The sequence below is a fragment of the Delphinapterus leucas genome, chromosome 17, assembly GCF_059928025.1.
Source record: "Delphinapterus leucas isolate spDelLeu-1000000601 "Yukka" chromosome 17, BTC_Dleu_Yukka2, whole genome shotgun sequence".
NCBI classification, from domain to species: domain Eukaryota; kingdom Metazoa; phylum Chordata; class Mammalia; order Artiodactyla; family Monodontidae; genus Delphinapterus; species Delphinapterus leucas.
This window is the reverse complement of record NC_143145.1, coordinates 42,188,864-42,251,563: the sequence shown is the minus strand read 5'-3', so window position 1 is coordinate 42,251,563 and position 62,700 is coordinate 42,188,864. Positions and strand designations below refer to the sequence as shown.

The window sequence follows — 62,700 nt, the reverse complement described above, 5'->3', positions numbered from 1 at the left end:
GTTGACGCCCATCACTGGGCCGACTAGTAGATTACGTGTAACCGAGACACCGTGATTAGAAGTGTTCTTTGGACAATGCCGTTGACTATGAAATGAACAGGGTGCAATCCTAGTAAAGGAGAAATTAAAAACAATCCTAAGACTGCTTTGTGTGGAAACGGACAGAGTGAATTCTGCCGTATTACAGGTACCTGGTCACTGGTCAACTGGGACTAAAAAGAACATGTGCTTACCTTTCAGATGGAGGGAACTTCCCATCTTGCTCTGGCTGTAAGTTATTGGATCCCTCTGAGCATGCGTTTCCTCTAGAAAAGATAAGACGCTCGTTTCAAGGGTTGTTTCAAAGATTAAATTTTATACTGTGTATAGAGACCCTCTCTTGCATGTGTACCTGTCATAGAGCAGATGCCAAGTGCTATCTTCACTCTCTTATCCACCCCCCTTACTCATTTATACCCATAGAGATTAAGAAGTAGTTTTAAGGATCCTGAATAAAACAGGAAGCTGAATTATGAAATTGCTGTTTCCCAGAGTTTTGTTCTTGTAGTTGTCCTTCTGGGTACCTATTTTAGGTATCATCTTTCAATATGTTTTCTTTGTTTCATATTTGTATATGTTCATTTTTAGCTCCCTCTTCTTTTACTCATCCCAGTTTTAAAATTCACTTACTTTGAAATGTATGAAATCCCTTTATACTTGTAATAATTTTAGAAACTTTGGCATTTTCTAAAGTATACTTTCTCCATTGAAGATGCAAAGTTAAAACACCATGGTAAATAAAGTATTGGCCTCTACAGTGCTCTCATTTTCAGGAAAAAGAAAAAAAAAAAGATTCTTAGAAGGACAGATTTTTTTAAAAATAAATCAGGCCCAGCCCAGTTATTTCTTGTTTCTGCACCTTTTCTGTGCCATACCTTCTCTGTGAAGCCTTCCCAGACCTCTTTCTCTGTGCTTTTCAGTCATGCTCACCTCCCAGGACAATAATTACCAAATAAAATGTCTTTTATCTCCAACTAGGCCTTGGACCTTGTTTTGTTCATTTTTTTTTTATAGCCAGTACCCACCAGTTCAGAGGCATGCATACATAATAGGACCTTGGTAAATACTGAATTGAATTATGGATAAGATATCCCATTATAGAACTTTAATTCTGTAAGGTTAGAGTGATAGATGAAAATTATTCCCAATTAATATTAGGATTTTTAAAATTAATAAACTGTTTTTTAGAAAAGTTTTAGATTTACAGAAAAATTGAGCAGGTAGAACAGAGCTTCTATGTAGTCCTCTACCCTTCCCCACCACAGCACAGTTCCCCCATTATTGACATATTAGTGGGGTGCATTTGTTACCATATGAACCAATGTCTATGCATTATATTATTATAATGCAAAGCTAATAATAATTATTAAAGTCCATATATCATTCAGATTTCCTTAGTTTTACCCTAATGTCTTTTTACTGTGGCAGGATACAGATACCACATTTAGAAGTCATGTCTCCTTAAGGTTCCTCTTGGCTGTGACAGTTTCTCACTCAGACTCTCCTTGTTTTTGATGATACTGACAGTTTTGAGGAGTACTGGTCAAATATTAATATTTTGTAGGATACCTTTCTAGGGGAATTTATCCGAAGTTTTTCTCATGGTTAGACTTTCTCATGGTTAGATGGTTATGGGTTTGGAGGAAGAAGATCACAGAGGTAAAGTGTCATTTTCATCACATCATATCAAAGGTCCATGCGATCGTCATGGTTTATGGCTGCTGACGTTGACCTTGATCACCTGGTAGTGTTTGTCAGGTTTCTCCATTGTAAAATTGCCCCCCATCCCCTACCCTTTCCATACTATACCTACTCTTTGGAAGGAAGTCACTGGGTGCAGCCCACTCCTAATGAGTGGAATGTTATGTTCACCCTCCTTTAGGGTGAACATAATTTATTTGGAATTCTTCTGTGTGTGAGATTTGTCTCTTCTCCCCCGTTTATTAAGTCATTCAATGATTTATTTATATTTTCATCTTGTTGCTCAAGTTGTTCTACCTTTGGTCAGGGTAATACCTGTTTATTGTTATAGGGCTGATTTGAAGTTAAAAATGAATGTGGCTAAATGATAATCAGCATTTCTCACGTAATAGGAGAGGAATAAAACTTTTTCCCCCATTTGATTAGACTTGCTTATTATCCCTATTAGCCAAAACACAACTATAGGAGAAAAATCCTTCCAAATTTTAATACTGGATTGCCCATCAGACTGTTCCTTTTATTGCCTCATCAAGGACATTTTTCAGTAAACTGGCTTCATGATTTACATGGCAAGTGGTGGTACAATGACTCCCAGTGTAGTTTGGTGCCGCTGCCTTGATTTGTGCTAGGGCACCAACAGTTTTATATACCATTGCACTTTCGTCATCAGAGCAAACATTAACACAGTGAAAAACACAAATGTCTTAATTTTATTGTGAAAATAGTTGTGACCTTTTGATCCCCCTGAAAGGGTCTTTGAGACCCCCAGACATCCATGGAACACACTTTGAGAACTGCAGACCTAGTTTCCAAACCAGAGTGCTGGGAGTCATCTTAGGCATTCCTTTCTTCTTTTTTCTGAGCTCCATAATTACAGTTAGCACTTCCTGAGTGAGATGTTGTGAAGCTCTACTCTGAGCTTTTACATTGTATTGACTCCTGTAATCCTCCACCACTGTGAACCAGGGACTGTTACTGTCACTCCCACTTTACAGATGAGGAAGCCAAGGCACAAGCGTAATTTGCCCGAGTCCCATAGTAGAGTCTGGCTCCAGCCCCCCACCCCCCCTCGCTGTGCTGCCCCCAGTTACCATCACATCATTCCCAAATTCTCTTTTTTTCCTCTGCCTTAGTTCAGGACTCCATTCTCTCAACTAGTGCAGTAATCTCCTAACTGGTTTTCCTGACGTGTGTTGCCCCTTCAGTTCTGCCTTACAGTGTATCTCCCAAGCTCTCTTTCTAAAGCACAGATCTGCCCACGCAGCCACCGGCCTGTTATGGATCACTTTGGGTTAAAGGCCAAAGACCCTAACTTAACACACAGAGCCTCTCGATCCCAGGAAGTCCACCTGGGTGCTGTTCTGCACATCCCTGCCTTCTCACTTCTGGCCTTTGCACCTGTACCTCTCCTCCCCACCTCCACTGTCTTCCCTAGCTAACTCCCAGGTATCTGTTAATATGCAAATATGCCTTCTGTAGAAGCTGTCCTGCCCTGCACGAGGGAGGGCTCTTCTCTACACCCTTTCCAACGCGCCCCTCTCGTTCTTGCCGCTACCACTGCCCTTCCAAAGCTGCTGGGAGCTCCTGGGGGCGGGGGCCGCCTCCGTCGCTGGGACCCTCACGCCGGGCCTGGGGCCTGGCTGACCACAGCGCCCTTTGTGGGATGAATGGCGGGGGCAGTAGAGGTGTGCTCACAGGGGGCGGCCCTCCTAACTAGACTCCAGTAACCGCTCCCTTGATAGCTTTGCAGCTGGCACCTTGGCGGGCCAGCAGGGCCGCGGCTGAGCTCTGCCCTCTAGAGGCGGAACTGTTCCCGGCCTCGGAGGCTGCAGAAGCACCACGGAGACTAGGCCGAGAGCGCTGGCTCTGCGGCAGCTGCCCTTGACCGCCATCTCAGAGGGAGGCCCTTGAGAAGGAAGGCATCGTAGGGTGTGAGAGCTAGAGGGCACCCTAACGACGATTGGTCCAGCCCCCCCACAGGGTTCATGACAGTCCACCGTGCGAAGAAAGAACAGGGATAAACGGCAGCGTTGGAAATCCAGAAGCTCCGGGTGGAGGTTGAAACAGGCAGGGGGGATGCTGGTTGGCTCAGCCTGCTCTGGGCCAGGCGCTGTTGTCGTTAACTGCAGGGCGTGGACAGTCCACAAGAGCTTACATTCTGTTGGTGTGGGGGACGGAGAACAGATGTGTAACAAATAACTATCAATGAGCACTATGGAAAAGGTAAAATATTCTAACAGGAGAGAGGGGACTACTTAAGCTGTAGGAGGTAGGGAGGGATATGGGATGGACTCGAAGAGGAGGCGCTATTTTACCTGGTGCATTCATTAATTTAGCAAACACTAGGACATAATATGTAATAAGGTAAACAAAAATTCCTGTCCCTTCGGAGCTTAATTCTAGTATGGGGGGGCGGGGCATAGAAAACAAACATGTCAGATAGTGATAAGAACTCAGAGGAAAAATACAGGCAGCGTAAGGGAAGTGATGCGAAGTACTATATTAGATAGATGTTCAGGGACCTCTCTGGTGTGACAGCTGAGCAGAGAGGCTGTGCAGTGAGAGAACAAGCCGTGCGGATGCGGAGGAAGAACATTCCAAGCACGGGAAGCTTGGCATAGTTAATGGACAACAAGGAGGTCAGGATGGCTGGAATGGAGTGTGCAAGGGACAGAGTGGGAGAAGAGGCAGCAGGAGGAAGCGTTTTAAAATGATCAGCGTGACTGCTGTATGGAGAATAAATTCTAACGGGATGGTAGAAGCACGGAGACCACTTAGTAGACCAGTCGGTCCAGGTGGAAGACTGTGGTAGCTTGGAACAGGGCGTGGTTGCAGGGTTGCATTCAGGACATATGTTGGAGGTAGAGCTGAAAGGATGTAGTGATGGATTAGATGTGTGGGATGGAGACAACCCAAAGGTGAGCACCTAGATGAACGTTTGTCACTTATTGGAATGGGGAACATGAAGGGAACAGTGGCTTTAGGGCAGGATGAAGTCAAGAGTTGGTTTTTGACAAGTTAAATGTAAAAATGTAGGAGGAAATTTTTATTATAAAAATTTTAAATGTTCAGCAAAATTGAAAGGATTTTATCATGGGCACCCATATACTCACTACCTAAATTTCATCAACATTTTGCTATGCTTGATCTCTCCATCTATTCATCCCTCTTCCAGCCATCATTCCATTTTATTTTTTGATGCATTTCCAAAAAAAAAAAAAGAAGTTGGGGTTATCAATACACTTACCCATTAACAGACTTCAATATTTGTTTTGTTTTTTTTTAATTGAAGTAGAGTTGATTTCTAATATTAGTTTCAGGTATACAACATAGTGATTCAATATTTGTATAGCTTATTTAAAGTTATTATGAAGTCTTGGTTATATTCCCTGTACTGTACAATATATCCCTGTATTTATTTATTTCATACATAGTAATTTCCTCTCCTCTTCCCTCTCCCCACAGGTAACTACTAATTTGTTCTCTGTATCTGTGAGTCCATTTCTATCTTGTTATATTCATTTGTTTTATTTTTTAGATTCCACATATAAGTGATAAAATGCAGTATTTGTCTTTCTCTGACTTATTTCACTAAGCATAATACCCTCTAGGTCTATCCACATTGTTGCAAATGGCACAATTTCATTCATTTTTATGGCTGAGTAGTATTCCATTGTGTATATATATACACATCTTCTTCATCCATTCATCTGTTGATGGGCACTTAGGTTGCTTCCATATCTTGGCTATTGTAAATAACGCTGCTATGAACGTTGGGTTGCATGTACCTTTTTGAATTAGTGTTTTCATTTTCTTTGGGTGTGTACCCAGCAGTGGAATTGCCAGATCATATAGTAGTTCTATTTTCAGTTTTTTAAGGAAACTCCACGCTGTTTTCCATAGTGGCTGCACCAGTTTACATTCCCACCAACAGTGTAGGAGGGTTCCCTTTTCTCCACATCCTCACCAACATTTGTTATTTGTAGACTTTTTTTTTTTGGGTTTCCCATTCATGTTTTTTTTTTTTTTTTTTTAAACATCTTTATTGGGGTATAATTGCTTTACAATTGTGTGTTAGTTTCTGCTTTATAACAAAGTGAATCAGTTATACATATACATATGTTCCCATATGTCTTCCCTCTTGCGTCTCCCTCCCTCCCACTCTCCCTATCCCACCCCTCCAGGCTGTCACAAAGCACCGAGCTAATATCCCTGTGCCTTGCGGCTGCTTCCCCCTAGCTATCTACCTTACTACGTTTGTTAGTGTGTATATGTCCATGACTCTCTCTCACCCTGTCAAAGCTCACCCTTCCCCCTCCTATTTGTAGACTTTTTGATGACAGCTATTCTGACAGGTGTGAGGTGATATCTCATTGTGATTTTGATTTGCATTTCTCTGATGATTAGCGATGTTGAACATCTTTTCATGTGCCTGTTGGCCATCTGTCTATCTTCTTTGGAAAAGTGTCTTTTCAGCCTTCTGCCCATTTTTAAAATTTTTTTTTTTTGATATTGAGTTGTAAGAGCTATTTATATGTTTTGGATATTAACTGCTTATCGGTCACGTCATTTGCAAATATTTTCTCCCATTCAGTAGGTTGTCTTTTCATTTTATTGATGGTTTCCTTTGCTGTGCAAAAGTTTTTAAGCTTAATTAGGTCTCTTTTGTATATTTTTGCTTTATTTATTTATTTATTTTTTGCCTTAAGAGAGAGGTCAAAAAAAGAATGCTGCAGTTTACTGTTAAAGAGTGTTCTGCCTATGTTCTGTTCTAGGAGTTTTATGGTTTCAGGTCTTACATTTAGGTCTTTAGTCCATTTTGAGTTTATTTTTGTATACAGTGTGAGAAAATGTTCTAATTTCGTTCTTTTACATGTGGCCGTTCAGTTTTCCCAGCACCATTTATTGAAGAGACTGTCTTTTCTCTATTGTTCAGTATTTGTTTAGTTTTTTTTTCCTTTGAGGTAAAATTTCAATGAAAAGTACAAATATTAAGTATACATTCTTTTTTTTTAACATCTTTATTGGAGTATAATTGCTTTACAATGGTGTGTTAGTTTCTGCTTTACAACAAAATGAATCAGTTATATATATACATATGTTCCCATATCTCTTCCCTCTTGCGTCTCCCTCCCTCTCACTAAGTATACATTCTTAACAGATACACTTGTGTAACCCAAACTCCTGACAAATTATAGAACATTACTGTCACTTCCAGAAAGTTTCCTTTCCCTGTTAATTCCCATTTCCATCTTCCTAGAGGCAGCCACTATTCTGATTTTTTCCACCATAGATTGGTTTTACTAGTTCTGTACTGGGGAATATTTATATATATACATATATATAAATATATATGGATAAATGGAATCTCACATATACACTCTTTTGTGTCTGGCTTCTTTCTTTTTTGTGGACAAGCATATTCATTTCTTTTGGGTAATACCTAAGAGGGGAATTGCTGGGTCATTAGGGTAGGTATATGCTTTAGTTTTATAAGATAACTGTCAGACCTTTTCCAAAGGCCCAGCAACAAAAGAATGCATAAATACATTGTGGTGTATTCATATTATGGAATGCTGTGCTGTGGTTAAAATCAAGCAGAGCCACATGTATCAACATGGATAAATTTCAAAAACATAATTTTTTTTGGGGGGGGCATATTTTAGATCAAAACATTCAGTATGATACCTTTATATAAAATTTGAAAGCTTGTGAAAGAAATATTATATATAGTTATGGATACTTATGCAGTAATAGCATAAAAGCAAGCTTTGCAAAAATAATCAGTTTCAGGATAGGGGTATCTCAGGTGGGGGTTGGAGAGATGAATGGGATCAGAGGGGTTCATGATTGGCTTCAACTATATCTGTAAAGTTGTATTTCCTGAAAAACATCTGAAGCAAAAAAAAAAAAAACAAACATCTGAAGCAAATATGGTAAAAGGTTAAGATTTTATAAAGTTGGGTGCTAGATACATGTTCCTTATATTAATCTCTGTAGTTTTTGGTTCACCTTATCTAAGGTGCTGCCCCTGCCCTCTGCTTCTGCAGGTGGTGGAGACTGGGCTGAGCCCGGTTGTGGGAGCAGAGCTGCTCACTCCCACTCTGTCTCACTCACGCGGCTGCCACGGTTCAGGGGAAGCTCCCCCGAGACCCCAGGTAGGACGGCCGGGCAGACAGCACCCTGACCTGCTCCCGGTTACCACAGCCTTGCACATGACTTCCAGACCTGCCTTCCCCACCTCGCTCCTAAATTTAGGTCTGTGACCTGGACCTAGCTCTCCCTCCAATCCCAGTTCCAAACCCTACTTAAAATTGAGTTTATTTTAAAATATCTGTTCTGTTCCATTGTTTTGGGGTTTTTTCTTCAGGAACTCTGACTTTACATTTGTGTTATTTCCTTTGCCTGTCTTCCCTATCACTCCCTCTCTAATGACTTTTATTCATTCCCATTTTATCTTCTTCACTTTTATTTCTATTCTTTTTATCTTCCATGGTGTCCCTTAGAGTGGTGTCTCCTCTCTCTTGTGTTTCTTGTAATTTGGTTTTTGTATCTGAAATGTTTTGTATTTATTTTTCTTACACTTATTTAGTCAATCTACCCATTTCTGTTCCCTGTCCTCCTCTTGTCTGTCACCTTCCGTTCCTTGACCTGACTGTCCCTTCCTTGAGTTATTTCTGCTTTGTTAGCTCCCTGCATAGCTGCCACTGCCTCGTTACATTTTCGAAAATTCATAATAGGATGTTGGGTTAAAATTTTCTTCTGCTTTGTGGCCACATTTCCCTGATGAGTTCTCTTAGTCTGCAGGGAGGTTTTGTTACCCCTTTTCAGATTTTCTTCTGACGGTACCTTTGTACGGATGTTTTTCTTACAATACCTTGGATTGGATGTTGAGTTATAAGGTTTTTTTTTGTTTTTTCTGCTGTACGCGGGCCTCTCGCTGTTGTGGCCTCTCCCGTTGCGGAGCACAGGCTCTGGACGCGCAGGCTCAGCGGCCTTGGCTCACGGGCCCAGCCGCTCCGCGGCATGTGGGATCTTCCCGGACCGGGGCACGAACCCGTGTCCCCTGCATCGTCAGGCGGACTCTCGACCACTGCGCCACCAGGGAAGCCCGAGTTATAAGTTTTTATCATTTTGGAATGAGTTAGATTTTTCCAAAACAACTATTGGCAAGAGAATCCCATTAGGAGCAAGGGAGCTTTCCTCATTTCTCAGCTCAAGGCTTCCTTCTGTCGGTATGGGGATGTGTACTTTACTTTATGGCACCTACCTGTAACGGGACCTCCTCTCAGTTTAGGATTCTAACCTGACTCAGCTGAGCTCCTACAACTAGCCTGGAGCTCCCCTGGTTGCTCCCCCAGCCACTGGTTTCCAGGCATTCTGCCCCTTCCTGTCAGCCTGCTCTCCTCTTTTTCCTAAGCTGCACCCGTGGGTCCTCCAGGCACTTACGGATTAATTTCTTCCTCTCCCAGTATTCCTGCCCTCTTCCTTCTTAATCCTGCTCACATCTATTCCCACCCAGGCTGAGCACTCTCCTGAGTTGAATTTTTGCTGAGAATCGCTGTACCTCCACCCTCTGGACTCTTGTGCCATTTCTGGTCTTCCCTGAGGCACCTGCTAAACCGCACGTATGGTTTCCTGTGCTGGTTCGGGGAGGGAGGGTGATGCTACACACCATATGAAGTTTGTGAAATTTCTCACTTCCTTGTTTTACTGAAGATGTAAGCATGTAGGCGTTTCATACCTTTGTTCTCATTGCTCTGAGTGATTTTCAGGAAAATTGGAAAGATTCTGAACAAAGTTGTCACCACGTACCCATCAGGCTGACCTAGAGTCCTTAGCCAGGCATTCGAAGCCTTCCACAGGCTGACCTTGGTTTTTCTCCCTGCTCTTAGATGTGACCACGGCTCCAGCCAGACTAATCTCCCACCATCCCAGGGAACTCACCATGCACGTTCCTTCCTCTGTGTTCTAGCTGTTTTCCACAATTGCAGTGTTCCCTTCAGGGACTTCTTTATGGTAGTCATTGTTTTTGGTGACCCAGCATGTATTTCTCCCTTTCTCTACCACCCATCAACAGGGTTAGATGCATAAACCCAGCTTATTAATCATGGTGCCCCTTCCCTGGGCAACAGTTTCAGGGAAAGCTGAATGGTCCAAGTAGGGCCAGAGTCCCTCCCTGACTTCCTTCCACTAAAGCTAGCTGGGAAGCCTGCCTCTTGCCTCTGGTGTCACTGTGTCAAGGAATATTCATCTGGAAGAACACACCATCTGCAAAATTAAAGGATATGGTGATACAGAGAGAGAGAGAGAGAGTTTCCTTGTTTAAGTCCTGGATCCACCCTGAGGTTCCCGGTGACATAAGCCAGTCGATCACAGTTTAGATTAAGTGCAGCTGAAAGACTCCTAACAAATACACCTTACTGTGTTCTCCCATCACCTTGGTGTTTTTACCTAGTGTAACACACATCACACCATATAGTGATTGTAATTGCCTGTTTATTTGTTTGTATCCCCCACTGAAAGCCCTTTACCACAAGGTCCACACTGTTCACCATTGGGTGCCTGGTACCTTGCATTGTGCCTGGCCAGCACTGGGCTGTCATTTAGTATTCAGTTGAAACTTCATTTCTGCCTTTCCTAATTCTTCCCATCACTCAAGGTCTTAGATTCCAGGTTCTTTGTGAAGCATTCCACATCAAGTTGAAGAATCTACATAAAATGTCCAGGGTAAAGCAGGCTCTCATCAGAGCTGCAACCTCCTCGTCCCTAGTTGCTTGAGTCAGAAGTGATGTCTCCCTTGTGGGAGCTCCTATATCTCATTTAATCAAATGGTATCTACTCATACTGTCTTAAAAGAGAAATGCAAATGACTTATAACTAACGTAAGTTTTCAAATGTGATTGTAAATGCCAGAAGCAAGGACCTAGTACAGTGCCTCATATAAAAGAATCCACAGTTGTTGAATATACAGCTGAATATACAGCACAATGATCAATACTTTAGAGGTTAAATGGAAACCGGTAGTCTGTTATTGGCTGTGGGAGTCCTTATGTTAAGTGAGTCACGGGTAGATTCAAAGGAACCTGAAAAGGATCGAGCTGAATCACACTTTTGCAGAGTGCATGAATGCTGTTTGAAAACCTAATTAAGCCATAACAACTGACCACAGCTGAAAAATAGTCGTGGTTATTTTCTACGCCCAAACGTCTCATTACTTGGTAAAGGCTGTTAACTTGTCCAAGCTGAATAGTTGGAAGGAGAAATGAGGCATGAGGAGGGCAAGTTAGAGTTTATTGTGCCTTCCGTTTCGATAAGGGGAAACTGAGTGTGGCTAGGAAAAGGAGCCTGAAGCTCTGGCTCCAGAGCTATGTTCATACCTCTCACATCGGCCTCATACTTTTTTTTGGCTGTGTCTTCCATATATAATTAGTGATAGTCTGATTGATTCAATTCTTCTGGTGGAATGTAAGCTCCAAAAGGCCAGGGACTTGGTCTGTCTTGTTCAATGCTGAGTCTCCCAACACCTAGAACAGTGCCTAGGCCTTATGTCTGGGACCATAGTAGGAGCTCCATACATATTTGTTGAATTCATATCTCTACAATACCGGACACAGCTTGTTTACCTTTTATGTATCTTGCTAAAATATTTATATGTCCAGATTTCCTTTTCTGATGCAGATGTTAAAAGAACATCTTCAAGTTCCATGATATCAGTGACCTCCAGTGTCTTATTCACTAAAGTATCTCTAGTGCCTAAAACAGGGGACATTCTGTCAGTACTTATGGAATGAATGATTTAAGTATTTGATTAGTGAATTTTAAATTGAGCTAAAAAATGGAAATGATTGGCCCAGACTTTTGGGGTTTTTTTTTGGAAACTGACTTTTTGGGGTTTTTTTTTTGGAAACTGTTTATTTTCTGTCAACCTACTTCCATTTTATGAGTTTGTGGAAGAACAGCTTAAGACCACTCAGTGGTTGTTCCTACCCACTCAGTGGCCTGAGCGGTGGGAGCTGCAGACCAGTCTTCAGTGGGGAACTGCTGAACAGGCACAGAGGGCACCTGCACACCTTCGGACCAGTCCACCACCTCAGGCTGAGGAGCAGTGAACTCAGGAGCTGGAGCGGTCCATTCACCCTGAAATTCCTCCATGGTCACAGCCTTCTCAGCTGCCGCCTGCTCTTCCTTTTCAATCTCTTCAGGATCTCTGTAGAAGCAGAGATCAGGTGTGACCTCCCATGGGTGTTCGTGGGAGATGGTGCCACGCATGCACAGAACTTCCCGGACGAGCATCCACTACATCAGACCCCCCGAGTGAGTTCCCTTGTTGTTGCATGGGATGGCAGTGTCCACATAACACAGACGAGAGTCTGTGTTACACAGAGCAATGGTAGGCAGGTTAGCGTAAGAGGCCTCTGTGAGAGGCTAGTGGTCAGCCCTGGGATCAGTAACCACTGGAAGTCTTGGCTCCCGGAAGGCTTCCTGGATCTGGTTAGTGAAGATTCCAGGAGAGAAGCAGCCAGCAATAGGAGTGGCTCCAGTGACAGCAGCAAACTTCAGCACAGCTCGCTGGCCAGTATTTCTAGAGGATATGACACTGACATCTGCTGGGTTTTCAATGGCAACAATGGCACGAGCTGCCAGCAGAAGCTTCTCGCAGGTTCTCTTCAGATTTATGTTGTAGACGCAGATGTACTGTTCCATTTGGAAGTCTAGGTTGGTGCCACCTAAGTGGGTTCCTGCTGCAAGAAATTTGAGTACATCCCCCTCCTTCATTTGCAGGAAGTCAAGGGCTCCGGACATTGTGAAAGTTTCCCTTTAAGTTACAATGGGAATCCAGAACAACGCCGTATGGACGGACCCCTGTCTGGGTAGTGCAGAAGGGGATCAGACTTAGTAAGAATGTTCTGCTATGTTTGTTCTAACCTCTACAGTTTATAAGTACCCTCACAAATATCCCCTCACTTGAATCTTACCACAACCCTATGAGATTTATTTTGTCAGTTTTATAGATGAGGAAAAAGACTCAGAGGAATTACAGGGCTTCTCTAATGTTACATAGTTGGCAGATTGGGACTTGGACCCTAGACTTGACTCCAAATTGTATGATCTTTCAACTTTTTCATGGATACCAGTTGAAGATGAGGTGGAATTATTAGAACACTGTCAACATTGTATCATTGGAATTACAGAATCTTAGAGGTGGCCTTACACATCACAAATTCCAAACCCCTCTCTCATTTTTCAAAATAGGAAACGAAGGTTTGGAGAATTTCTATGACGTGTCTAAAGGCACACCTCCGATTTGAGAAGCCATTACACCGAAGCTGGCTCTTCCACTGACTACTTCTGGCTTGTCCTCAGATCTCACTCTCAGTTGGAGATTGTGGACTGAGCTTGTGGGAGACCAAGCTCCCCTCTGCTTTCCTGCATCAGAGGCCCCGGGTACCCGGCCCTTTCTGACAGGAGCCTGGCCCTCGCTGAAGGAAACAGAGTTCTTCTCTCTCCCCCTTTGTGTCATTTCTTTTTCCTCTTTCTTATTTACCTAGCAGGTGAGGGGCAAGGGTTGTAAAAGAGCCATCCAGTCTTCAAGGTTCCCTACTCCCTCCCCTGTAAGACCTGGTTTTGATAAAGGTTTCCAAGTTTGAAAGTTAATAAAAATAATGCCACTGACCTCTTCATTTATTTATTGTTTCTGAACTGTCTACACCTCAGAGTCCAATTTTGTTTTCCTTTCTTTCTATGATGCCCTGGGTATAGACCCTGCTGGCTAACTGAGGGTGCGCTTTGCACAGAATCCAACAGAATCTTGCCCCTGTCTTGTAAGGATAACTACCAGGGCTTAGAGAAGATAGATTCCATTGTTCGGCTTTGCACGTCACACTTTTTTTTTATGAGTCAAATCTGATAACAGAAGAGCACAAATCTAAATTTTACCAGTAATCAAGGAAAGGTAATGAAATACCCTTTCGACTATCAAATAGGCAAAAAGTAGAGAGATTGATATTTTGTGCTGGCAAGAGGGTGAGAAAACGAGCGCTCGTATGTTGCTGCTGTAAATATGAATTGCTGTACCTTTTGGGAATGAGGCCAGCTATCTATTAAAAAATACAGAGATTACATTCAGTACTGTCATTTTTGTTCATTTAGCCTGTGGAAATCAAGGTTCCAGTTTGTAAGGTTATATGTTCAAGAAAGTTTATTAAAGCTCTGTTTGTAATTGCAAAAACCTAAAAACCCCTTGAATTTCTGTCAGGAAATGTTTTATAAATTATGGTTTATCTGTAATACAGAGTATATCATATAGTCATAAAGTCACAGAGTAACATTCATGGAATTATCTTACTTTTGGAAAAAGCAAGAAAATCTTCATATGTGTGTATACGTGATTACAGATCTTCCTGAACTTATGATGGGATTACATCCCAATAAACCCATTGTAAGTTGAAAATGCATTTAATACACCTAACCTTCCGAACTTCATAGCTTAGCCTTGCCTACCTTAAACGTGCTCAGAACACTCTATTAGCCTAGAGTTGGGCAAAATCTTTGAACACAAAGCCTAGCTTATAATAAAATGTTGAATATCTCATGTCATTTATTGAATACTTTATTGAAAGTGAGCATCAGAATAGTTGTCAGGGTACAGAATGGTTGTCAGAATATTGGCTGTTTCCCCTTGTGATGGTGTGGCTGACTGGCAGCTGCGGTTTGCTGCCACTGCCCAGCATCTCGAGAGTATCAGACCACATATCGCTAACCTGGGAAGAGATCAACATTCAAACTTCGAGTACAGTTTCACTGACTGCGTGTCACTTTTGAACTATAGTAAAGTCAAAAAATAGTGAGTCGGGGGCTTCCCTGGTGGCGCAGTGGTTGAGAGTCCGCCTGCCGATGCAGGGGACACGGGTTCGTGCCCCAGTCCGGGAAGATCCCACATGCTGCAGAGCGGCTGGGCCCGTGAGCCATGGCCGCTGAGCCTGTGCGTCCGGGGCCTGTGCTCCGCAACGGGAGAGGCCACAGCAGTGAGAGGCCCGCGTACCGCAAAAAAAAAAAAAAAAAAGTGAGTCAGGGAGTTCCCTAGTGGCTTAATGGTTAGGGATTCAGCACTTTCACTGTGGAGGCCCAGGTTCCATCCCTGCTCACAGCTAATAAAATATATGCCTCGAGGGTAGAATTAGGTTTGGGAAACAGACATCAGCATATCTGTGTTGTTTGTCTTGTTATAACGAGCATGCATTGATTTTGTGATTTTTTTTTAATAAAGTGAAAAATTTTGCAAATTTAAAAAAATTTTAATAAAGTGAAAAAAATTTGAGGGTTTGAGACATAGATGGGTTATAATCTATTTTCTGTCTATTAATAGTTGTGAGAGGTTTGGTAAAGTACTTAACCTCAGTCCTCATCTGTAAAAGGGGAATAATATCTACATCACTGTGTTTGATTAAAGGAAGTAAAGTATACAAAGCATGTAGCACATTGTAATCCATCTAAAATGTTTTCCCCTCTACACAAGCAATTTGGAGTAGAATATTAAAACACATGCAAAATGTGTTCGCTGTGCTACCAGTGTGTGTTATCCTGATGTGCAAAGTGTGGCATTAGCCTACCAAAGGGGTGATTTAGTGACTCTTATTTGCTCCCTTAATCCTTATAGAGACGAAGAATAATGTACAATGGTGCCTTGGCCCTCCGGGGTTATTTACCTGGTACCTCAGTTATTAGTAATCCAGCTGCAAAGTAGGGAGGAGGGAAGAGGGCCTCTGAATAGCCAAAACTGATGTCTGAAGTTCAAGCTCCTGCTGGATCATTTATTCTTATTTTAGGTAACCCAAACAAGCTTTTCCAGTGATGATGCTATGGCAGTTACCCAGAGAGCAGCCAGGAGGGTCTGAGCCCAGGGGTGCATGGAAGACTAAAATGCAAACACAAGTATTCAGGAAGCCGGATGGTCTGGGGCCAGGCCCTGTTTTCACAATTAATAACTGATCTTCATAATGATGCTGCTGGATTATTAGGGAGAAATTAATTCATGCTTCATGTAATCTTGTAAAGGCCCCTAATTAGAGTATGATACAGTCTAGAAGTATTACCACCAAAGATGGTTAAAATTTTCAGTTTCATTGTGTAAAAAGTAAGTTTTGTTTTTGTATTAGTGCCAGAATATAACAGAGGTCTTTATCCTATGAGGGAAAGATAGAGTAGATGCCTATAGTTAGAAATCTGGACAGCCAAGTGTGGCAGATGTTAGAAATTGTTCAAAAAGGATTTTAAACTGGAACAGTGGAATGATGTCTCACAAGTGCGTTGTTTGCTTTTTGACTAAAAGAAGGTCCACAATCTATAATCCAGAATCCCTGGGACCTGGTGAGTTTTGGAATTCAGAAATTTTCAGATTTCTTGAGAAGTAGTATGTAATGTAATGTAGTAGCCCTAACAGGGTCTGAGGCAGCACACGATAGTCAAACATATTAATATTTCTGTAGTGAAGTATTTATTAGGACAAATAGTGTATAGTTTATTTAAATAACAAACCACTAAATGAAATAGTGGGATAAATATAGAATATAAATACTCTAGTAACCTTATTTCTAAGAAAACATTTTATAAATCTTTAAATTTATGCAGGTTCGATTTCAGCTAAATGTGCTGGTGCATACACAAACCATGAACATCCATCTCCTCTGGTTGCTTGAGCATCTTAGAGGAACCTCAGTGCCTGTCACCAGCAGCAGCTGGAGTGGCACCTGTGATTGCAGGAGCAGGACTAAGGGCCATTTTTTTTTTTTTTTTGCGGTACGCGGGCTTCTCACTGTTGTGGCCTCTCCCATTGCGGAGCACAGGCTCCGGATGCGCAGGCTCAGCAGCCATGGCTCACGGGCCTAGCCGCTATGCGGCACGTGGGATCTTCCCGGACCGGGGCACGAACCCGTGTCCCCTGCATCGGCAGGCAAACTCTCAACCACTGTGCCACCAGGGAAGCCCCTAAGGGCCATTTTAAGCACTTTTTCCCAGGTCAAATGCTTCATTAATTTAGGTTTCCATCTAAGCAGTCCCTCCTAAATTATGAAAACCACCATAAGCTCATGTTCATTGATAAATGTTCATGGTTCAAAGCTAGCCACTGACTGATCACACATTTTCACCATCTCATGTAGGGACTTTTTTTTACCACCTGTGTTTACAAATGCGTCTCAATCATCACTGTTATCCTCATGATTAACTATATTTAAAATCATTTCACACACCCATTAGGATAACTACTATCAAAAAACCCCCAAACAACGACATTCACAGAAAGATAGACAAGATGAAAAGTCAGAGGGCTACGTACCAGATGAAGGAGCAAGATGAAACCCCAGGGCTTCCCTGGTGGCGCAGTGGTTGAGAGTCTGCCTGCCAATGCAGGGGACATGGGTTCGAGCCCTGGTCTGGGAAGATCCCACGTGCCGCGGAGCGGCTGGGCCCGTGAGACACAATTACTGAGCCTGCGCGTCTGGAGCCTGTGCTCCGCAACGGGAGAGGCCGCGATAGTGAGAGGCCTGCGCACCGTGATGAAGAGGGGCCCCCGCTTGCCACAACTAGAGAAAGCCCTCGCACAGAAATGAAGACCCAACACAGCCAAAAATAAATAAATTAATTAATTAAAAAAAAAAAAGATGAAACCCCAGAAAAACAACTAGATGAAGTGGAGATAGGTAACCTTCCAGAAAAAGAATTCAGAATAATGGTAGTGAAGATGATCCAGGACCTCGGAAAAAGAATGGAAGCAAAGATCGAGAAGATGCAAGAAATGTTTAACAAAGACTTAGAAGAATTAAAGAACAAACAGAGATGAACAATACAATAACTGAAATGAAAACTACACTAGAAGGAATCAATAGCAGAATAACTGAGGCAGAAGAACAGATAAGTGACCTGGAAGACAGAATGGTGGAATTCACTGCTGCAGAACAGAATAAAGAAAAAAGAATGAAAAGAAATGAAGACAGCCTAAGAGACCTCTGGGACAACATTAAACACAGCAACATTCACATTATAGGGGTCCCAGAAGGAGAAGAGAGAGGAAGGACCAGAGAAAATATTTGAAGAGATTATAATCGAAAACTTCCCTAACATGGGAAAGGAAATAGCCATCCAAGTCCAGGAAGCACAGAGAGTCCCATACAGGACAAACCCAAGGAGAAACACGCTGAGACACATAGTAGTCAAACTGGCAAAAATTAAAGACAAAGAAAATTTATTGAAAGCAGCAAGGGAAAAATGACAGATAACATACAAGGGAACTCCCATAAGTTTAACAGCTGATTTCTCAGTAGAAACTCTACAAGCCAGAAGGGAGTGGCATGATATACTTGAAGTGATGAAAGGGAAGAACCTACAACCAAGATTACTCTACCCAGCAAGGATCTTATTCAGATTCGATGGAGAAATCAAAAGCTTTACAGACAAGCAAAAGCTAAGAGAATTCAGCACCACCAAACCAGCTTTACAACAAATGCTAAAGGAACTTCTCTAAGTGGGAAACACAAGAGAAGAAAAGGACCTACAAAGACAAACCCAAAACAATTAAGAAAATGGTCATAGGAACATATGTATCGATAATTACCTTAAACATGAATGGATTAAATGCTCCAACCAAAAGACACAGGCTTGCTGAATGGATACAAAAACAAGACCCATCTATATGCTGTCTACAAGAGACCCACTTCAGACCTAGGGACACATACAGACTGAAAGTGAGGGGATGGAAAAAGATATTCCATGCAAATGGAAATCAAAAAGCTGGAGTAGCAATACTCATATCAGATAAAATAGACTTTAAAATAAAGAATGTTACAAGAGACAAGGAAGGACACTACATAATGATCAAGGGATCAATCCAAGAAGAAGATATAACAACTGTAAATATATATGCACCCAACATAGGAACACCTCAATACATAAGGCAACTGCTAATAGCTTTAAAACAGGAAATCGACAGTAACACAATAATAGTGGGGGACTTTAACACCTCACTTACACCAATGGACAGATCATCCAAAATGAAAATAAATAAGGAAACAGAAGCTTTAAATGACACAATAGACCAGATAGATTTAATTGATATTTACAGGACATTCCATCCAAAAACAGCAGATTACACTTTCTTCTCAAGTGCGCATGGAACCATTCTCCAGGATAGATCACATCTTGGGTCACAAATCAAGTCTCAGTAAATTTAAGAAAATTGAAATCATATCAAGCATCTTTTCTGACCCCAACACTGTGAGATTAGAAATGGATAACAGGGAAAAAAAACGTAAACACAAACACATGGAGGCTAAACAATACATTACTAAATAACCAAGAGATTGGTGAAGAAATCAAAGAGGAAATCAAAAAATATCTAGAGACAAATGACAATGAAAACGTGATGATACAAAACCTATGGGATGCAGCAAAAGCAGTTCTAAGGGGGAAGTTTATAGCTGTACAAGCCTACATCAAGAAACAAGAAACATCTCGAATAAACAATCTAACCTTACACCTAGAGGACCTAGAGAAAGAAGAACAAACAAAACCCAAGGTTAGCAGAGGAAAGAAATCATAAAGATCAGAGCAGAAATAAATGAAATAAAGAAAACAATAGCAAAGATCAATAAAACTAAAAGCTGATTCTTTGAGAAGGTAAATAAAATTGATAAACCATTAGCCAGACTCATCAAGAAAAAGAGGGAGAGGACTCAAATCAATAAAATTAGTAATGAAAAAGGAGAAGTTACAACAGACACTGCAGAAATGCAAAGCGTTCTAAGAGACTACTACAAGCAGCTGTATGCCAATAAAATGGACAACCTGGAAGAAATGGACAAATTCTTAGAAAGGTATAACCTTCCAAGACTGAACCAGGAAGAAATAGAAAATATGAACAGACCAATCACAAGTAATGAAATTGAAACTGTTATTAAAAATCTTCCAACAAACAAAAGTCCAGGACCAGATGGCTTCACAGGTGAATTCTATCAAACATTTAGAGAAGAGCTAACACCCATCCTTCTCAAACTCCAAAATATTGCAGAGGAAGGAACACTCCCAGACTCATTCTATGAGGCCACCATCACCCTGATACCAAAACCAGACAAAGATACTACAAAAAAAGAAAACTACAGAACAATATCACTAATGAATATAGATGCAAAAAATCCTCAACAAAATACTAGCAAACAGAATCCAACAACACATTAAAAGGATCATACACCACGATCAAGTGGGATTTATCCCAGGGATGCAAGGATTCTTCAATATACGCAAATCAATCAATGTGACACACCATATTAACAAATTGAAGAATAAAAACCATACGATCATCTCAATAGATGCAGAAAAAGCTTTTGACAAAATTCAACACCCATTTATGATAAAAACTCTCCAGAAAGTGGGCATAGAGGGAACCTACCTCAACATAATAAAGGCCATATACGACAAACCCACAGCAAACATCATTCTCAATGGTGAAAAATTGAAAGCATTTCCTCTAAGATCAGGAACAAGACAAAGTTGCTCACTCTCACCACTATTATTCAACATAGTTTTGCAAGTCCTAGCCACGGCAATCAGAGAAGAAAAAGAAATAAAAGGAATACAAACTGGAAAAGAAGAAGTAAAACTGTCACTGTTTGCAGATGACATGACAGTATACATAGAGAGTCCTAAAGATGCCACCAGAAAACTACTAGAGCTAATCAATGAATTTGGTAAAGTTGCAGGATACAAAATTAATGCACAGAAATCTCTTGCATTCCTATACACTAATGATGAAAAATCTGAAAGAGAAGTTAAGGAAACACTCCCATTTACCATTGCAACAAAAAGAGTAAAATACCTAGGAATAAACCTACCTAGGGAGACAAAAGACCTGTATGCAGAAAACTATAAGACACTAAAAAAAAAAAAAAAGAAAACTATAAGACACTGATGAAAGAAATTAAAGATGATACCAACAGATGGAGAGATATACCATGTTCTTGGATTGGAAGAATCAATATTGTGAAAATGACTGTACTACCCAAAGCAATCTACAGATTCAGTGCAATCCCTATCAAATTACCAATGGCATTTTTTACAGAACTAGAACAAAAAATCTTAAAATTTGTATGGAGACACAAAAGACCCCGAATAGCCAAAGCAGTCTTGAGGGAAAAAAACGGAGCTGGAGGAATCAGACTCCCTGACTTCAGACTATACTACAAAGCTACAGTAATCAAGACCATGTACTACTGGCACTGGCACAAAAACAGAAACATAGGTCAATGGAACAAGATAGAAAGCCCATAGATAAACCCACACACCTATTGTCAACTAATCTATGACAAAGGATGCAAGGATATACAATGGAGAAAAGACAGTCTCTTCAATAAGTGGTGCTGGGAAAACTGGACAGCTACATGTAAAAGAACGAAATTAGAACTCTCCCTAACACCATACACAAAAATAAACTTAAAATGGATTAGAGACCTAAATATAAGACTGGACACTATAAAACTCTTAGAGGAAAACATAGGAAGAACACTCTTTGACATAAATCACAGCAAGATCTTTTTTGATCCACCTCCTAGAGCAATGGAAATAAAAGGAAAAATAAGCAAATGAGACCCAATGAAACTTCAAAGCTTTTGCACAGCAAAGGAAACCATAAACAAGATGAAAAGACAGCCCTCAGAATGGGAGAAAATATTTACAAATGAATCAATGGACAAAGGATTAATCTCCAAAATATATAAACAGCTTATGCAGGTCAATATTAAAAAAACAAACAACCCAATCCAAAAATGGGCAGAAGACCTAAATAGACATTTCTCCAAAGAGGACATACAGATGGCCAAGAAGCACATGAAAAGCTGCTGAACATCACTAGTTATTAGAGAAATGCAAATCAAAACTACAATAAGGTATCACCTCACACCAGTTAGAATGGGCATCATCAGAAAATCTACAAACAACAAATGCTGGAGAGGGTGTGGAGAAAAGGGAACCCTCTGGCACTGTTGGTGGGAGTGTAAATTGATACAGCCACTATGGAGGACAGTATGGAGCTTTCTTAGAGAACTAAAAATAGAATTACCATATGGTCCAGCAATCCCACTACTGGGCATATACCCAGAGAAAACCATAATTCAAAAAGACACATGTATCCCAATGTTCAATGCAGCTCTATTTACAATAGTCAGGTTATGGAAGCAACCTAAGTGCCCATTGACAGACGAATGGATAAAGAAGATGTGGTACATATATACAATGGAATATTACTCAGCCATAAAAAGGAACGAAATTGGGTCATTTGTTGAGATGTGGATGGATCTAGAGACTGTCATACAGAGTGAAGTAAGTCAGAAAGAGAAAACCAACTATCGAATATTAACGCATATATGTGGAACCTAGAAAAATGGTACAGATGAACCAGTTTGCAGGGCAGAAATTGAGACACAGATGTAGAGAACAAACGTATGGACACCAAGGGGGGGAAGCGGCAGTGGTGGTGGTGGTGGTAGTGTGATGAATTGGGCGATGGGGATTGACATGTATACACTGATGTGTATAAAATTGATAAAAAAAATAATAAAGCCCCAACATCAAGTGTTGGAAAGGATGTAGAGAAACTGGAAGACTTGTGCACTGTTGGTGGGAATGTAAAATGATACAGTCATTGTGGAAAAGAACGTGGCAGTTCCTCAAAAAGTTAAAAATAGAATTACTATATAATTCAGTAATTCCACTACTGGCTAAGTACTCAAAAGAATTTAAAACTGGGTCTCGAAGGGAAATTTGTACACCCATTTTCATGGCAGCACTATTCACATTAGCTAAAACATGGAAGCAACTCAAGTGTCCGTCACTGATGAATGGATAAGCAAAATGTAGTATATACAGCCTTAAAAAAAAGGAAATTCTTCAATATGCTACAGGATGGGTGAACCTTGAGGACACTATGCTAAGTGAAATAAGCCAGTCACAAAAAAAGACAAATACTATATGATTCCACTTATTTGAGGTACTTAGAATAGCCCAAATCATAAAGACATAAATTGCAATGGTGGTTGCCAGGGGCTGAGGCGAGGGCAGGCTGGGGAGTTGTTTATATAAGGAAAAGAGTTTAAGTTTCACAGGATGAAAAGAGTTTTGGGGATGGATGATGGCAATGGTTGTGCAACAATGTGACTGTATTTTAATACCACTGAACTGTACACTTAAAAATGGTTAAGATGGTAAATTTTATGATGTGTATTATACAAGAAAAAATAATACATCCACACAAAATCTTAAAAAAAAAAACAAAACACTTCAGCAATTTCCCCACTCAAGACATGCATAATGGAAGCATCATTGTCAATGTGGAATGTTTCATTGATGTCAACTTAATTTATACTTTTAGCTGATAAACTTTTAGCAAAAGGTGGCCTTCTCATTAGTGATAGGAAATCCTTCAAAGTATTCATCTGTGGATTTAGCTTCAAACACTACTGTAAACCAAAGTCCAAGCACAGACTTTTCATTTTGAAATAATCTTAGATTTTCAGAAAAGTTGCAAAGACGCTACAGAGTTCCCATATACTCTGCGCCCATCTTCCACTAATGTTAAGTAACCATGGCACATTTGCCAAAACTAAGAAATTAACGGTGGTATACTATTCCTTAATGCCCACACTTCATCAGATTTCACCAGTTTTCCCATTAATGACCTTTTTTCTGTTCTAGGATCCAATCCAGGTTACCCCGTTGCATTTAATCATCATGTCTCCTTGGTCTCCTTGAGTCTGTGGCAGTTTCTCAGTCACTCCTTTTTATAACCTTGAAACTGTTGTGGGGTGTTGGTCAGGTATTTTGTAAAATGTCCCTCGATTTGAGTTTGTTTGATTTTTCTCATGATTAGTGTGTGGTTATGCATCATATCAATGACAAGCACTTTTAACATTGATTTATCACCGTAATTCCAAGCCTTAGCACCTATATTAATGGCATCCTGAAGACTGAACTTTTCCAGGAAGTCTTTGATTCTGAGGCCCTCGTTAACTGCTGCAAGCAAGCACCTAGGGCAATTTTTGTCTTATTTCTTAAGTGAGTTTACTTGTTCTTCCCGGAGGGTAAAATTTCACATTGGCATCACAAGAAATTCAGGATAGGCATGTGGAGCACTTCTTTAGGAAGAGTAAAACCTCACAGCCCTTCCTGAGGAGGCTGCCTGCAGTGAACGCCCGCTGCCACGGTAAAATCCTTGACTCGTCACAGTACAATAAGTCCCCTACTTACGAAGTCTCTGTTCAGAGAGCACCATTCGTAAGTCCAATTTGTAAGTCCAGCAAAGTTAGCCTAGGTACCCAGCTAACACAGTTGGCTATATAGTACTGTACTGTAATAGTTTTATAATATTTTTCACACAAATAATACATAAAAAACAAACAGAAAAAATAAAACATTTTTAATCTTACAGTATGGTACCTTGAAAAGTACAGTAGTACGGTACAACAGCTGGCATCCAGGGGCTGGCATCAAATGAACAGGCAAGAAGAGTTACTGACTGGAGGAGGGAGAGGAGGTGGGAGATGGCAGGGCTGAAGGATCCTCAGCAATAGGAGACGGAGGGCAAGCTGCAATGTCACTCACACCTGACATTATGGCACAGGTTCTGGTTCCTTGCTGGATTCAATTCTATCTACCCTCTTCAAAAAACGATACAGTGATGTCTGGGTGGTAGCTCTTTTTTTCTTGTCACAAATGACCCAGTAGCACTGGATTGCATACTGAATGGCTGCTGCAACCTTTGTGTACCATTCTACGTTTGGGTCCTGTGCCTCAGAAACTAACAGTACCTCCTCAAGGAAAATCCCCTTGCCATCTCCTGTGCTGTGAATCTCTTCGGTTCTTTAGTTACTTCTTCCTCTTGTCTCTTCATCCTTTCTCTGGGCCTCCAATTGCATCAGGTCTTCATTAGTAAGCTCCTCGTCTTGCACAGCAGGGCGTTCAGTGAAGTTGTCCTCTTGCAGATCTAGTTCCAGCTTCTTGCTGAGGGTCACTCAGTTGCTGAAGACCTCTTTGGACTCCTCATCCACCTTCTCAAATCTACAAAAATCGTGAACAAACTGCAGGCAAAGTTTCTTCCAAACCTCATTCATGGTGACTGCTGTAAACTCACGCCAAGCAAAGTCAATGTTTTTTATGGCCTTGTAGATGTTATAGTCCTTCCAAAATTGTCACAAGGTTGTTCCTGATTCATCACTTGCCTTTACTGCCTGATGAAAAGTGTGATGTGAATAATATTTCTTGAAAGTCTCTAAAACTCCTTGGTCCATAGGTTGGATGAGCGACGTAGTATTCGGTGGTAGATGCAGTACTTTGACATTGGGATGAAAGTCATCCATGAATGGGGGTGGCCCAGAGCATTGTCGAGCAGCAAAAGAATTTTGAATAGGATGTCCTTCTTCAAGCAATATTCCTCTACCTCCAGGATAAAGTGGTGGAAAAACCAGTCCTGGAAAATGGCCTGTGTAACCCAGGCCTTGGGGTTACTCTTCCACACAACAGGAAGCGAGCCCTTGGCTATGTTTTTAAGGGCTCTTGGGTTCTCTGAATGATAAACTAAAAGAGGCTTCAGCTTCATATCGCCGGAAGCATTGCCACCAAACAACAGAGTTAGCCTATTCTTTGCTGAGTTATACCCTGACATCAACATTTTCTCCTTCCTGATGTAACTTCGGTCTGGCATCCTCTTCCAGTACAGTCCTGTTTCATCCACATTAAAAACCTGCTTGGGTAAATACATGCCTTCATCAAGAATTTCTAGAAGTGTTGCAGGAGACTCCCGGGCAGCTACCGTATCTGCACTTACTGCTTCACCACTTACTTTTACATTGTGAAGGTTGGCTGTAGCCTTGAACAGATGAAACTAGCCATGGTTGGCATTAAAAGATGCGCTCTTTGATTCTTCACTGTGTTTCTTCTTCAAGTCGTCATAAAGGCTTTTAGCTTTCTCTTGAATCAGCATTAAGCTAAGCGGGACTCGACCATGGATGCTGATCCTGTATCCACACCGAGAAGTTTCTCCATCTCCTCCATCACTTTTCCATGCTTCGATATTATTGTTGACATTATCGGCACAGCAGACTTCACATGTTCCATGATCTTGTCCGTGTTCTTTAGAATTGTGCCGATGGTTGAACAATTCATGTTATAAGAACAAGCGATGTCTACCATCTTTTTGTCTCGCTCCACTCTCTCAGTTATTTTCACTTTTGTTTCCATTGTTATCACTTGGCACTTCTTAGCAGTACCAGCTACATCACCACTGCTTTTATGCTTGCTTCCGGACATCCTGGGCTTGAAATATAGATACTGTACTACTGTATTCTATACAGTACTGTACAGTAAAGTACACAAAAGCACAGCCACATGTAGAGGATGCACACACGTGACAATGTACGCCAGACACATGAACTAACAACGTGGTTTGAAAGTTCGAAACTTGAAGGTTCACATGTAGGGTAATTACATAGGTAACATGGTTACCTATGTTTTGGTTGCATAGTGCAGCCCAGGTAAGGCATATACACCTTTTGGACATCTTGGAGGTTGCTCTTTCCAGTCACTGCCAGTTTTGTCTAACGTTGGCAGCAGCTGTGGCACACCCAAGACCTGTGGATCTCACTCTTCAGAGTTGTTGATGTCTTTCCAGGAATGTATCTCCAGGAAAGAGCTGTTTCATCAGCATTGTCAGTTTGCTCAAGAATAAGGTTTTTACCAGATATGATTTTATCAAATTTACCCACATAATTTTCTGATGTTTTCTGATCATTAGAAGCCTTTTCCACTTGATTTTCAGATTATTTTACACAATGATGCTTCTTTAATATCTGTAGCCAATTCTAATAAATGTTCACACATACCTTCAGGTTCTGTTCTTCATGGCACAGTCTAGCTATATTCTAGATATATGTTCCCTTTTGTGGAATCCACTCAACCAAAACATGGTCAAGATCTTACATTTTTGTCCTATGCAGCATTTTCTTGTTTTTATTAATTTTTGTTAATTATCACTATATACCTTAAACAACTTCTGTTTCTTTAAGTCATATTTAACAATTATTCTACTCCATAATCTTCAGTAAAATGCCTCACAGACACCAGGATCAAGCTTCTGTAATAACTTCACTATCTGTGCTGTTGTTAATGAGAGACGCTTCTTCTGTTTATCTTCTCACTGTTACAACAGGGGTATCTTTGACTCTGTTTGACGTTTTCATGGTTACAAAGAACAAAAAAAAAAGCAACAAAACACCAGCACTCAGCAGGTATTTTGGGAGGAATGTTATGACACAACCGAGTCTTAGGTCAGTTCAAGCCAGGTTTTGCTGCAAAATAAGTTTTGTGCCAAACTTATGGAACAACTTCTGGTTTTAAGAGCTTTCAGACTTCAGAATTGCCAATAAGGAATACGGGCCTAATTTTTTGGAAGAAATTTTTTATGTAGTGAAAGAAATAACAGTTTCCTCATACATTCATTAAAAGATGTTTCCTGAGCACCTAGGACAGTGACTCCCACTCCCGTTGCGGAGCACAGACTCCGGACGCTCAGGCTCAGCGGCCATGGCTCACGGGCCCAGCCGCTCCGCGGCATGTGTGATCTTCCCGGACTGGGGCACGAACCCGTGTCCCCTGCATCGGCAGGCGGACTCCCAACCACTGCGCCACCAGGGAAGCCCTGACTCCCAGTTTTTTTGTTTTTAACCAGAGACCCCGTTAGCCTTGGAGCTCTATATATACAACTGCCAAACACAGGTTCTGACCAGTATGGATAACCAGCTCAACCAAACTGAAATGTCATTTATAGAAACAACAAATATTTTGACTTGTATAATAATTCAGGCTATGCATAAAATTTATTTGCTTAATATATATTGTAGTTTAAATATATGTTGAAAATAGCATAGTTTCGAAGTCCAAGGGTCTCAGGCTGCTAACTGCCACATATGTCCCAGGTTCTGCACACAAAAGTAAACGTACAGTTCTTAGAAGTACAAAGTGAGTAACATGGAGCCCCCCATGTGAAGCTGAGCCGTAGGTGTCCATGGCTCAGGACTTACAGTTTAGAATGAGCGCCGGGAAGTTTCATAGATCTTGTACTCAAGGCGAAAAAGCAAGCACAAGTAGAAGTGGGACTTCAGAGGAATGAGTGACTAGGAGTCTACCTAGGGAGGTTAGGGAAGAAATAGGAAGACTTAACAGAGCTAAGTGTTGCCTGTCCTCGACTTTGTAGAATGAGTGGATTTTAGTGGATGAGTGGGAGAGATTTCTAGACATCCCCCACCCTGATATCTGTGCCCTCCCTCTTCATCAGTAGTAGATCTTATTTGGCTGAAGGAAAGGCTAAACTTCCTATTCTCCCTTGCAGCTAGGAGAGGCCACTGACTGAATTTTAGCCAGTGGCACATAAGCAGAAACGGTGTATACAACTTAGGGAGTGAGACTTGAACATGTGGTGAGTTTGAAGGTCATTGAGTAGCTGGGGAAGTAGCAAGATGGTGTAGAAAAGAGAAGAAATAAAGCCTTGTGCAAGTTCTTAGAGCCTGATGCAATACTTTTCCCTCTGTTGTTTCTCAATAGCAGTTCAACACTGAATCAACACAGCAAATAACGCAGAGACCAGCCAGATCCTTGTCCTGTGGGTTCAGTACCACGCAACAGCAAGAAACTTCCTTAATAGAGCCACTGTCCACTGGTCCATCCATCTGAGGGGGAAAGGCCAGTGCTCTGCCTTTAACACCTCATCAATGGCCTGGTTCCTTTTACATCCCAGCCGTCATTGTCATCCTATCAGCCACTTAAGTGTATTTAGTATTTACATGTAAAGGAATTACTACAGAGTAGGCCCAATTTTAGCTTACTTTACTTATTCAAAACAAAACAAAACAAACAGCCACAAAAGATGGAAGACAAACCACTGAAAAGGGTGGTATCAGTGTACAAGTTCTTATAATAAAAATACTACAATCAGGACTTCCCTGGTGGTCCAGTCGTTAGGACTCTGTGCTTCCACTGCAGGGGGCATGGGTTCATCCCTGGTTGGGGAACTAAGATCCTGTGAGATGTGAAGCACAGACAAAAGAAATTTTTTTTTAAAACAAAAAACTACAATAACCTAAGGATTGCAGTCCTCTGGTTTCTACCTGTTCCCAAGGATCCTCATGTGACAGCTACGGAGGCACTTACTAACATCTTCAAATTAGCCTTACATCCTTGTGGTAGTTTCACATACTTACTGGAATTTCAACTACAGCACAGGTGTTGCTGTGCGATACAACCAGAACCCACGTTTCCCAGTGTATGACTAGGATATTTCCTCCCAATATAACAATTGGAAAATAGAAGTGAAAGTAAGTTCTGCCAGAATTGACAGTAAAACTTTGGGTCTGAAATGGGTTATTTTTATGTAATAACCAGGTATTTGAATTACCAATAAGTGTATGGCAGTGGCACCCCCCAAAACTGGTTGTAAAACTACAACACTACAGAGATTTTAGAAGATGTCAATAAGTGTACAGAGTCTATTGAAAAAGAGGTGGGGGGCAAAAATTTTAGTTGGAACCCAAAACTAATGTCATCTCACTTTGTCAAGTCCTCCCCTAAATGTTATGGCCTCATGCATTAATGTTTTACCAATCCAATTTTATGACAGGGTATACAAGGAAGGATTCTTAAGTTTATTCACATTGCTTTAAGAATATAAAATATGGCAATTTCTCCATGTTTGCTTTTTATTTTATTTTATTTATTTTTTTATTTTTGGGGGCTGTGTTGGGTCTTTGTTGCTGTGCGCAGGCTTTCTCTAGTTGCAGAGAGCGGGGTCTACTCTTCGTTGCAGTGTGCGGACTCCTCATTGCGGTGGCTTCTCCTTGCTGAAGCTTCTCTTTGTTGCGGAGCAGGGGCTCTAGGCGCAGGCTCTGTAGTTGTGGCTCACGGGTTCTAGAGCGCAGGCTCAGTAGTTGTGGCGCACAGGCTTAGTTGCTCCGCGGCATGTGGGATCTTCCCGGACCAGGGATCGAACCTGTGTCCCCTGCACTGGCAGGCGGATTCTTAACCACTGCGCCACCAGGGAAGTCTCGTCAGGTTTGCTTTTTAAGAGCAAGAGTATTAACGGAAGTTTTGTTATGCTAATAGTCCCTCAGGTACTTCTGCAGAACTCTGGGGCTGCAAATTCATTCTCCAGCACGTGTTGCCAAATGCAACATATTTTTGGATCAGCAAAACTGTTTTTGCTGATCAACTAAGGAACAACTGTAAGTTGTTCCTTAGTTCCAAGACTTTCTAACTTGCTCTGGATTTCTGGATAGATATTTGTAATTTTTTTTTCCCCAGAAAAACTACTGCCTACTTGTAAAACTCAGGAACTTCTAAGTGCAATGTACTAACCAGTTTGACTCCCTTCCTGAGCAGTGCCACTGACACAGTCTGGGCTCATCAGGGAGACAAAGCCAGGTGCTCTTCCTGTCTCCTGCGGCCCAGGCTTGGTTTGAAGCAGGGAACCTTGGCCAGGGCCTCCCAGGGTTTCAGAGGTAATAGTGACAGGGTGGGTCCTGGGAGGCTGGTTGAGAAAAAAGCTGTCCAGGGAAGCCACCACTTGAGACTCTGTTGCTGTTACTTTAGAGGCTTCGTTTATCATAGACAAAGCCTGGTCAGCTCTTTAACTACTAATCCATTTTTCAGCTTTACAAACTTCTCTAAGGTGAGCTTGTTAGAAATGCAGAATGTCTGGCCTCACCCTAGACCTACTGGATCAGATTCTGCATTCTTAATAAGGTCTCCCAAGTGATTCGCTTGCACATTAAAGTTTGATAGCACTGGGTTAGGGGTCTTGAGGAGAGTAGAGAAGCGGAATTATACAGAGTTGACGACGGGCACACAACAGGACGGCCCAACTGTGGCACTTGAGCTTGTACCCCTGAGTGTCTCATGGCCCCGATCCCCACAGTTGGGTGATTTCCTCCAGTAGCTCTTAGGCAGCTCAGGCATAGAAACAAACTCCTGCATTCGGATTGACAGGAGGTTGGAGATTAGCAGAGCAGGCATGTCTGAAAGAGAAAAGATTCACAGTTGAGCATGTGATCATCAGAATGACCCAAATGGTGCAGAATGGCGTCAAGGCTGGATAGGAAGGAGGGTGGCCATGAAGAAAGGGGATGACAGCCTGTATATTTCTAGTAACTCGAAGCAGGTAAAGTGGAGGGGAAAGCTGCATGGCAGAGTAATGGTCTGAGACTGCTACGTAGGAGCTGTGGGACTGTTGATAGGTCTAGAGAACACTGCCCAATAGAACTTTATGGATGATGGAAATGTTTTATATCTGAGCTGTCTAATACAGTATCCCCTGGCCACGTGTGGCTTGTTCAGCAGTTGAAATATGACTAGTGTGACTGAGGAACTGAATTTTAAATTTTATTTGATTTTAATTAAAATAGCCACATGTGGCTAGGGGCTACCATACTAGACAGGCCAGGTCTAGATTTGCAGTATTATGGGATCCTAAATTGTAAATTCAGGCAGAAGTTTTTGTTTAAAGTATGAATTTGCATGCTAAAGAAGTATACGTTAGTATTTTATTTTATTTTATCTTTTTTTTTTTTTGGCCCCGTGGCATGTGGGATCTTACTTCCCCAACCAGGGGTCAAATCCACGCCCCCTGCAGTGGAAGGGCAGTCTTAACCACTGGATCGCCGGGGAAGTCCCCAATACCGTAGTATTTTAAACCTAAAATTAACCCAAAGACACAGAACTCAAATCATACTACTTCTCCATTGCATATAATCCATGAGCTAATGAGCCAGATGACTGAGGCAGTACCACTAAAGGAAGAAAGGAGATCAAGAAAGAAGGGTGTGGGGCTTCCCTGGTGGTGCAGTGGTTGAGAGTCCACCTGCCGATGCAGGGGACACGGGTTCGTGCCCCGGTCCGGGAGGATCCCACATGCCGCGGAGCGGCTGGGCCCGTGAGCCATAGCTGCTGGGCCTGCACGTCTCCTCAACGGGAGAGGCCACAACAGTGAGAGGCCCGCGTACTGCAAAAAAAAAAAAAGAAAAAAAGAAGGGTGTGACAGAAAACAGCACAGGGAGCAGTCACACTCTTTTCTGGCTGGCCCCCTGAGGCCAAGAAGGAACTTTATGGTGGGTGGGCCAGTGTCTCCCTATGTCCAGAGCAGCAACGTGAACAAGCAGCCTTCAAGAGCTGGACCCCGTGGCTTCCTCCACTCAGCCAACTCGTGTCTGGGATTTCCTCTCCCAAGGAGAGGGTTAGGGCTCTCAACTTCCGGGGAAGGAGGAGGACTGGATTCTAGCCCATGTCAGGAATTCCTGACAGCGCAGTCTGCTGACTTCCCTCTACTGACACCAGGGGTTCTCAACCTCAGCTGCCTAAAAATCACACAGGGAGCTGGAAGAACCCGGATTCCCAGGCATCCTCCAAAATTCCGATTCAGTAGGTCTGCAATAGAACCAAGAAACTGAAAAAAATTTTATTTAGTTTTATTTAAGTAGTGTTAAATAGAAAAGGATGTACACAGTGAAAAGTATATCTCTCTCCAACCCTAGCTCCTAGACCCCAGTTCTCTCTAGAGGAAGTTTCACGTCTAGCCTTTGGGAGGTATTAAATAAGTATGTGCATATATATCTTTTAAGAATTGTGAGGGGACTTCCCTGGTGGCGCAGTGGTTAAGAATCTGCCTGCCAATGCAGGGGACTTGGGTTCGAGCCCTGGTCCGGGAAGATCCCACATGCCGCGGGGCAGGTTAAGCCCGTGCGCCACAACTACCGAGTCTGTGCTCTAGAGCCCATGCGCCACAACTACTGAGCCCATGCGCCACGACTACTGAAGCCCGCGCGTCTAGAGCCCGTGCTCTGCAACAAGAGAAGCCACCGCAGTGAGAAGCCTGCGCACCCCAACGAAGAGTAGCCCCCGCTCGCCGCAACTAGAGAAAGCCTGCGTGCAGCAACGAAGACCCAACACAGCCAAAAAGAAAAAAAAAAAAAGAATTGTGAGATATTCATCCATTCGTGTATAACGATGTGTAACACATAACTACAGTCTTATACCTAGGTGAAGAAATAGGACAGGGCCAGGGTTTTGGGAGCCCATCTTACACTGGGCCCTGTCAAACACACCTCCTCTGCCCTGCCTGGTAACCACCATCCTAATCTGGGTAGTAATCATTCACTTGCTCTTCATAGCTGTGCAGCTGTGAATGCTCTCCCAAATGATGTATTGTTAGCTCAGCCTAACTCTTGAATTTTATATTGTTGAAATCATATTGCAGACATTCTTCTGTGATTTTCTTTTTTCACACATTTTAAGAATCATCCATACTGATGTGTATGGCTACAGGTTGTTTACTTTCACTGTTATATAGTAGTCTATTGCACGAGTGCACCACAATTTATCCAGTCTACCACTGGTGGACATTTGGGTTGTTTCAAGCTTCTGGCTGTTGGAAAAAAAATGCCGAAATGAAAGTTCTGGTACATGAGTCCTGATGCACAGAAGCACACATTTCTGTATGGTCTACACCTGGAATGGAATTGCCGGGACACAGGGTATGCATATCAACAGTAGACCATCTACACTTGGTATTGTCAGTGTTGAAGTTTTGCCAATCAAATGAATATATAATGGTATTTCATTATGCTTTTAGTTTGCATTCCCATCATAATTAATGAGCATCTTTTCAAATATTAGTTGGCCATTTGAGTTTCCTCTATTTTGAAGTGCCTGTTCAAGGCTTTTAACCATTTTTCTATTACATTTTTTTAAACTAAGTTTTATACCTAGTACACTCCGAGAAGAAATTACTTTTATTTATTTAGGCTGCTCCGGGTCTTAGTTGCAGCACGCGGGATCTTTGCTGCAGCATGCGGGCTCTTAGTTGCGGCATACAGGATCTAGTTCCCCCACCAGGGATCGAACACGGGCCCCCTGCATTGGGAGCGTGGAGCCTTACCCACTGGACCACCAGGGAAGTCTTCTATTACATTTTTGAACTTTTTTGTTTTTTACTGTTTTGTCAGATTTCTTTATGTATTCTTTATGTATTTCTTTGTTGATTATGTGTTCTGAAAATCTTCTCCCACTTCGTGGCTTTTCTCTTCACTCATTGGAGCATTTCTTATTTTGAAGTAATTTCAGACTTACAGAAAAGCTGCAAAAGTAATACGCTTCATCTAGCTTCCCCTAATGTTAAAAACATATAATCACAGTACAATGATCATGATCAGGACATAAATGCTAATATCGTATTAAATAAGATTACAACTTTATTTGAATTTCACTTTATGTCCTTTTTCTATTCCAGGACCCCACATTGCATTTAGTTGTTGGGTCTACTTAATCCTCTGACAATCTGTGACAGTTCCTCATTCTTTCCTTAATTTTCGTGTCCTTGACACTTGAGATGAGTACTGGTCAGGTGTTTTGTAGAATGTCTCTCAGTTTGGGTTTGTCTGATGTTTTCTCATGGATCAGGATTAGGTCTTTTTGACAAGACTGCCACAGAAGTGATGTGTCCTTCTCAGTGTATCACATTAAGGGGGTACCTGATGTTAATAATGTCCTATTACTGGTGATGTTAACCTTGATCACTTGGCTAAGTGTTGTCTACTGGGTATCTCCACTATTGAGTTACTATTTTTACCTTTGTACAATGATTGATAAACATAATGGGGGAGATACTTTGAGACTATGATGCCGCATTTCAAATCTTCAAATCTCTGCCCACAATAATTTGCCTGTGACAGTTATTACTGCGGTGTTTGCCTAAAGATGATTTTGTATTTTGCTTACTCTGCTTGTGAACTGGAATTCTTCCATACAGAAGAGCTCACTCTTCTCCCCCATTTATTTTTATCAATATAGAGTCATGGATACTTATTTCATTCTATGAGTAATAATTAAATATTTAAAAATTTTTGTTCAGATTGTTCCAGCTTTTCACCATTAGGAGCTGCCTCAGTTGGCTCCTCCATCTTCTTTACATACCCTCATCCTTTTACAAGGATTTATTTTCTGGCTCCCCAAGATCATCTTTAATATTCCTTGTGCAGCCCTGGAATGAATCACTTCTTCAAGGAGCTCTGATTTCTCTTATTGGAGAAAGAGTATAGGAACCAAGTTCTGGGTGCTAGGTGTTATCATAGCTACTCTCAGGGGCCCTCTCAAGGAAGTGTTTGTGTGTGTGTGTGTACATTAGCACACATACACATCTGTGTTTATTTCTATATCTATACATCTATTAAAAATCAGTTCACCCTGACACCTTCCATTCCATTTTAACACCATTAAAGCCCATTCTAGTCATCCCCATTTCCTTAGTTGTAACTTCTTTCTCCAACAGTTTAATGCATTTTCTGTTTATTATTTCAGTTTCTGTAGGTCAGAAGTCTGGCACAGCATACTAGGTTCTCTGCTGCCTTCTCATCTGGAGGCTTGGCTGAGGAGGGATCTGTCTCCATGCTCCCTTGGCTTGTTGGCAGATTCATTTCTTTATGGCTATAGAATTCCTAGCAGCTTGCTTTTTCAAACCCAGCAATGGAAAGAGAGCTTCAAGTCCATGACCTCTAGACTCTCTTTCAAAGGGCTTGCCTGATTGGTCAGTCCCATCCAGGAGACTATTTGCATCTTAAAATCAGCCGATTAGGGACTGTAATTACATCTGCAAAGTCCCTTCACCTTTGCCATATTCTGCTGGTTAGAAGCAACCACTGCACTGGTTCAGCCTTCACCGAAGGAAAAGGGATTACAGAAGCTGTGACTCACTAGGGGTCACTTTAGGGTGTGTCTGCCTCATGGGGTGTGTTCAGTCCTAATATACACAATGACATTATACAAAATGACAGAATTATTAACTCATACCTCTGTGAGCAACAGATTACTACTAGATTATTTGTGCACAGTTCATCTTAGCCTTATGGTACCCAGTCAAAATACTAATTTCCAGTTACTTAATTCTTTTCGTCCCAATTCCCTTTAGTGTGGTTATGTTATCATTTGTAATAGGTCCAGTTGTAATTGGTTCCTATTTGGGGTTCCTCCTTCACCCAACACACACCCTGGTTGATTTTCATTTTTTATTTTGGGAGGTGTTGGAAGCATTACTATGGTTCTAAAAGCCAAAGCTATACAAAAGTGATACTCATAAGTATTCCTCCTTCCTCACCCCCATGAACCTGTTTTACCTGCCCTCTGAAGATTTCATTTCCCGTTTATTCTTCCTATGTTTTGTACAAATGAGCAGATACATGCGGGTTTTCTTACATCTTCTTCCTTGCATGGAGGGTATCTTACTCTAGATACTCATTTGCACTTTTACACTTCAGAGCCTCAGAAATCACTCCAAATCAGTTCACAGATCTTGTTCTTTTTTTTTTTTTTTTTTTAATTGATGTGCATTGACCTCCATTGTGCAATGAACCACACAGTATTTTCAACTATTCTCCTGTGTGTAAACATCTGGTGGTTCCTAATATTTTACATTTTACAGACAGTGAATATTCTTCTGGTCAGTACAGATTCAAACAAAGGAGCAGATAATCTTAGGCCATAGGTCAAACTGTGAAACCCTGACATACCCATCCCTCACAAGCCACCTTTGCTTCTGACTCATCTACGTTAGATTCCACGCAGTCATTGCCCTTGAGATGTGATGGAGCTGCTAATAGATTCCTTTGACATTCCAGCCACCTTGTAAGTGGACCTTTTTAAACACTCTTCTCAGCAACAACCATTCACCTGCCACTCCAGGTTAGGCTCTTTCATTTCAAGCTGCTCCATCCCAAGACAACTTTCATGACCTTATTTTCATCTTTGGAGTGACCCCTCTTCTTCACCCCTGCCTCCAATCTTTTCATCTCAGCTGAGAGTCTCAAGAGATGATAAAAATGTCTTGAAATAATAAGCTATAGTTCTAGAATGCTTATCTTCCCCAAGGATCCATTAATATAGGAGTTATTCTCTGTGCTTCCTATTCAAGTATTCTGAATGTTTACTGGCCTATTTAAACTACAGTGCCACAGGAATCCCCTGGCTGTCCAGTGGTTAGGACTCGGCGCTTTCACTGTCCCGGCCCAGGCTCAATCCCTAGTCGAGGAACTAAGATCCCACAAGCCGAGTGGTGTGGCAAAAACAATCAAACAAACAAAAAAACCAAAAAACACTACAGTGCCACAATAGGGGGTATCAGTGGACCTCAGGGATGTCCATATTGTCCTGAAATGTTTATGTAAGATTGTGTCTGCATTTATCTGGAAGAGGAGAGAGGAGCTATTAAGAATTCACCAAGCTTGCTTTAAAAAGGCTAAGAACCAGTGTATTAAATTCTATATTTGTTTTTTTTTTTTTGCGGTACGTGGGCCTCTCACTGCTGTGGCCTCTCCCGCTGCGGAGCACAGGCTCCAGACACGCAGGCTCAGCGGCCATGGCTCACGGGCCCAGCCGCTCCGCGGCATGTGGGATCTTCCCGGACCGGGGCACGAACCCGTGTCCCCTGCATCGGCAGGCGGACTCTCAACCACTGCGCCACCAGGGAAGCCCCTCTATATTTGTTTTTTAATACAGATTGGCTGGAGGGAAAAGGCTCTGGCTGCGGGTCATCCTGAAATTCATGTTCACGTAAATGATTATTCATTTTAGATGAAAAATGTTAATATGCTAGTTTATGCAAGTTTAAAAAAATATTTTAAGTGCTGTACAGCAGGAACTAACACAACACTGTAAATCAAATATACTCCAATAAAAATTAGTTTAAATAAAGTATTTAAAGTGCATATTAAATATATCTTTCGGACAAGTAAAACTAAAAAGCAAGTACTTTAAGTAAGTTGTATGTGGTTTTAAGACTAATGACCATAAAGACAAAAATAAGAGAATCTGACAAACGTGAAGTTAAAGCACATTTTATTTACTGACGGATTAAAAACCATAACGCCAGGTAGTGCAAAATACACCACTGAACCCAATCACAAAGATCTGGTGTTAGTACACAATGTTTAAGCAATGCTACACTTATTTTTGGCAAAGTGCTGTATGGTTTAGTCTGTGTAGAAAACTGACAATCTATGAACTAATCAGTATAAAAACCTTCTATAAAAACAGAAAAACAATATTTAGACAGTGGCTCAAGAAAACAAGCTGCCATTTGTGCATAGATTGATGTACAGTATATAACCTAATCAAATGTCCCTTTTGAGTTTTCAAGTTGTCGAAAAAAAACTGTGTCCAGAAACACATCCAGAAGGCACATGGTACAACCTACAAATACTCTTCAGTCTCTAGAACTGATGCCCTGCCCTTGAAAAGCAAATGTGTTCACAATTTTACTTGAGAAAAAAACAAACAAAAACAAAAATCCAAAGCCACTTAAAAAACACACACACAATTACTGATTAAGGTTCCACACCTCTGGAGGAAAACACAACCAAAACGCAAGCAAAACCACTCATACACAGCAAGCCTGGAAACACACACATCCAACCTCCCCAAGTACTGGTTTGGTTTTTAGAAGCCCTCCTAGAAAACAAATACTAAAACTTCAGGCAAATACTGAGCAAAATTGGGCATTTAACAATGACACAATTTAAAAAAATGTTTTAAGGAAAATTCTCAGTGACACACAAAAGAATATCCACTTAAGCTGCCTTCCTTGGAACAGTAACTTCTCGTCCCACATAAAGGATACTGTTGCAAATAGGAAAAGATATCCTTATCTGTATGCTTTCCAGGACCTCTTTCTCCACCCCAAACCACTGTAACTGGTGTCACATTTCAAGTGAAATTGGTACATGGCAAGGCTGACACCACTATATGTTTTCTAAATAAAGCATTTTATATAAAACTTTAAGCATTAAGTAGATAAGGATGCCATTTATAATAATCAACAGGGCCGATGGCAGTGAACGTATCCATGATAGTAGCCCAACTTTTTAAAGAATTTAACCAGTATGTATGGGACTTATAAAATAAAAAGATAATTTTAAGGTAACATTACAAACATATGCTAGTATCTCCAGTACAAGGAGCAGTCTCTTAACTGATTCTAAAAACAAAAACTAATACTTGGAAACTCTTAAACTTTCTCCACTAAGCTATTTAAATTTAAATGTCTATCTTCTAGTTGGAGTCCTTCAGTTTTTTTGTTTGTTTGTTTCCAACTCAAAGAAAATGAGAATAAGAAAGATACCCTTCTTTGCTCTCTTTTCTTAAAGAGTATATAAGACAATGTATTTCCTTGAGGAGGAAGAGAAATAGCAAAGACACCCAGATTCAAGGAAGACATAGAGATTACAAACCAGTGTACTACACAAATTTGAGAAGTAAAAACATTAGGCAATGCTGAATGGCCCTCTCTCAAGTTTTAAGTAAACTGTCATCTCACCAGAATCAAAGTACTGATACAACATGGAAGGTATGTAAACAGGAACAGTTTGCATGGGAACTGAAAACATGCACAGGAAATGAATGTTAAAAAAGCTCCCTGGAACAGTAAGTAAAAAATCCAATCACTTTGCACCTTCTGCCAAAAATTCCCCACCCACCCAAACATATATTATAAATTGCCACAGAAGATAAATAACGGGTGGTTAATCTTCAACTTACGGTGCAGTGCATAATCAAACTAAGTGAAGAAGAAAAAGTAATAAACATAGGATATACATTCTAAAATGTTTTATTAACAAAAAACGCAAACTTTGAGAAACATGGTGCATTATAAAAACTAAGAAATTCATGAAACACTGCTGTGTGCACCACATATTCCAGACTTTTTCCAAGTAACATCCTATATTATCAGTTTAGAAACAGAGCACTAAATTCAAAGGGGTCTTATTTCTCACTGCTTACATGTTTAAGGAATATGCACTAAAGCACATTGTAAACCACTAATATTTACAATAGCAAAAATAATAAACTTATAATAAGCTGCATTTCAGCCATGTTTCAAAGAAAACAGTCAACATCACTCTGTTATTATTGGTCTTAATGTCTCGCACATAGTAGATCCCTAACAAACACCCAATGACCAAGAACTTCAACTGCATTATATAACCACTTTCTTTAATGCTTACATGTGCCAATTTTAGACAGAAACCTTAGGTACTGATACAGAAACGACAGTATGATATCACGGATGGTGTGTGGTAACCCTTACACTGAAAAAACATCGCAAAGACTGAAATCATTTGTTTTCCAGGTACAAAGCATAAAAAAACTTGGCCCAAATAAGGCAAACAAAAAGTCAGTAACTGACAGAGATGTAAATGTATTTAAGGTATTAGGAAATCTGAAAAAATAATAGTAAAAAAAAAAGACCATTGCAGTTTTATATACAAATCTGTTCATGCTGCCAAACAAATTCTCATGGCTGAACTTCTTTAACTCGTGAGGTACTAACAACTTGCATTTAATATATGAAAAAAGAGACCCCCATGTATTCAGAGGCTTACATCTATGCTCAAGTTAGCAACATACGGCCCTTTAACAGTCACGGTAGAAAACATACACACCTCCATGAAAACTCTACCTTATCTCCCAACTCTGGTAAACACAAGTAGTAGCAAAATAACTTCTAGCTCAGTTTGACAAAAGTTTACAGACTTGGCCTCTTATTAGAAAACAAATAAATAAAGGGGTAGCTGAAATGGAAGGGGACTAAGGAGGGAAGGGGGATCTAGACTCTTGTTCTAAAGAGACATTCCTGGCCCTTCGGCACAGCCAGTGGACGAACGACCTACCACCACCATCTCACTAAGCTATTTGAACCTCTCCCGACTCCACATACCCCAGTCTAGTCAGAAAAGAGCACAGCTCTCCGCTCAAAAAAAATCTCCCATGGTTCCCTGCATCCAACTGCTACAGGGTTACTGAAGAATATACTAACACTTCACATAACTATATGCTGCTTTTGCCCTTGACAACACCGTATAGCGGTGTACTTATTTAATTAGGGTTGCAGAGGAGATGGAAAAATAAGCTATTTGATTATGAAGGTGATAGTACTGCTCTGTCTATGTAGAATGTGCTTTGGATTGTAAATACGTTGAACTTAATTTCAGAGGGAGCTGGTGAGAGTGCAGATGGCTCAGCGAAACCCATTAACAGCTGCTAAAAAATAAAAGTGAGTGGCCAGAGGTAAGGAAATCGATTTCCTCTGCGCCGAGTGAACTGGCCTCTGTGTGAAAGAAGCCCCGCCCCGGCTTCATTAACATCGCCTCTGAGGAGCAGCTGTGGCAGAGGAGTTGCCGCAGCCGCAGCCCCACCCCCATCACCAGTCTCGGCAGAGAGGCCCCTGGAAATTCACGCAAGGATCAGTTCTCGGCAGTCCCACTTCAAGTCAGTACACAGTCCTCCCAACAACTGTGAGGGCGGTACGTACCACTGCTCCCCCACTGGTGGAGGAAACAGAGGCCAAAGTGGTTAAAGATTTTGCCCGAAGCCCGAGTTAAAACAAAAATATGAAAACTCAAGGAAGCCAACCTGTCACCCTTCATTTAGATGCTATGAAGAGATGTCACCAGGGATCCCCTTCACCCTTGCTTGCCACTCGGCAGGACAGTCTCCGTGGCAGAGGATCTATCACTGCATCAGAAATATAAAGCCTCTCTCTTCCCTTGGGCACATATAAATAGGAAGTCACTCAAGTGCTCGGACAAGTACTTCTGAATTTACAGCTGATGTGAGGTGGCGAGTAGCCAGAGCTGGCAGGAAAGAATCCAAGCAACTTAAACAGTAGACCAATGGGTTAGTTATGGACACACATTTTTTCAAATATAATTTCACAGGTCTAATTTAATCCCTCTGCACGTGAGACGAGTGCTGTTGTCCCACGATGCCTGTAATGTCTGTACCATGTCACACAGTCACATCGGAATCACTGAATGTACTGTTCGCTAACACTTAATGTACCTGAATTCCAAAATGAACTGTATGGCTAATCTGGGAAATAAAAAACCCATACAACACAGAAATATATCAAGTTTTCTTCCAAAAGAAAGTTCAGCCATAATTCCATTATTATCTGCGGCAACCACATCACTTGTTAATGCTCATGTTAGTGTGTAAAAATGTATTCGCTATATACAGAAAAGATTATCAAGTACTGGTCAATAAAGTGTACGGCTGACCCTGAGAATAAATTTCTGCTTACTCAAAAGATTGATTAATACCAAATAAAATGAAATTGAAAGGTGCCTATTCTCGTACTTGGGAAGAAATCTCTTTGAATTGCTAACTTGTGTACACCGTAATAGATTTAAAGACATTCTCAAACACTAAACACTGTAACTGTATTGATATGTTTCCAAAAATATTCTGAAAAGATTTACAAAAAAGTAAATGTTAAGAGCAAGGCATTACGTGATACACAGCATGTAAATCTGGTCTTCAAGATAGTGTCTACGCATACCGATAAAACTGTGTGACTGGTCATCAGTTGTCTGTAAAGAGACAGCATACTCATCGTCCATACACACACATGCACACACATATGCACAAGCCAAGAGAAACCAACCAAACACACTTGAAATTCTTAGTAATTGTACTGACGTGGGCAGGGCTGATGGACAGCCCAGCCATTGTGCTTGATTTGCCGAGAGTGGCAATCCCTGGTAAGATTTTGGCGACGAAGGCTATTTCTGTTCAGAGACTGTCTTTCACTGTGTTCTTTTATCCACTGGGAAGGGCGAAAGCTCTTGGGTTGCTCCAGAAAAGCTGTATGAGCAGCGAGAGCTGCAACATAGCAATGAATGTGCTGCCCCATTTCATTCTGAGCTTCCACTCTGAAACAGAAAAAAATGGGGATGTATTAAGCAACAGAGTATGTTATTAATGAGACTGAAAAAGCTACCTGGCAACTCAATTTGCGACACTAATTTGTTTATGGTTGAATGAGAGCTTAGTGTCTCATGGCTGACAGACAAGCTTATATCAGTCAGTGACCACTGACTGATTGAAAGTTGGAGAAGCCAACTTTCAATCGAAATACGCCATAGAATCCACAGGTGGTTAATTAAGTGGGCTGTACTTTTTTAAAAATGCTTTACACTTTGAGTGAATCTCAGTTATACACCAAACGCATTTATATAAGCTTCCTAGGAGGGGAACTAACGTGTTTTAATTCTCACTGCAACCTTAAAAGGAAACTGTATTAACTCCCAGGTTTTACTGATCCGAAAACTCAGGCTCAGAGAGGTTAAGGGCACAATTACTAACTGACTCAACCAATGTTCCAACATAGGCCACACTCCGAAGACCATGGTTATGAGGCAGGGTTGATACTGATGCACTGCGCCAATAGCACCTTCACAGATGTTTTCTGTCTGTTAAGTAAAATGTTCTAGGTAACAAGCTTTAAATCTGTATTTACTAGAAACATGCATAAGGAAATTCTACTCATTTAAAATTCTCAGTAAGAAGCTACCTGCTTATTACAGAAAACAATCCTAAGTTTTAAATTTATATCACAACAGGGCACATTTTGTAATGGCATTTGCATAGCAATGTCATAAAAACCCTTAGGGAGAACACAATCTTAAAATATGGCTACAAAGCACATAATTATTATAGGTTTTCTATATTAAAAGCTAATCAATAGATCTAAACTATATTTACACATAATGAAGAACTTCAAGATTTTTAAGGGTTATTTTACACAGGAAAGGCAGTTATATATTCTGCCTATAACCACTAGAGGAAAACACAATGATCTTTTAATATATTGTTTTTATTAAATGGTAGAATTAAAGCAGGTCACATTAAGAAACTAATAGAGAGCAGTGAAAATAAAGACAGTGGTTTCTAAAAGGTGGGTGCCTTGAGTCCTTCGCCTCCCTGCTCAGACTGATACACATATCACACGGTCTCAAAGGGAATATACTTACTCTGTGCCAGTGAGTCTTATAAGCAGCTTTTCCTGGCCCTACAAATGTTAAATGGTGAACTATTAAATCACTAGTAAGGTTTAAAATGCTATTTAATTTTACTATTAGTATGTGGTCAACTTTTCTTTATTATAACTGGTTTACTATGGGTCATTAAAGGCACATGTATTACTTAATTCAAGATTATGATAGCACATAAACCTTCACAAACAATATTTATAAAGGCTAAAATGCAATAAAGTACATACTCTGAAGCCCATCTTTAATTATGAAGCACCTTACTTTTATGTGCTTTATGGTAATCTCTTCAAGGATAGACAGGATGGAAACAATCTAACTTTTGAAAGATATATGATTTATTTCTTGCTCAGAAAATACAAATATTTACTACAGAGCCATCCTCCTAATTTTGGTGACATCTTATTTCTATCTTGATTTAGTGGGCCTTTCTTATAAGAATTTCAAATCCAAATATAAAGATGTTAAAAAAATTAATTATTATAAAACTATAATAATTTGCAGTACTTTCTTATGTTCAAAAAGAATTCATATAAAATTGTGTTCATTTGATCCTTTATGTTTAACTACCCTATGTGTTATATCGAAACATATAACAAGATACAGTAACAAACAAGATACAAAAAAATGAACATTCTCACTGCATCAAAACTGCAAACACATAACCAGATGCAGTGCAAGGTCCTGAACTGGATGCTGGTTTGGACAAACTAGATGAAATATTCTGGACTCTAGCGGGCAAATCTGAGAATGGTCTGTGTAGTTGACGAAGTAAAATTTTACTGGAAAAAAAGGTAGAGATCATTGCCTAAGGAAGCAGATTATAAAACAGTACATACAGCTTGATGCCATTTAGGTTAAAATGGTGTATGTACCTGTGCATGGGCACATTCAGAAAAAACAATCTGGAAGGATATGACCTAGAGTCTTAACAGTGTTCATCTCTTGGCAGTGAGAACGTCATTTAAAATTTTTTTGCATTTTCTAATTTTCTGTAGTGCCTATGTACTGCTTCTATAATAAGTTGTCCACAAAGCTGCTGAATACGTATATGTATACACACACAATTAAAACAAAATACTGAAACGTAAATATACAAATGTTACTAATTTAGAGGGGCTATTAATCATGGTAAATTCTCAAGTGGAATTCCTCAAAGATGAGATCAAAATCAGGGTGGAAAGAATTTCTAAGAACTGAAGAAATTAATTTGCATCAACTGTAAAGCAATTAAATCAATACCACCTCCAAAAAATTATATTTTAAACTTTTGTTGGAATGCCTGAAACATTAACCTCTTGATAAATTTATAGTGTGGAATACAGTGCCAGTTAAAGTAACATTTCCCATCAAAGATCTTACCCAGTATAAAGCCTGGGTTAACTATATAAGCAAATTGTTTTTCAATTTGGTACAAGTGTATGTTTATCCTCATTCAAGATCATCTACAATATTGAGACTTGACAGTGCAGCAAACTCCGGTAAAGTTAACAAATTAAGGAGCTGCCTGGGCTTTTGTTTATATTTGGCAAACAGGAAATAGAAGATATATACAGTGGTCTAGTTAGTAGAGTTGGAGGCTGGACAATCCCAAAAGAGGCCTTTTGGATGACAGCATGAACCACAATTCACCTGTTCCCTTGACAGGTACTAAGGGAACTAAGTCAGTACCAGCATCCTGCAAATACTTTATTACCATAGGAAACCTTCCACTAACATGCATCACGGACTAGCTGGACTTTGAGCTAATTAACGTGGCCATGGGTTTTATTTTAGTGGGTGGGAGCGATCTTGAGTATAGTCTCTGAATGAAGGCCACAGACTGTGAGTTTGTTTTGGAACACATCACTGACCAGGCACCCTCCCTGAACCTTTCCAGGCCCTCAACCTATCTGCCATTCGAGCAGAGCCTTTCAGACCACTTGGGACACCCATGTAACAGCAAAACATGGTTTGGGTATGAAATCTTTCCTCCGTAAGGCAGATAACAACCCTCCGAGCAAAATGTTCTGGTAAATCTGCCGTTTTACTTCATGCTTGAGATTCCTCAGGTTTTAAGGTTCAGCGCCATTTGACGTGACCTAGTTAGGACTACTTGGAAGATCATAAGAGATTTATTTTAAGATATACTATTCTTGTCGGATTTGATGCCCCAAATAATCCAGTCTATAAAGTGCCAGAGTTATACTCTAAGATACTGAGCAGAAAGGCCAGTCTTTTCCTTCCATTCAGTAGCATGATTTTATAAATGACACAGCTCTCCATTACGTGACTGGGGCCATGCTATAACTCACTTTTTTGAAAATCTAAAAGGAATAAGTTTTTTCATACCATCAACTGCCTTGTGCACTAGGCATAGACTTTCATGAATCTCTCTAAGATTGCTTTGCATCTTCTAAAAACTCAGCTTTGAACTGTAGTAGAAATAAATAAAATGCATACTAAACAGACTGTCTGTGGAGAGAGCAACGTACCTGGGACTGCTTGGGTTATGAAATTCCTCAGTCCCACAGTGGGCCTCACTGAGGCTGGGGCAGGGGTTATGCACAGCATAGACAGACATGCTGGGGTGTTCGATGAGAAGGTCTTCCATAGGACTGGTCTCCACCTTGATGGTGGTTAATCCACCTGCAGTAAAACACGGGGGAGGGGTGATAAACCAGCTCTCCTCCATCGGACAGGACTCAAACTGGAGGAAGCAGGAATCACTTGTATCAGTTAAGCACTCAAGAGACGCGGGTAAACAGGAAAAGACTGAAGGGTGCTCGGTAGGTGACTCTTCACTGATGTCTTCTTCTTCCTCGTCTTCTGCTGCTGAGAAACCAGTGCAAGTGTCTAGATCGTAGTCCACACACGTCGTTGAAGTCCCACGGGATAGGAGTATCACATTGATATCACATCAGAGCACAGAAAAAGAAGAGATGATGCTGTTAGCTGATGCTCACATTCCTCCCTTTACTTAGGTCAGAAACAAAACCATTCATATTCACTCATAATGATTATAATTTCTCAGCACCTAGTATGTGTGTGCGTGTGTGTGTGTCGGGGGGGTGTGTATCACTGTATGGGATGGATTATGTTGGTTTTGCAGGAACAGTTTTTAAGACTGTTTCTATTCTGCTGAGTAAACACATAATGCGCCAAATGGGTTACTGCTTGTCTAGTATGAGGATTTTCTATTAAAGTGCCTCTGATTTGATCAGGGTGTAAGAGCTGCAAAACTGCAGTCTGACATCAAACAATTTCCCTGACTGATGATCTGGCACAGAATGCTTCCTGCAAATTTTTTAGACAAATTCTTGTTTATTTACTTTTAAGGCTTAAAAACCTTCAGAGTTACTGGCTTACTTATGCAAAAACTAGAGGCAAGAGTTTCCACTTTTGCTGTGATGATTAACGGCGAAGAACGCCCTTACCTATGAAGTCAACAAGGATCCATTCATCATCTTCTTTCTCACTAAATTCTGGTTCTTGGTTGGAAGAAGTATTGACTTCACCCACAAACATTTTATTCAGTCTCTGAAACATTGTTAAGGCAAGACTGAGACTTTGGCTGGATGTCTTTATAGCTGAGATTTCAAAAACCGGTCTTCTGTCAGCCTGATGGCACTGACAGGGGATTAAAGTGCACAAGTTGCTTATTCAACTTAGGCGAGAAGCAAGAAGAGTCATTATCCCTAAAATAAAACAGAAAAAGAAGGTTATTTCAAATCAGCACGTTTATGTAACACGTGTATGTGATTTTAAAATACACACACATATCCCCACCCTTAGAAAAAAGCACATGCCTTAGCCTACGGCTACGGCTCTTCCCTTCTTTCAAACACAAGATGTGCAATATCTCTTTTTTACAAACATTATGAATCGAGTACTCAAACACAACCTGTAAATATCTCAAAATGTGCAATAGAAGGGGTTGGTTCTTTTTCACATCTGTGCTATTTTCATAATAAGGGATAAATCTGAACAACGTATGTCAACTGAAATACTACTTTTCTGTAAGTAGAGCAAAGACTAGGTATTCATGGTCAACTGGCCAGAAGCTGCCAAATGAAGCCTGCAGTAGAGACCAGTGAGTGACCACTATCACGCCAGGCCCTCACCTTTCCCTGGCACCTGTTCTCCGCTCTGTTTTTGCATACGATCGTCAAGCACACCTAATTACATTTAAAATCTGTAAGTACTTTGACCTTCAAAACAATTCCTGCAGCTGGCATGGAGAAAGCACGCTGTAGAAAACTCAGGTGACCAGCAACTAGAACTGGAAACGACCACTGTGCCCGGGTTCAAATGCTGGCTCTGTGGCTTATGCCCTAAGAGTAAGGAAGTCACTATTTCAGGAGGCAATGGTTCTACCTCATGGAGTTCCCGTGAGTTCTAAATGAGGAACTCCAGCCTCATCTGATCTTCTTCCAGAGTTCCAGATTTATATATCCATTTCTGCCTGCCTACCCGATGGGCGTATCAAACCCCCAAAATAGCAAAGAGATCTTTTAATTTTCCCCTACAAACATACTCAGGCACACTTGCCCTTCACCCCCTACTCAGGAAGGAGAGGCAGCAGCATCCAGCAGTTATTCAGGCCAAAAGCCTAGCCCTTACCCTCGACTCCTTTTGATCCTTACCCCCGCACTCTACCCCTCATCCAAACTCCCAGCAAGTCCTGTTGACTCTAGCTGCACACTTGGCTCGAATCCACCTACTTCTCTCTACCACTCTCACCCTGGTTGAAGCCAACTGGTGTCTCTCCAGACTTTGCCAATCACCACTCCTAGACAGTCTCCCAGATCCTACTCTTGTCAAATGAGATAGTGCAGGCAACCTACTTAGCAAGGCACTTGGTACAAGATTCTCAGTCAATGTCAACTATTAGTCACAAATATTTGCTGAGCACCTATTACGGGTCAGGCCGAGCGCTCAGTGCAGCGGAGGCAGCAGTAGACAAGGCCCTCCCATGGCAAGTGCAACAACCCGGCATGATGAGTGCCACGTGAGGAGAAATACCGGTGCTCCTCAAATCCACACAGGCAGAGGTCAGGCAAGGACACCTGAAATCAATGACTTCAGTCGTGAATGGCTCAGAAGCTCAAGAACGGAGGAAGGAGAAAGAACACTGTGAAAATGTGCAGATTAAGTGAGAATGTGGCACCTTCTGTGTGGCTCAAGATCCAGGTGGACGGTCCTGAGAGCGGGCTCGGGGGCTAAGCAGGGACCAGATCCTGCAGGACATTGTAAGCCAGAAGTGAAGGGGAGGGAAAAGTCAAGGATGCCCCAGGTTTTTGGCCTGACCAACTGGGGGGATGGTGGGATAGTTCAGTGGAAGAGAAACACTGCAGAGGTACAGGCTGTGCACTCTGGACACACGGAATTGTGGAAATCTGCAAATCCCACACCGGGGATGTCTGGAAGGCAGCTGAGTACAGGACTCTGCAGTCCAAGAGCGTGGTGTCTGCTGGGGGCACAGATTTGAGAGTTATCAACACAGAGGGGATGACAGGAACCATAAGAGTGGGTGAGACCATCCAGGGAGTGTCAGTCTCGAATCCCTAACTTCGGACTCTTGACATTTCACTTGCAGGACAATCATCTTTAGCTGTAAATGTAGCTCGACTCTGTAGCTGACGAGGCTCCCGGTTCAGTTCTTCATGTGCACACTGCAGGCTACTGCCCACATGCAGTACTACAGATGTGTGCACAGACGGCATTGGAATACGTCTGTGGTCACAATCTGTCATCCTCAGCCATTCATTATGAAAAGCAGGTAAACAGGAAGTATCACTTGCATAACCAGTCTTCCTGAAACCCTTCCGGGAAGCAACATGGCCAGGAGTCTGGAGCTCTAGTACGGGAACACAAAGTCAGATTTATGTGCCATGTAAGAGAATTTAGAAGAAAAGCGGGCTGTGTAATTGGCCTGACATATCCCAAAAGATGACCTATCCCATGTGTAAAAAGCCGATGAGCTGATGGGCTGATGTGTAAATAAAGGTTTCGAGCATATATGCTAGGAGGGAAAAAATATTTTCAAAATCTTTTCCCCATTTCTCTTAAATTATGGAGGCATGTATTGGCCCCAACTACAATTCTGTGTCTGCTGACCCGGTTGGGAGAATAATGCCAATTCTCCAGAGTACAGGGCTGGACTCAGCCCCTGCACCAGTGAGAGCTGCTGGGTGGGGAGGGAGCACCCCACAGGAAAACCTTGCTCGTCTTGAGTGAGCCCTTATCCCCCAAAATGTGATGCCACATGAGGTAAGTCACTGGGGCCCAGGCCACTTAAGTGGCAGCTACAAGGCAGAAAACATGCTGGGGCCGCTGTGGTTGGGCAGCTGCAAGATCCCAACTGCAAACTGCACCCTCTGGCTGCCCCTCCAAAATCATAACATGGAAGCCAGGTTTTGCCTGGAACACATGCAGCTCTGCCACAGGAAAGGTGTCTCTGGAGGAGCTTTCCATGGGATGGCACAAGTCAATCTTTCGGTTTCCTGAAGTGAGGTTGGTCTAACTTTGCAAAGTTCCTTTGGCCCTGCTTTCTATAGCTGTCACAAAGCACCAGGAGCTGTTGGAGAGACCCCAATATACTAAAATTGTTCAGTGAGGTGGCTGCCAGGAATATTAGGTGAATGAACATTTAAAATGTGACTAGTGTGACTGAGAAACTAAATTTTTAATCTTATTTAATTTGGGATATATTAGGTTAAATAAAATATATAAATTAAATTAACTTCACCTATTTCTTTGCCCCTTTTTAATGTGGCTACTTAAAAATTTAAACATGCATATATATTTTTATTGGACAATACTGTTTTAGAAAAATCTTTCTAATGTCTTGATGGCCTATCCTCTCAATGACCCAGAGACTGTCCCTACCAAGGCACTGCTACTCTTGACCTTGGCTCCCACCCAGGAATGGAGGCTCTCCATGGGGCTGGTTCTATGTGGAGCTGAAAGGCACAGCAGAACTTCAGACTTCACTCCTCACCACATACCACTGACTTTTTCATATTCACAACTCTAGGACAATGATAAAACTAAAGTGAAAAATTCCAGAGAAAGCAAGTGTCCTAAGAGGACAAATTTACAAATACAGCTCTGCAATTTAGGAAAGAGGTAGAGGAATGAAGGCTAGGTTAGGTGGCGCTGCTGTTCTCTGGGGCACCTGCAAGCCTGGCAGTCTCACCCCAGTGGAGAAAAGAGACAAAGTGTCTGGTCCCCAGCATTTCAAGAAGGCAGCTTTGTCCCTCTTCTGCTTGGCTCAAAATACCTCCATTCCCTCCCTTTTAAAAAATGTCTTTTTCATTCTAAAATGAACCAAACCACATTTAGAAAGTTTGGAAAGTAAATAAGGAAACTAGTTATTATCCCATGCTTTGTTGCAATCATTGTTAACATACTGTACATTTTCTTCTACACAGTTTTTTTTATCACAATTGTAAGCTAATGCACGCACAATTTTGTATCCCGCTTTATTACCTAACATTTTATCATCAATGTTTTCTTTTTTTTTTAATCATCAATGTTTTCATATTTCATGAGTAGAAATGCTCTGTGGGCAGAGAAAGATGGCTGAGTTTAATATTTATGGGGTACAGCATTCTAGTTTGAGAACTCAGAAAAGGAGTTACTAGTCTGGAAGAGCTTGTTCGTGTGATTTATTTTCTCATTTTTGAGACAAGCAACCAACCTAGAGGCCGCATGGCTCGGGAGTTGGCCTGCTTTGTTTGGAATCTTGACTCGGCTCCCCGGAACCTGTGTGTACTTAGGATATATAGTAACTTCTCGGTGCCTCAGTTTTCTCAGGGTAGTGCCATTGTGAGGATTAAGTATGTATCACTTAAAAGCAGGCATACAGCAGGCACTTAGTAAAAACCACAAGTTCACTTCAAACCAGTTGTATGACTGTGAGCAAGTCACTTAGCATCCTTGGGTCTGAGTGTCTTTATCGACAAAATGTTTATATAATAATTAGAGGGCTTCCCTGGTGGCGCAGTGGTTGGGAGTCCGCCTGCTGATGCGGGGGACGGGGGTTCGTGCCCCGGTCCGGGAGGGTCCCGCGTGCCGCGGAGCGGCTGGGCCCGTGGGCCATGGCCGCTGGGCCTGTGCGTCCGGAGCCTGTTGCTACGCAACGGGAGCGGCCACAGCAGTGAGAGGTCCGCATACGGAAAAAAAAAAAAAAAAAAAAAAATTAGAGTTACAATTTACTGTATGCTTATTATGTGACAGACTTGAGGTACTTATTTGTCCCATTTGACTAATAAGGAAACTGAGGCTCAGAAATTAAGTAACTTGCTCAAAAGCGACAGAGCTGGTCAGCGCTAGGGCCAGCATTAGAGCGTGTGTCTGGTCCCAAGGGCCTTGCTCCCCCCTGCCCCCCACCCCCACCCCAGCACAGGATCTCTCAGGCTCCTTCCAGCCTCAACTCTGGCTCTACGAACTTCAGAGAACAGCACTTTTCTGTTGCTTTTGGCTGCCAGTAGGCGGCTCCAAAACATTTTAAATTAAAAAAAAAAAACAACAAAAAATACTCTGATGATTTAACTTCTAACTATGTGTACACTTGTGGCTTCTTGACAGTTTTGAAATATCAAGTGGCTAAATTAACACATCGTCATCAAAAAGCAGCCTCAAAATGATCGTTCTCTCACTAGTTTAGAAAAATAAACATGCTGATTCGAGAGATTCTAAATAAATTTTAAACTGCATTAAAACCAGGCCAAGAAAGTTGTCTTTGCTTGTTCCACTCTACCCAGCCTATTCAACTGGCTGCAAGTGGGTTATTCTCCCCGGGATCCACCAGGTTGCCTCTGAAGACTGAATGACAGCGGACAAAGACAGCAGTAAGTGGTAATTCACAGCCTGTTAACCTTAAATTTTGAAAGTGGGACCATTCCCAAGAGAGCTATGAGCAAGCGATGGAGCATTCACAAAAAAGAACAAAAGACAGGATGGAAAAACAAACGAGACCTTAGTCATAGAAATTAGTAAGGTCCTGGTTCCAGGCAGGAGCCTTTGAAAATTATGCTGCCAATTCAGGATTACAGTGGCTGTGACTTAAAAGCAAAAGCTTCCTAATGCTTTTCACATCTGCAATGAAATATATATTTCAATTACCAAGCAAGTGATTTCAAGATCTTGGGGCACCTCATTATTACCTCTGTTCAATGATCCCATGGGTCGCTTTCCATTCCCCTTTCCCAAAACTACTTTGTATTCAGAAAAGGTTCTTTTCCGAATGATGGAAGGGGGGGAGGGGAGCTCTTCCTAAATCTACTCTAACTGGAATTAACATAGAAGATAATGAGCAGGTGTAATTAGGAAATACAATAAAAACAAGGAATCCCTAAGTAAAATTCATCTGCAACTTTTTACAGAGAAAAACCAATTCCGTTTAACTGTCTGTGTGGTCTTGAGTAAGTTACTCAATCTCTCTGGGCCCTCAGGTTTCCTATGCGTAATACAGCCTACTTCAGAGGGTTACTGTGGGAATCAATTTGAGATAACGCATGTAAAGTCCTCACATAGTATATGGCACATGAGAAGCACCCAATCAGCGCGAGTGATCAAAACGATGAGGGTTTTAATTGTGATGGGCAGGGAAACTGCTCTTTCCACACGTGCAACCTCAAATAGTGATGTGGAAGATCGAGCAGGGTCAAGGAACATGCAACGGACAGGCGGACACTCGGCAGGCGCCGGTCGCCGGGTAACTGAGCCGCTGCGCTGCCGAGCGCGACCCTGCGCTGGGAGGGCTGCGGGAGGAGCAGCGGCGGCGCCGCGGGCCTGGGGGGGGATGCGTCCCGGGGCGGCGGCCGCGCTCGCTCCTCCGGAGCCGGGGGCTCCGACGCCGAGTCCTCAGCGGGCAGCTGCAGTCCAACGGCGGAGGGCAGGAGGAGGAGTGGAGGGGAGTGAGGAGGAGGAGAGAGAGGAGGAGGTCCCGCCGCGGCCAAGAAAACAGGCCACACTCTGGGGAGGAGGCAGAAACCGAACACCCAACCGCCGCCCCTCGCCGGGGCTTGGCCGGCCCGTGTCCGGGCGCCGCCTCCGCCCTCACCCTGGGACCAACGAGGGTCTGCCGAGCGGGTGGGCGGCCGGCCCGCGGTGGCGAGCGGAGGCAGCGGAGGCCGGGAGCGCACTGACTTACGTGGGCCCGACCAGCAGCCGGACGGGCGGCGAAGGCAGCGGGTGCCCGGCTTGGCGGGGACCGGCGGGAACCGGTGCGCTGGCGGCGCGGGGCGGCTGAGGTAGCTGCGGCTCCCGGACGGCGGGCGCGGGGCTCGGGGCGCGGGGCCGGTCCAGCCCTCTTGTGGCCGCGCCACTGGCCGCCGCCGGCCCGTCTCGCTCCTTTTGTTGTTGTGCAGCTTCGGAACAGCTGATCGGCCGCTGCGCCCGCCCGTCGGGCCCGCCCGCCGGGCAGCCCCGCCCCACCCCGCCCCGCCCCGCCCCGGGGCCGCGCCAGGTCCGGCCCACCAATCGGCGGCGCGGGGGCCCCGGGGCCGCCCTGCTAGAGGTTGCCACTAACGCACGTGACCTGGCGCCGAGCCGGGCGACGCTCTCGAGTTAGAAACAAGCCCGGGCAACAAAGCCCGGGCGCCGAGGGGATAGAAGAGGGGCGAGCGGAAGGGGGGGCGGGTAGAGGGGGTGGGGGTGGGAGCTGGTACTGGGGCGCCTGGGAGAGAGGAGAGGAGGGGCTGGGGGCGAACAAAAATGGGAACCCGCTGGAGTGTGAGGATGAACTGGAACTGGAAGGGAAGAGGAAGAGCCCCGGCCCCAGCTGTCCCTTTGGCCAAGTGAGGGGCCGAGCGTTTGGGGCGTAAAGGGACACAAAGTGTTTTATGCTCTGAGAGGAAAATTAAGGGCATTGAGGAGGGTGATGGAGGCCAAAGACTGTGACGCAGGCCCACTTAACTTCTTGGTCTTCTTAGGAGAGAAAGTCTGGGCTCCAGATACAGGGATGCCGCCCACCCAACCTCCTTTTTAAGACCAGGAGCCAGGCCCCACCTCGCTGTGGTAACTGACACTGGGAGCTGACTGAACTCGCCTACAAGCTCAGGATTCAACCCACAGGCCGGCGAGGCAGAAGAGGCCATCAGACCAGACCTGAAGGCAGAGACGTCAGGAGCCCAGAGGCCCTTTGCTCTGGAAGACGAGGAGCATCCTGGAGGAAGAAGAGTTAGGAGAGCGACTGCATCCAGGCTCTCCTGTGACCTAGGGAGCCCATGACCTCTATTCTGCTGTTTACGCAGTACAAACTGTGGGCATTCACACGACTGCCTACCTGCTCACCGGGTTATTTATATTGAGAGGAAAGTAAGATAGTGGGCTTGAAAATACTTTCCAAACCAGAACTCTGTACCCGTATAGATGGATTCACTGTCTGGCAAAGGCAAGGGAGTCATTTTGATGTGTCTCCACTCTTAGATGGATCTTGTATGGACTGAGATGTGGTTCTCTAACCTAGGGTGAAATTTATAGCGACCCTCAACAGGTGTATCATACATTAAGTATCTGAAACTATTTGACTCTCACATTCTGGCCCTCACAAGTATTCTGTGGTCAGTCTGCTTCCAACAATACTGGTTTTAAAGGGTGTAAATCAAAGTGCGGGGGATTGTCTGATACCCAGAAGTAATAACCAAAATTCGGGGGCCATTTGACTTTTTCTCAGAAAGTAGACCAAACGTTTAACTTGGATTTTAGGTTTTGGCTAATCCTAGTATTTTCTCTCAAATGTCACTGCTACATTAGGAGCCCCATAGTCTCTTGTTTCTTCTTAGCAATTCGTGAAGAGACCATCTTCCCATTCAGAACCCAGGCATGATGATAATTTTAAGGATCTAATTTTTAAGAGGTCACATTGAGACCTACCTTTTTCCAACTTGATAAAATTTATCACCATTAAAGACAATGTGAAAGCGTACAATGCCTTGTTATGACAGAGAAAACAATGTGAGGTAGATGATTCCAAAGATGGTCACAACAATATCACCATCATGAAGTGAAGTCTATTTTTTCTTCCCGTTGAATCTGGGCTGGCCCTGTAACTGCTTTGACCTATAGAATGTGGCAGAAATAATGTTTGAGGTCTCCCAAGACCAGACATTAAGCAAGCCTGAAAGCTTCTGCTTTGCAGTCTGGGGAAAGCCAGCCACCACATAAGAAGAGCCCACCATGTTGTGAGGAAGTCCAAGCTATGTGGAGGGACCACGTGGAAAGAGAGAGATGCCTGACTAGCCCCTAGATGTTCAGCCTGTCTCAGCTGAGGTACCAGACTTGTGAGTGAAAAAGCCCTCCAGGAAGGTTCAAGCCCAGCAGACACCACATGGAACAGAGATGAGCCATCCTCGCTGAGCCCCGCCAAAACTGCAGAATTGTGAGCAGATAAATGATTGTTGTTTTAAGGCACTAAATGTTGGGGGTGGGGGTGGTTTAAAAGCAGCAATAGGACACCAAAACACAAAGCTAAACAAGAGAAAGGCCCATAGCATACAGATCAACCTTCTGTAAACTTCACAAAGCAGAGTTTTGGGGATAATTTTTTTATCTTATCTCAGGAGTCATTTGCTTTCTGTTTACTCTCTTGCTGATTTATAATCGTCCCACCTGGTGCTTGTTTAGCCCAGTGTTATACCAAGGGTGGGAGGAGGGGGCGTGGGAGAAGTCTGCTTCTGAGGGAGGAGTATTTTATCAATGTACATTGTTTGGAACTGTTGGAGCATGAAAATAATAAAAAGCAAACTGAATTTTAGTCAGTTTTTTAATTGTTTTTATATTCTATACACACATACAGGCACACACGCACACACACAGAAATTCACTGCTTGTTGACTGCATGTAGAGTGGGTGGCTCCCATTGCCTTTCTCCTTGGTGTGCCACTGGTTTACATACATACATACAGTGAGACTCAGGAGTAATGTCATCTCCACAGCACAGAGCTGTCTGAACCCAACCAAACTGTCAAATCACACAGCCGCAAACCAGCCTCTTGTCTGTTGACTGACAAAGACTCAGCGGGGGAAGACCCAGTGAATCCAACCATCCTTTAATCCACAGGGTAATTCTCAGTGGGTTGCTATAGTACCCACTTCTAGACTGACCCCCTGCTGTGGGCGTGACCCTTTCCCCATCTGTCAGAGTCCTCCTGTCTGTTTTCCATGGAGCTCAATACACTGCCTTATCTACCCCAACAAAAGAGATTCAACCTCAAGTTTTGCTCTGAAGAACCACAGGGCAGGACCACATTTCTGCCAACATCCAGAAACAGTACAGCTAATACTCCTGCCTCCTGTTAACAAAGGGAGTCTATGGCCATTACCCTGCCAGTTGCATCAAGGCTGCTGAAGAACCTTGTTTCCTACCAAGCTGCAGATGGAGAACCCCATAGGCTGGCTGCTCAGGGCAACCTTGGAGCAACAAAGCAACAAGTCGTTCAGTCTGTACTGAGAAGACTCCAAAAATGAAGTGTGCCCAGGTAATTTTCAGTCCGTCCATCAACACATACGGTCTGCTGGGCTTCTACCATCCGTCCAGCATGTTGTCAAGTATCTGGGAAAGACAGAAGTTTTTTTTTTGTTTCTTGGGGGTTTTTTTTGGGTGAATTTTGAGAAAACAATCATTTGGAATTCCAGTGAAATCTATTGTCATAAGAGAAAGAAAAAAAGGGTCTGTCTTGGTCTCCAGAAAGCCTGGAACAGAAGAAAGCGAGAGGTTTGGTGAACTCCACTTTCTGAAATAAAAACAGGCAACAGAAATCTAACTGGGCTGCCAGTTACCATCTCAGGAAGAAGTCAGAAATGATACTAGGGCCATTGTGTCCTAGCTTTTCAAGACTTTGGAACCTTTGTAACTCTGGCAGGTTCGGTTTTTTAAACCCTGTATCCACATGATGATTAGAAATAAAATCCTTAAAATGAAAAGGGTCTGTGTTCTGGCTGAGGCTCCAGAAAGGAGAAGGGAGGCCGGACCTCCTCACTCAGCAGCCAGTGTTTGGGGAGAAGAGCTCCCAAGAGCTGTGGTGGTATGTGCTGGATTGTGAGTGATTGACGACAGTTCCCCAGACCTAGTGTGCTTTCTCCAGTTTCTGTAAAGTCCTGACTTTAAAGGCTTTTTATTTTCTAGGTGAATGCACAGAAAAGTGTCCAGTTATTGAAAATTATATTAAAACTCATCCTTACAGCAGAGCAGAAGGTGAGTCATCCCTTCATGGATGTGGCCTAGATCTATGATCTAGAATGGCCCTCCATACGCCAGCACACACCCCAGGGAGCCATGAAGCTGAAGAGACCCTCTGGGTGGGGCAGTCACGACCAGTCCCAGGGCAGTGGCAGCCATTATCTGAAGTGTGTGAGCAGAGGTCTTTTGTAGCTTCTGCTGCTAGAGCTACCTCTTCACTCACACGGCTACTTCTGGGTCATTGCCCAACAGCCTGCATGTGCCAGAGGCAGCCCCAGGTGGGGTCTGTAAGCATGAATCACTCTGTTATGGGGACAGCTTGAGCAGAACGTGTCTTGCTGCCTTTCTCAAAAGGGTGACGCAGACAATGAGATTGCTACTTATGTAAGCCGCACACTGCCTGCATAGTCTGCCTATTTAAGGAAAACTTGCTTATTGGGTTATTCTTTTTGCTGGAATTAACTACCTTAAGGATCCATTACATTTTGCAAGATTAATTCGTGTTCTTAAATGTCCACGTTTTTCATGGTTTTGGCCATGAAAACCTTGCTCATCAGAGGCAGGAGGGCTTTTGATTTCTATTCTTTTGGGGTCTCTTTTCCTGTTTACTCCTCTGGAAGGAGTAGTCATATCTCTCCCTTTGTAGCTCAGACAGAAGGGGGATGTGAATAGTATAGCCCCATAAAGACTGAACATCACCCACCCATTCATTCAGGCCCGCTGTGTTTACAACATCCATTCATTCATTCAGTAATAATAATAATTTTTTTTTTAATGAAATAAATTTCCCCAGAACTCTCAGCTAAGGATCTCAGTAACTGACTCCAGAACCTACATTCTTAATCACCTTATTTTTTTTAATTTAATTTAATTAGTTTATTTATTTATTTTTGGCTGTGTTGGGTCTTCGTTTCTGTGCGAGGGCTTTCTCTAGTTGCGGCGAGCGGGGGCCACTCTTCATTGCAGTGCGCGGGCCTCTCACTGTCGCGGCCTCTCTTGTTGGGGAGCACAGGCTCCAGACGCGCAGGCTCAGCAGCTGTGGCTCACGGGCCCAGTTGCTCCGCGGCATGTGGGATCTTCCCAGACCAGGGCTCGAACCCGTGTCCCCTGCATTGGCAGGAAGATTCTCAACCACTGCGCCACCAGGGAAGCCCCCATTCAGTAATTATTTAATGAGCACCTACTCTATGCCAAGCACTGGAGATACTGCAGTGAACAGTCTCAGCCCTCAGGAAGCTTCCCTCTAACGGAGGAGATACAGTCAGCTGATAAGTATGGAATGTAATGAGTGCCGTGAAGAAAAACAAAGCTGGATACAGGATTAGAGAGAGGCTGGTGGGGAGGTAGGATGGTCATCGGGCTTCTCTGAGGACAGAAGGACATGAGGGAAGAGGCAGCCCAGGCAGCCAGAAGAGCCAGTTCAAAGGTTGCAAGTAGAGAGTCCTTGTGCTCAAGGAACAGCGTTGTTCTCGTACTAAACAGTGTCACTGAGAATTTAGCACGATCTGGTATCTGATGGTTACCTGAGTTGAAGAGGACTGGCCCAGAACTTTAAATTCCTGTGTAGTCTTTTGGGTTTTGGCCACACTTCCACAAAGGCATATAGGTCCCCGAGAAGTAACTTTTTGTGTTTATCATTATATCATGGAACTAAATTTCAGAGCCCTAAGAACAAGTGTCACAGAATGGCTCTCAGGTAGTCAATTGTGTGGCATCTTGGGAAGGCAAAACCACTTTGGGGCAGGTGCTGTCTGGTAAAGAAGGAAGGAACAGGAAATTACAGATTTCCTGTGCTGTAGTGGGGATAGTTAGTTATCTTCTGAGTGCCTCAGTTTCCTCCATCGTAAAAGAGGAGAAATAATACCTACGTAAGAGACAGTGAAAGCAGGAAAGTGCCTGGGACACGTAAAAGTTTTTGATAATGTTTGTTCTCATCAGCACATTGACCTTTTTCTAAGGATTTTACTTTAAGGATTTTGTTTATAATCACCTTGTAGAAATAAGATTTTTTGAAAAGAAAAAACCTAAGCTTAAAAGCATTAATAGCTTTGGAGAACTTGAATGCCCCCAAACAACAAAGTTCAGAGCCAAATACCCTCATCTTCTTTAATAAGTCTATAAGCAAGAACCACAGAGGTGGTCTGAACCCATGTTTGAATTTGTCCCTGTGAAGCCTGCATTTTGTATTATCTGAATGTTTAAAACCAGAGTTTGGAAAATAAACCCTTCCCTAGTACACACTGATACACCAGAGTTACTTTACCTCCTCAGACACAAGTGCATTTGAAACTAATTAATCCTGGAAAGTAAACTCCTAGAAGCCATATTGTCCATAATAAAGAACAGCATTTAAAGAGAGAAGCAACTGAATTTAATGGTTAAGAGCACAGTTCTGGAATCAGACCTTAGTGCAAACTATATGATGTTGGGTTTGACCTCTCTTAGCCTCAGTTTCCTCTCCTATAAAATGGGGATGATAAGAATGTCTCATTAGGTGGTTCTGAAGATTAAATAAGATCATGCATGTAAAGCATTTAATATAATGCTGGGTACTATAGTATGAGCTTATTAAAATATAATTAGTGTAACCTAATAACATGTTATTAAATGTTATTAGTGTAACATTGAGTTCTACAACCTTCAGGAGAGTGATATTGAGACAGTGGGTCAAGAAAATCCTCTCCCGAAGGTGAATTTTGAGTCAAGCCCTGAGTGATGTACAGGACAAAATAGGCTCTGTGAAGCTCTAACCAGTGACTCGTAGGAGAGGCAGAAGCAACAGTAAGTGTAAAGTCCACCCCAGCTGTACGTAGAGGACCAGCAGTGTGGCTGGAGGGTGGTGAGGGAGGGAGCAGCGGAAGGAGATGAGGTCCAAAGAGTAATGAGGGAACGTGCAAGCAGGGACGAGAAATTTGGAGTTCATTCTTTTTTTTTTTTTTTTTTTTTGTGGTACGGGGGCCTCTCACTGTTGTGGCCTCTCCTGTTGCAGAGCATAGGCTCCGGACGCGCAGGCTCAGCGGCCATGGCTCACAGGCCCAGCCACTCCGTGGCATGTGTGATCTTCCCGGACCGGGGCACGAACCCGTGTCCCCTGCATCAGCAGGCGGACTCTCAACCACTGCGCCACCAGGGAAGCCCTGGAGTTCATTCTAAATGTGATGGGAAATTAGAACCTGGAGTTTCAGACATGTTGAGTCTGAAATGCTCTTGGGATATTCAGGAGAAATGTTCCAGGCAATTGAGTATTTGAGCCTGGAGCTCGAGGGACAGCTGGGGGCTGCTGATGCAAATGTGTGACATGTCAGCTTTTGACCGACATTTAAAGCCAGGCTGGGCCTCTGACATTTAGAAGGTAGAAGGATAAGGACTATTCAGCCAAGAAGACTGAGAAGGTATGGGATCAAGAGGTGTTAAAGTGTCAGGTCACTAACGTAACCAGGTCACTAACTTGACCCTGAGACTCACTGTCTCACCAACTCTGTTTCAATACCAGCAATAACTGTAATAATTCCCCAGGAAAGAAGCAGAGGAAACACGATCACATATGGAATTACAGCTGTCCTGGCTACCTACTAGCACTGCACTCAGGGCTCTGCTGGGGTGAGGGAAGACTTGGGTCCACGGAAGGGGAAGGAGGAGAAATAGGTGAGGCTCTATGTGACTGATTGGTGAACGGAAACACCCCCAGGAAGTCCAGTTCCAAAAGTGGTGGAATATTTGGAATCTGTGACCCAGCGTTGGCCTATTTATTTGAACTGAGCTGGGCTCCAGGTCACCACTGGTTTCAGCTGGTTACATCATCAACTTTTCACATGCAGATTGCTACCTTCTTTCACCAGGCCAAGGAGCACATGGCTTTGTGATTTTGCTTCTATAAGCTCTCTTATCACAGCACGTGTGTGTTGGAGCCCAGATGTTAAATCAATCAGTAAATAAACCTTGGCTTCACATTTTGTACAAAGTTAACTGACACATGGACACGCAGTCTCTGAGTTGCTCACTGCCTCTGTGTCACAGGGTCTCTGACTGCAAACACTTCATTTTTTTTTAAACTGCTTTATTGAGATATAATTCAGCTGTCATAAAATCCACTCATTTAAATTGTACATTCATTGATTTTTAGTGTATTCACAGAGTTGTCAGCACTTCCTTCTTGACACTGTGGTTTTCACCTCAGCAGACAGGTCACGGTCCCAGTGTTGGTAGAGCTCTGCTATTTTAGTCATGGCCAGTTCCTAACCTGAGAATGTTATCTGAAGGCAACTGTAGATCTGACTATGACTTCCCTGGGGCCTAGTGAGTAGCTGACGAGCTCGCCAAGTTCACCAGTGAAAACCACTCAGTGTCTGTTACTTGGGTGACTGCTGTGGAATAAATAGACTGAGTGAGCAGGTTTTACTACAGTGAGGGATGGACACTCTACTTGGAACTCAGACAATGGGGTCTTAGTATGTTTAATCCAAATGGCAGAACACCAAATCCCTTGTATTTGTTCCACATCTTCTTACCAACCCTTTCCCCTAAATGCTCCATTTCATTATCCTCCAAAGTATTTGTTTTGAAACAACGTATGTCCTCCTTCCTCTCATGGAAACCACCTGTAGCAGCAACCACTGGGGCTGCTGCAAACATTTGTTTTTGATAACAGTGTATTTTGAACGTCTGTGGTTTCAATTTCTATTTTTGTCCCTTACTGTCGTAACTTTTCAATCTCTTCATACCATTTATGGGTAGTTTTGCTTTTCCCAGGCATTTACAGTCTGCTGAACATGTCAGCTACATAAACTGTGAACTAAGAAATTTATAATTTCAAAATTAGTATAATTGTCCAGT

General features: G+C 42.4%; 1 protein-coding gene and 1 pseudogene across 7 annotated transcripts; both read right to left on the bottom strand.

The window, feature by feature from the left end:
* Positions 1-10,763: 10,763 nt before the first annotated feature.
* LOC149746944 (small ribosomal subunit protein uS2 pseudogene) lies at positions 10,764-14,793 on the bottom strand (annotated as a pseudogene).
* Positions 14,794-37,687: 22,894 nt separating this feature from the next.
* On the bottom strand, positions 37,688-54,080 carry TP53INP1 (tumor protein p53 inducible nuclear protein 1). Of its 7 annotated transcripts, none has more exons than XM_089898893.1 (5): positions 53,839-54,080; positions 48,592-49,536; positions 47,114-47,374; positions 46,172-46,532; positions 37,688-42,578 (listed from the first exon to the last, which is right to left on the bottom strand). In XM_089898893.1, the coding sequence occupies exons 3-5, from the start codon at positions 47,223-47,225 to the stop codon at positions 42,329-42,331; spliced, it is 723 nt and encodes a 240-aa protein (XP_089755019.1). In that variant the 5' UTR covers positions 47,226-47,374; positions 48,592-49,536; positions 53,839-54,080; the 3' UTR covers positions 37,688-42,328. The 7 variants fall into 7 exon arrangements, with proteins under 7 accessions (XP_089755019.1, XP_089755020.1, XP_022440474.1 ...); XM_089898894.1 differs by lacking the exon at positions 53,839-54,080 and adding an exon at positions 51,171-52,066; XM_022584768.2 differs by lacking the exon at positions 48,592-49,536 and adding an exon at positions 43,680-43,717 and having other exon boundaries at positions 42,469-42,578.
* Positions 54,081-62,700: the final 8,620 nt, after the last annotated feature.

Bases quoted from the DNA above. Each gene is read 5' to 3' on its own strand.
- TP53INP1 (XM_089898893.1), bottom strand. From the start codon at position 47,225: ATGTTTCAGAGACTGAATAAAATGTTTGTGGGTGAAGTCAATACTTCT. The intron at 46,533-47,113 runs GTAAGGGCGTTC...ACTACGATCTAG, and splicing joins GATCCTTGTTGACTTCATAG to ACACTTGCACTGGTTTCTCA. The intron at 42,579-46,171 runs GTACGTTGCTCT...TTTCTGTTTCAG, and splicing joins CATAACCCAAGCAGTCCCAG to AGTGGAAGCTCAGAATGAAA.